Source organism: Micropterus dolomieu, linkage group LG06 (assembly GCF_021292245.1).
Source record: "Micropterus dolomieu isolate WLL.071019.BEF.003 ecotype Adirondacks linkage group LG06, ASM2129224v1, whole genome shotgun sequence".
Classification (NCBI taxonomy): Eukaryota; Metazoa; Chordata; class Actinopteri; order Centrarchiformes; family Centrarchidae; genus Micropterus; species Micropterus dolomieu.
In genome coordinates, this window is record NC_060155.1 from 19,972,080 (window position 1) to 20,035,862 (window position 63,783).

A 63,783-nucleotide genomic window follows, 5' to 3' on the forward strand; every position below is an offset into this window, starting at 1 on the left:
AAGCAATCTAGTGTATGCGGTCCAATGCAGTGAGGAATGCACAGACCTCTATATTGGGGAGACTAAACAACCACTACACAAACGCATGGCTCAACACAGAAGGGCCAACTCCTCAGGTCAAGACTCTGCAGTCTACTTACATCTGAAGGACAGAGGACACTCGTTTGAGGACCACCAGGTGCACATTTTAGACAGAGAAGATGGATGGTTTGAAAGAGGTGTCAAGGAAGCAATCTACACCAGGGTTGAGAAGCCGTCATTGAACAGGGGAGGGGGTCTACGCCACCACTTATCCCCCACTTACAATGCTGTCCTTTCATCACTTCCCAGGAAACTCAACAAACGTAACCTATTGGCCTCAGGTGAAGATACCAACGATGGTCGTTCAGTCTTGGCCACAGGTAGTCTTAACGACTGTAACGACTGTCGTCACAGCAACCAGGAACACTAACGAACCAGCAGTATGGGTGACCCTGGCAAACGACCCCACTGAGGTTAATTGGCTGAGTTTCCCTGCCAGTCAGTCAGAACTGAAGAAGTCCTTTGGATGAGGGACGAAACGTCTTCCAGTATCTTCAACCAAGTCCAGTTGCCCTTGATTTTAACCTTCATTGGTTAAAGGTGGGGTATGTGACCATGATATAGAGCGAACAATGACACAACAAGTAATGTAACTAACGTTAGCTATATTGTGGGTTAGCAAACTGTCGCTACAGTTGCTGCTGCAAAGCTAACATGCAAAGAGGACAAGACGGAAACTAGAAAGTAAGCTGAAGGTCCAGGGGCAAAGTATTTAACATTACCTGACATCAGCTAGCAGACCATGAGGAGCTATTTGCTGAATTTGACAAAAAGACATATCGGATTAGAATCGCGGACCCCAGCTTTAACACTGAATCAAATAACTGTAACCTAATGTCAAAGGGGTTCACAGACAGACAAATTTAATGATCACTTGGTGAAGAAACTCCTGTGGGATGATAATGTTGCTCTGTCAAGGTGTGTATATCACGGTTCACCATGGCTGAATCCATCTTGTCCATAGGTGTCTTCTAAGTCTGTGCGGGTTCAGGGCTTAGGCTTTATGGTGGAGATTGGGATTGGGCCCATAAGTTTAGAACTTTCCTGTTTCCCATTTGTTCCCCTTTCCTGCCGTGCTTGTGTGTGTGTGTGTGTGTGTGTGTGTCTGGAAGTGGGTGTGGCAGACTACTCTAACTGGCTTTCCACCTCACCTGACCCAAACCACCTCATCAACTCTGCTGGTCTCATAGCACTCATCACTAGATTGTTTTTGCCTACTTGTGGCAATGTACTTTCCTGGCCCAGAAACTGATTGCTGTTTTGTTCTCCTCACTTTAGTCCCTACCTGTGCCATACTACGCCCCTTTAGTCTGCCTGCCTGCCTGCCCTCTGCCATCCTCAACCAGGCTCCCCCTTCACCTCCCCAGCCTCTTTTGTGTTGTTCATAAAAATACCATTTTACTTTACAACTACCAACAAGTCTGTGTCTGCTCCTGGGTCCACTATACTGAAACCTAACAGTGTATGTACACAAATGTTTGCTAACACATTGACCAAAAAGGAATTTTAAAATGTATTTTATGTACACAGCGGCTGTGTGTCACCCTGTTGTGTAGTTTTTCTGCCCTCTAGTCATTTCAGGCTATTGAACAATTTTTACAATACAAAAAGTGAATAGATACGTTTTTAAATGTTATTTTTCTGTGATTTGAAACATATTGCTGTATTTAAAGTTTGATATTATTTTCATGGTGCATTTGAATGTTTATAGCAAAATATGCAAAGACGATAGATAGATTATTATTTTGAAGAACTGCAGCTGTAAACATGACAGCATTTTTCTAGTTTTCTCTCCCCACATGCACCTACTCGTGTGACAGGCTCAGGATGTGGAGTCTAATGACCAAATGACTCAAAAAGCCCAAACTGTGGAATATCAGCGGCAGCCTGACTTGATGATTTGTGCGTAAACACAAAATGTTCAGCGCAAGATGTTTGTCTACATGTCAGCCACAGAGAATCTTGTAATTATCAGGGCAGTGGTGATATTTTAAAATGTTTAAAAGTTTGGGGGTAGGTTGTGGTCATGTTTTTCTTTATGAATCAACCTACCTCATCACTTTTTCTTCCTTGTCACCTTTTGGTTTCCAGAGACTTGATCTAGATCCAGTCTGATGGTTAATGTGTAGGTGAGACCCTTAATTTCTCCAGACTCACATTGATCAAACGCCCTCACCCTGCCTCTCACAGCTTATTGCCCCTCAGCTGAAAGATCAGGGCGTTAGTCACATTAAAATGCATTGTGGTCATTCAACCTTGTCTAATCACAGCTGCTCGACTGTGGACAATGTCTTCTCATCAGATTCTGTGAAGCTTTACGCAGTCTACAGAAAGCACAGCAATGTGAAAATAATAAGTGGGATGCTGCTGTGTGTGATACGTGTTTGTGTTATTAAGTTATAATGAGAGCGTGATGGTGAGTCATAACAGGATTGTGACATGAAGAAATGTAATGAAGAAGAACCCGCTTGCTAACATTTGATTGTTTGTTTGTGCCTCATTATTTCATTATGACCTCCATCATTAATATTGATGAACACAACTGAATGGGGAGGTCAGAGCTGCAGACCTTGGATTCGAGTCTCTAAAGACTTGAGACTTAAAATAAAACAGATTCCAGTTGTGACCTTGTGCAATTTAAAAACAGTAGGCTGTTTAGTTTGTACATTAATGCAGTCCATCAAAAATAACGTTGTAGTCCCACACCATGTATATTTAATAAGTAGGCCTAGTATTTAGTATCAGTACTAATCCAAAGTTTGGCTGGAGTGAGAAAATTAATTAAAGGAAAAAAAAAAAGAGCTGCTGGACAGTTACTTTACTTATGTTCAGCATTTTTTGAGGATTTACTGCAACTGCACCACAAAAAACACAGATTATTGATGATGTCAGAGTTTGATTGTTTTTGCAAAACATTGCAGATATTAGTGATTCATTTTAATCACTAGCCTATATTGCACCAACACATGATCTTTAATAAGGTGTATTTTTTCTGCACTATCAGTGTGTATAATGATACTGGTGTGAGTTGAGCCAGTTGTTACTTGAGGTGTCTTTACAGGGAGGAGATGACAGTAATGTCTCCAAATAAAATATGTACATATATTTTATTATCTGATGTGGTGTATCAATGGGAATAATCAATTTGGATCTAAAATTAACTGTTTTCTCCAGCAAGATGAGAGGAAGTGGACTGTGTTTTTACATCGGTGATGGCTTGGTGCTCAAACGCAGTCAAGGTGTACTCTGTTTCCCAAATCTGGTTGCTGTTTACATTCACCCCAGATGCAAATTCAAAAAATGCACTGTGGGATGTTCTGGGTGTATATGTGTATGTATATATGTAGATAAATAACTGTATACATTGTTTAATTTTATTTTATGTGTTACCATATTTTAATATATGCCTATACTTAATTGTAAGTTGTGTGTAGCACGAAGGAACTACAAATTTCGTTTTGTTATGCAGCCTTGTGCTGTATAATGACTAATAAACAACCTTGTAACTTGTTGTAGTCTACCTTGTGCTTTGTATATATTATCTCCCTCCATCACACATCATTTCAGTCTTTTCACATGGGCAGCAGTGATGATCTACAAATCACAATTAACTATTATTGTACAGCAGCCTAACTGGGTTTCAAATTACTTCGGGAAACAGAGAAAATAAAAGAAGCCGAATTATCTGTCTGTCTGTATTTCGTGTTGAATTTAGCGCCGTTATTGTGAAAAACTTTTATATTTCCGGGTAGCCATGTGTTTTTCACACAAATATGACGTCGCCAGTCATAATACCAGCGATTGGTCGAGGCAGCCACGGGAGGCGTCCCTTCTCATCTTCCACTGGATGCTGTGTTAAATCTCCTCCTGCTGATTGGCCAGGATCACCGCTCAGCTATTGGTTCATTTCAAGCACTGATAATTTGAAAATCGGTCGGTGTTCGCTTTCGCGGATTGGAGAGCAGCTGCATACTGGGAGAGAGTTTAGCACATATTTCATTTAAAAATAAAGGTAAGAACTGAGTTAAAACTTTTCCCGTGACTATTACGTTACATTTTAAGTTTATATCGATCACGCGGCGAAGCACGCGAGATCACGATGTTTATGTTGATTAAATGAACCACAGCTGCGGTAACGCTACATTTTGTCCTTTCAGGCTCTTTAAACACAGTTTGCTGTTTCATGCGCCGCCGCACTGTAATGTTTTGTTCAAAGCAAAATGCTATTCATGAATAAATGCGGGCTCTTGTGTTTCGCAGAAAGTTGTTGCAATGTTCGCCGGGGAGGACGGTGGCCAGCTGCAGTGCTGTGTGACCGTGGAGCAGCTGAACATCTCCGGCCAGGCCACCCGGAGGCAGGTCATCCGTAAAGCCTCCGTTATTCTGGGCCGGAATGAGTTCCAGGAGCTCATCCTCCGGGTCCACGACGGGAAAGTCCCGCAAAGTTACCGTCTGAAAGAGTTCAAACTTTTTACCAAGTTCGCCAGAGATGGGAAATGCACCGTCAAACTTCTCCCTGAAAACATCCAGGTGCTCATCTCCAACTGCCCCCCCGACCAGCTGAACCTCTTCCTCAAAACCCTGAGCATCAAACACCAGGCCCTGCAGAGCAGCAAGCCCCTGAGCGACCGAGAGAAGCTCAAAGCCGGTCTGCCCCGCAGCTTCGAGGCCATCAGCCCCCTGCAGCAAAAGGATATCCAGAAGGTTAATGAGCTACGAAATAAAGTGGCACCTAAAGGCCTGGCAGACCGCACCAATAAGACGACTGTGGCAGGAACAGGACAGCAGGTCAAAAGGTCAAGGAGTGACAGTAACTTCAGCCCAGTGAGTTGAAAACACAGTGTCTTGTCTTTACCAGTAGGAGACTTATGCACCAACATTTTACCCTCCTGAATCTATTCCACGCTGTCTAATCTTTGTATCTAATCTGTTGAATGATATGTCACCGGCTGTCTGTTTTGATTATTTTTAGGTGAAGGCCAACCCAAGTAAGAGGCCCATCCTGGCTCTGCCATCACGTAAGCTGAATAAAGAACAAGCGGCTGTCCTCAGTGCTGTGCTGAGTGGCAAGAACGTCTTCTTCACTGGAAGTGCAGGTAAGTGTGCCACAATAAATTAAGTTATTTTTGTTACAATTTTGTAATAACTTAAAGATTATCTTGCATATGATACATTTTGAGTAACTGTTACATTTTACTGCCTTACTGTCATTTAGTAACATGTTTTAAACATGTTGTCTTTTTTTCCTAACATTCGCTCAAGAGAATCTGATGTAAATCTCTCTTGACTTTTGTTTTCCCTCTGGCAATAAACGTGTGTGTGTGTGTGTGTGTGTGTGTGTGTGTGTGTGTGTGTGTGTGTGTGTGTGTGTGTGTGTGTGTGTGTATCAGGTACAGGGAAGTCCTTCTTACTGAAGAGAATCATCGGATCTCTTCCTCCAAAGAGCACCTTTGCCACAGCCAGCACCGGAGTGGCTGCATGTCACATTGGAGGAACAACATTACACAACTTTGCCGGTCAGTCATTGTGTCTGAGGAGACAAAATAGATTTTATGTAAGACTGACACAAATGTGGAAATCAACTAGTCATATTGTATGTTATCCAAATAATTAGTCAATTTGCTGGTTTCACCGAAGGTCTTTCCTGAAATTAGGCAGTGCTATTGACTGACATCTGTCCTAATACAGAAAAGCATGAGGCAGAATCCTTATCAGCAGGACAGCATCAGTTATTTTCATTATTCATTAATGTGCTGATTATTTTCTTGATTAATCATCTAGTATTCAAATAAATAATAAATAAATGCCTGTCACAATTCCCCAGAGCCCAAGGTGACCTCTTCAAATTGCTCATTTTATCTGGCATACAGTCCGAAGCCCAGAGATTCACTTGACAATAATACAGAACGGAGAAAAGCACCAAATCCTCACACTTGGGAAACTGGCACCAGTGAATATTTTTCCTTAGAGAATGACTGAAACATTTTAAACAGTTAAAAATGTTCTGGCAATCGGCTAAACTTTTCATCCTTACTCAATCCAAAGAAAAAAGGTCTCTGTATTTATTTTTTCTTTTGTGCTAACTAACTTTTTTAAAGTAGAGCTGCAGCCTTTGACTCCGTTACAGTGTCTGTGTGATGCCCTATTTCAGATTATGAATCTTTAATATAATGGGAGGATGAGGTGTCTGATGTCTCTTCACATGAACAGACGTTTTTAATTAAATCTCAATATACAGTAGAGGGTGCGAATTGAGTATTTGCTTGGGTGTTATTCATTTGTGTCTCGTCTGGCCATCTGTCTTTCTATCCTCCGTACCCGTGTTCATTCCAGGCATAAGCTCCGGCTCTGCCCCCCTGGAGCAGTGCGTCGAGCTGGCTCAGAGGCCTGGGGTGCTGCAGCACTGGACGACCTGTCGACACCTCATCATCGATGAGGTCTCCATGGTTGAGGCACAGTTTTTTGACAAGCTCGAGTCGGTGGCTAGGTGAGAGATGAGATTCAAAGCTGAACATCATGGCCAATATCAATCTACAATAACAACAATAACAAAAATCACGTTATGATACTACAGTATATCATAAGTTTACAAAGTCTTTAGTAAAGCAGTTACAGACTGTTTTCTGTTGGAGAGCTTTCACGTGTTTGGCCACTGTTAAATGCAGGTGCATATTTGTTTGCTAGGTGGCCGCAGCAGTTCAATTAAATTACAATAACATTTACATTAGTGTAGAATCTGTAGACATTAATCAGATGGCCTAAACAAAAAAACACGTCTTTATCAATGCATAATGATGATTTGAATGAGTATCATCACTAACCCAACCACAGAGCTTAATGATAAATTTGACTTATTGAACAGTTGTTGATCTTTACACAATACACAAATTATACAAATAAACATCTTGTCACTAGTGATTGATATGACTTAATTCATTAAAGCTCTTTCAGGCAGCTGGTGTTTGGGTAAATACTTAACCATTCATAATGAATAAATTTGAAACTGTGTTTTGGAAGGTTAAAGTAAGATTTAAAAGTTGAACTTAATTAAGAAACATTGAAAACTTATTACTCGTAATGTTTGCAGTGTTACAAAGTGTTACGTTTCAGAGTTTCCAAACACACCCTGGGTGTCTCCTTCTAGAGATTAAATCAAATTTAAATCAAATCAAATTGACTCTGGATTGTACATTGCTCACGATGTGCTTACTCAAAAATACAAAAATACAAAATCACAATAATAAAATCAAATCAGACACAGACTTCAGTGTAGACAACACAAATATACACACTATGAACAAAAACAATATAGACATATTGACAAATAGTGCAGTGAGCAGAGTGCAAAGGATGCAGGAGTATGTACATGTCGGAGGTGGATGTGAAATACATGTACATTTACATGTACACAGTGCAATGAAGCATAGTGCAAAGGATGCTGGAATAAAGTATTTTGTGCAGGAGTAATGACTTGAGGTAGGTGGATTTGGTATAAAGTATCTACAATATGACAATATAACAGTATGAACAGCACTGAAATAGAGAATGGACTAATATCACTTCACAGAATCTTCAGACTGTTAGCAAACGGTTGGACTTCCAGCATGAGGAATTTTAACACCCGCTTTAACAAAAGTACTTCCAATTTGCTTTTGAATTACAGTTTATGGTTCCAGTTAATAGATAATCCCCTGGGTTTTACTGGGAAGCTCAGCAGCACTTGTGAACTATATTGTGACATACATTCATATTTAATGAGTCTGTATAAAATCTAAAAATCCATTTTACTATAGCTGTACTAGTTACATCTGAACAATTAAAACATCTTTTTATAAAACAGTTTAAATTTATAAAAATATTTAGAGCTAGCTTTATTTAGATGTGTTGACGTCACAATTTTCCTTTTTCATAGACTCATTTGCATTTATTTTCTCTATTATATTTATATATTATCTACTATATCGATAATGAAAACAATCCTTAGTTGTAGCCATATAATCACTACATTAATCTTCAGTAACGCATCTTGTCACCGCGCTCTTGCAGGTCGGTGAGGAAGTCTACTGAGCCGTTCGGAGGCATCCAGCTGATCATATGTGGTGACTTCCTCCAGCTACCTCCTGTTTCTAAGGGAAAGGAAAAGGCCAGCTTTTGCTTCCAGGTCAGACCATCGTGGATCCTGGACTTCTCTATTTGTTTGTCATTTATTTTATTTAATTACGCCATGTCAGTAAGTTGATAGGCTGTATGGCGAAAAGGTAATTCACACTGAAATAGCAGAACATTTTAACAAGTCTAATACATCTACCTTGCAATAAATCATTCTTTTTAAAAAGATTATAATAGAACAGTTAATTCAACTCTATGGTATATTTTGAGGTGTAGTTGGTAACAGGAAGCCCAATAATTTGTGTACTCCACTTTTATGTAAGCGGTCGTGTGTGTCAGTAGTGTACTGAGGCATTTCCACTTACTCATGATGGTCTATGCTGTTCCCATGAGTCGGCATACAGGCGATCCGCTCACTTGCCGAAGAGCATTAATGGATGTTGGTGAACAAGACTTTTCCCCTCTATGAACCTTCAGGCGAGGAGTTGGCGCAAGGTCATCCAGCTCAACATGGAGCTAACAGAAGTGCGGAGGCAAACCGACCAGTCCTTCATCTCCCTCCTGCAGGCAGTGAGGGTGGGCAGGTAAAATAATTTTTCAAGGAATTTCATTTCAAGGAATTTCATAGCCACAATGTGTTTTTGTACAGCTAATGCAATTGTAATGTTTTTAATAGTTCATGCCAAAAGTATGGATGTGTTATCTCTGTATGTATGTTACATAAATGCACTTGGTGCCGTTGCAGGCCTCTTAAGGACAGAAGGTCATTTTATTTTATTCTACAGAACATTTGTGCAACAAAAGGAAAATTTCAATCAAGTTCTGTCTTAACACCATTCAGGGTGACGGAGGAAGTCACTGCTAAGCTGATGGAAAGCGCCTACCATCGGATCGAGAGGGACGGCATTCTAGCAACCAGGTTGTGCACACACAAGGATGACGTGGAGCTCACAAACGAGAACAAACTCCAGCAGCTGCCAGGTCTGAATTCTTCATTTTGATTTATTTTTCTAGTTTGAAACAGGTGTTACTTTGTTTGGTTTCAATCCAGGTGAAACTTGGCAAAACTGTTATCCATGGCTTTGAGTCATGTATGGCAACCTTGTTGAAACCTGTTTCCTCTCGAGATATTTTTAGTCTCAGCCAGGTGCCACTTGTTTTCTGACCAGTTTAGTTTCCTGTTCTGGTATACTTTTATTTTGTCAGCTCCTGCATCAGGAAACTGGTGGGGGGCAACCCCACCAGTTATTTTTTTTTGGGGCAGAGGGGGTTTTGTCTACAACTTAAATTCCACTGAAGTTGGGACATTCCAAAAAAGCTGGGACAGGGCATGTTTATCACTGTGTTACATCACCTTTCCTTTTAACAACACTCTATAAGCGTTTGGGAACTGAGGACACTAATTGTGGAAGCTTTGTAGGTGGAATTCTTTCCCATTCTTGCTTGATGTACAACTTCAGTTGCTCAACAGTCCGGGGTCTCCGTTGTCGTATTTTGCGCTTCATAATGCGCCACACATTTTCAATGGGAGACAGGTCTGGACTGCAGGCAGGCCAGTCTAGTACCCGCACTCTTTTACTACGAAGCCACGTCTTGCTGAAATAAACAGGGACGTCCCTGAAAAAGACGTTGCTTGGATGGCAGCATATGTTGCTCCAAAACCTGAATGTACCTTTCAGCATTAATGGTGCCTTCACAGATGTGCAAGTTAACCATGCCATGGGCACTAACAAACCCCCATACAATCACAGATGCTGGCTTTTGAACTTTGCGCTGATAATAATCCAGATGGTCCTTTTACTCTTTGGCCCGGAGGACACGACGTCCATAATTTCCAAAAACAGTTTGAAATGTGGACTCGTCAGACCACAGCACACTTTTCCACTTTGCGTCAGACCATCTCAGATTAGCTCGGGCTCAATCTTTTGATGATATTATGGAGCGTAGATGATGACATCCCTAAATTGTACGTTGAGAAACGTTGTTCTTAAACTGTTGGGCTATTTGCTCACGCAATTCTTCACAAAGTGGTGAACCTCGCCCCATCCTTTCTTGTGAATGACTGAGCCTTTCGGGGATGCTCCTTTTTTATACCCAATCATGACACTCACTCGTTTCCAATTAACCTGTTCACCTGTGGAATGTTCCAAGCAGGTTTTATTTTTATTTATTTTTTTATTTTTTTTGAGCATTCCTCAACTTTCCCAGTCTTTTGTTGCCCCTGTCCCACCTTTTTTGTAATGTGTTTCAGTCATCAAATTCAAAGTGAGTGAATATTTGCAAAAAACAATAAAGTTTATCAGTTTGAACATTAAATATCTTGTCTTTGTAGTGTATTAAATTGAATATAGGTTGAAAAGGATTTGCAAATGCATGTATTCTGGTTTTATTTACATTTTACACAACGTCCCAACTTCATTGGAATTGGGGTTGTGTGTGTGTGTGTGTGTGTGTGTGTGTGTATATATAGGTTTTATGTAGAAGTAGTCATGATTGCCTGTTTATTGAATCTCTCACTGTCCTCCAGGGTCGGTACGTGTGTTTGAGGCACTGGACAGTGACCCAGCCCTGGTGAAGACAATAGAAGCTCACAGCCCCGTCAGCCGACTCATCCAACTCAAAGTGGGAGCTCAGGTGTGCGTGCGCATTGTAGTTTATTCTCCACAATTTTCCACACCTACTGCAATTTGGCATGCAACAAACCACTTGTGTTGACTACTGTGCGCAATTTGTACTTTCAATTTTTGGTGACTTGTTGTTTTTAAGGTCATGCTGACAAAGAACCTGGATGTCGCCCGAGGTCTAGTGAATGGAGCGCGAGGGGTTGTGGTGGGTTTTGAGCCTGGCAAACATGGTCAGTATGTATGTATGTAGGTATGTATTTATTTGTTTATTTATATAGTCATCTTGAGACATTGACTTAATATTTGCTCAGAAAAGGCAGTATTGATTGGATGTATTTACAAGAGAGATTTTCATAGTGATAAGTAATAGTTTGACATTTTGAGGAAATGTGTTAATTTGCAGTCCTGCTCAGAGTTGGATAAGAAAATTGAGACCGCTCCATATGGTAAACATAAAGACTAGAAACGGATGGAAAAAGCTGTTTATATAGCTATATGCTGTTTGTTTCTAAGTTTAATATAAGTTTTGTCTCATTCATATCCACACACACACACACACACACACACACACACACACACACACACACACACACACACACACACACAGAACTGAAAAAAACATGTTGCAGTTTTACAGGGTGTTTGTGTTGGAATATTGTTTTCTCTTTTTTGGCAGGTTGCAGTGACTAGTATTAGTACTAGTTTATGCTAAGCCAACTGTCTCCTGGCTCAAGCTTCATATTTAGGGTACAGACATGAGACTGGTATTGATGTATTCATTTTACTCTCAGCAAGAAAAGGAATGTGTATTACATGCATGTTAACATACTATATATTTTTTTTTCTTCCTGTTAATGAGATTTATGTATTTGGAGTTACTCAATTAACACTACTAAATATAAACTTTTAGCTATTTTTTTGCTCACACCAACTACCCATGTCTTATGTTTACTTCAAAGATGTATATGGGTAACTGCTTCAAGATGGCTGCATCCACTTCAAAGTCATGCCTAAACACCAGCAGCAATTCAGACCCAATATATACCTAACATATCTAAATGCTAAACGCCTACAATTAAGAGCTGCCTTGGCACTCAGTCACTTGTAGCTGCCTCCAGTCACCTGAAAAACATGACTGGAGGATATTTAAGAACCCAAGGTCTTTCATGCTGAATCAGCAGGTTAGGCACAAACACCTTTTTAAAATGCGTGAAAATCCCACAATAAGTCTTTTCACTAACGACATGTTTCCTGTTCCGTCAGGTCTCCCATGTGTGCGTTTTCTGTGCGGCGTTACAGAGGTGCTGAAGCCTGAGCGCTGGGTGTTTAAGTCGGGCAGTGGGATCTATCTGAGTCGACAGCAGCTGCCACTCAAATTGGCCTGGGCCATCTCCATCCACAAGAGCCAGGTGAGTAGCCGTATAGTCCTTGTTCAGAAGACCTTGTTCAGTGTTGTCATGGGACACCAGTGTTTTGTGAGTTTCTCTCAAATGAATGACTCACTTGATGAATGACTATTTTAATTTAATTGTTCTGAAACAAATGTGTTTTTCTTCTGTACTGCATTTGCAGTCACCTCTAGACAGCTTATAATGGCTGATGGTTTGATTGCAGTGTCTGTCTGGCCTTGAAGCTGACTCACTGTCTACCTTATTGTCATCCAAGGTTGATATCGAAAGGGTGGAGAAGAAGAAAGCGATGTCACACTGTGTTCAGATAAAAAGAATAATCTCCCTTTTTTTTTATTACTTTTTACACAAGAAGTGTTTCTATGAATTCACTAATAGTACTATATTATCAATGACTCATTTGAAATGGGTTTATTTTTGACACCAGCACAGTAGTGGGACTTGTAAGCATTAGGTCGCTCTGCATCTCCTAGCCATTGTCTTGAAATCTGACTATGTAAATTCTATGCACATTTTGAGTATGCAGTGTTCACACCAGAAAATGACAAAATGAAGTGCACATTTAGTATGCATGCTGTTTTGCATGCATACTAAATGTGGTTTAAATGTGGGCTGCTGATGCACACTACTCACAATCACCCACAATGCAATGGAGGAGTTGCTCACAGCCGGAAGAAGATTAAAATGAATTGTGGGTGGTGGTGGAGGAAACAGCTCTTTGAAAACAAAGTATTAAAATATATAAAATCTGAACACAGGTTGTCCTTGGCTGGTATTTATCAAGCAACACTGATCTACAATCAGCCTTGCCTCATAGAAACACTTTTCTGTTAAACTACTACAAAGTACTAGTTTAATGACTAAAACCAATAATAGTTATTGACATTATGAGCGTTTGAGCATGAATTTAGAGAGGCTATTTGTTTTATAAATTGCTCAGTTTGCACAACTGGAATTCAAATGGGCAGCCAGTGTTCATTTGGGGAAGTAGCCACATTTAAGAATTTAAGACCAGTGTGTCTGGGTGTGGCATTCAGGGCTTGCCAGTAACACCCCCCACCCCCCTCCTCCTCCCTTCCTTTCACCCACCTTTTGTGCTGTCTAATAAAAGTAAAAAAACTGACTTTTTTTTTTTTTTGATGAAGGGAAATTGCTACAGAGGCCTTGTCAGACACCCTGAACATTATCGCTACCCACATATGAGCTGTAATTGTATCCTCAGCAATCACTCCGCTGTCTCGCCTGCAGCTTCCCACAGTGCTCCCACAGCATATTCTATATCCTGACCTCAGACCTGAAATTGGTCAGAGAGGAAAAAGTGTCCCTCTGGGTAATTGAGTTCTTCGTCACGACCCATGTGTCACCAGTGTTTGATCAAAAGCAGAGGAGCTAAAGCACGGGGAAATAAAAAGGAAAACCCACACCTTCATCCCTTCAGAGGAAATGAGTGGACAGTAAAGAATTTGAGAATCACAGGGTTTGGGTGGAGATGTTGCCCATGTGGCATTGAATCTTGAAATAACTTTTTTTATAAATTACATATGTTAAAGATATGTAATAATTTAATATACTTAAGAGCTGTGAATAAATCTCCTTGATTTGACACATTTTATGCTAAACACTGCAATATCCATACGTCATTGCACACTGCTTGATTGTGAACTACAAAAATGCCAATAAATTCTGGGTTGTAAGATTGATTTTGCATGCTAGCATGTCAGTCATTCTGACCTTTAACCATTCATTTTAGGGAATGACACTGGACTGTGTGGAAATCTCTCTGGCGCGTGTGTTTGAGAGTGGCCAGGCTTACGTGGCTTTGTCTCGGGCTCGGAGCCTGGAGGGTCTGAGGGTCATGGACTTTGACCCACGCGTGGTCCGGGCGGATCCAGATGTTCTTCTCTTCTACAGGAAGCTGAGGAAGGAGAGGCTGTTCATGCAGGTGAGTGCAGAGCTCTTCCTCACGTCATTGTCATAACTTGTAGACACACTATTCAATCTTGTAAGGGGGGGAAAAAAATAAAATAAAATTCTGTCTCTACTGCTCTCTGCAGGCCTCTATAGATGATTATGTTGGCAACAGCAACAAAGAAAACTCTTGGTGAGAAGGTGAATTCATTTACATCTTCTGTAACAGTATGCACTGTGTGCATGAGTTGTCTGCATGTTATGCTTTTTCTTTTGAAATGTGGTTTTCTTAAATGGCCGCAACCAGACATCCACATTCAGTCTACCTCAGTTCCTGGGTTTGTTTTTTTTTGGCAGTGTACTGCCACCTTTTGACCAATGCTGTAAATTTTTCTATTGATTTAATTTATTATGATTGATGGCATGTATTCAATAAAGTTTTAGTCAGCTTTTATCTCTGGAGTACTGTTGTCTGTACCTTCTGGGAGTCCTGACACCACATTAGAGTGTGAAATTAATATAAATTCTGCTACTAATATTTAAAGTAGCCTTTGTAAGCCCATTTTCTTCTCGATCTCCAACCTAGACACACTTTATATACTGAAATGTAAGTTGTATAAAGGCAATACACTATATACCTGACTTCCTAAACTAGGCTACAAGTGTTGATACTATAGTATCAGCTCCTAGGACTACATGATATTTCAGTATCCTGCCATAATTGTATAGACTTCTCAAACTAGGATGCTGTAATTATTTAAAATTTTATTCACTCATTAAGACTTATGAGATGAACACCGGTTTTATCATGGGATTTGAAGCATTTTTGTATCAAGTAATTTGTGCAATATCTTGCCAATATTACCAAACTGTGTGCCTGTAACATCCACGTTAGACCGACATTTAAAGACCCTTTAGAGCTTAAAGTCAAACACTTCCACTTGTACCACAGGAGAGTCAAATGAGTTAAAATGATGCAATGCTGGAAACAAAACAAAACCTTTTATTTTCAGTCAGCGTGATGAATTCATGACCAAACCTGAGGTAACTTCTCCGTTACTGGAGCAGCATATATACTGACCACATTATGAGAAACAGTCTGAGCCCGTTCTTTGTACAACCTTGACAAGTTGGATGAACCCAAAACCTATACAAGTAGCGACTGATTAAATATACTGCTTCCAATACGGTCTACGCAAGTATGTACTGTATACAGAAAGGGTGGCATGTTGTTAGTCAAGGAACCCAAGAAAATCAATTTACATTAATACACAGGAACAACAGAACTCTCCTGATTATTTTACAATTTTTGCAGTTAGGATTCTACAGCTCCAAGTGGTGGAAACTGGGCAGGCAGGTCATTTCACTTGGTGGAACAGCTTGTGTGCTACCTATAAATACAAAGGGGAACACAATTGGTGTCTTCATCAGCACACGAGCTCTTTCAAACCTCAAGTGACATGCAGTATGGTTCATGTGGTGAAAGGGAAAATGGCACATTTTTCTCCACCCTCTTTGTGTCACACTTACACAATGGTCTCGTGCATGCAGGAAGTCGAAGAGTTCTTCTGTGCATTCCTCCTCAGTGTTGGATCTGGAGCTGACACGGGCTTCACATGTCTCCAGACGCTCCTTGTAGTGCACACAGTGTTCAGTCTGCTCACACTTGACTCGTATTGTTTCTAGAGGGTCCTGGGGAGGGACAAAAGCAAATGTGGTCTATCATTTTTACAAAAAATTAATCACCAAATGAACTTATCACATACCTGGTAACAAATGTGTTACCAGCTGCCGCCAGCAATTTTGCACCAACATCATTTATCTCTACTTCTGAAATCGAAGGTCAATTCAGTCTTACACAAAACATTTCTTAGAGCTTTTGGCAAATCAATCACAATGTTCAAACCATGGACTGTATATAGGTTCAAACTGAGATTGAGTGATGTAGATAAGCACGAGGGCAATTAATTTCAGGAGTTTTATTTTTGGAAATCTTCTGTATATCCCGACAACAATCAATAAACCAAATGCCCTGATACAAAACTTAAAATAATCAGATATCTGGGGCTGTCTCAGAAATGTACGGCTGGCCTACCTGCCTGTAATCTGCCCACACGCTCACTGCGCATTAAATTGTGTTTTGAGGGAGGCCTGTAGGGAGGGGGTAGGATTTTTTTCAGTTGGATACTTATACCTATCCTGTTGACTACCCCAACTTTAAATAATTGGCCATCAGTCCACAGTAGTACCTGTGTAATAATACTATTACAAGTAAAAGCCATGAATTCAAAATAACTTAAATAAAAGTACTATTTATGTATTATATAGTAGCATCAATCTACTTACACTATCAAGAGTTAAACTACTCATTATGCAGAATGTGTATTACATTAGTACAAATAGATTATAATTACTGATGCATTCATGTGTTCATCACTGCTGGTAAAGAGCAGAAAAGATACTTAAGTACCTCAAATGTACTTAAGTAGAGTATTTGAGTAGATGTACTCAGTTACTTTCCACCACTGCATGAAATGTAAACAACAGATTATCATACTGTCTATTATCATACTGTCTCATAGTGGTGTGCAAACCTAATTATCACTTTACTTGAATGCAGGTTCATGTTTTTGGTCAAATGTTTTTATTTTACCCATTTCTGTCCATAAAAAGGTCTTTGTGTGTATACAGTTATTTAGCTGACTAGTGCTGATACTTGAATAAGCTTGCTGCGGGTGAATTCCTTGTTAATACTAAAAGAATATTCAAATTTATGAAGAACAAACTTACCACCATGTCTTCTTCTTCCTCCTCCTCTTCCTCTTCAGCAGGTGCATCTTCCTCCTGGTCAGTGAAAATTATATCATGGGCATTTTACGTTTAGTCTGGAAAATTATTTAATTTTTTAAAAAGGCTCAAAACTACTAAAAGTTAAAACTACTACTTGTGCTTTTGTAACTTTGTGTCTATATTAACTGGGGGATGGATATCCAAACAACAAAAAGGAACTACTGGTACAGTACTACAGTACCAGAGGGGTACCCTCACAGTAAAAATGGGCGAAATAGTTTTTTTAAATGTAGACTCACTCACACTTTGTTTTTATTTTCAGCCACCACCCGCGTACTAAAAGTAACATTTAAACGTCTTAAGGCAAGAATAGATGTTTATATTGCACATTTAAACAACAATGCAATTCAAAGGGCTTTAAATAAAAATGGCATCAAGACAAAATGCAAGAGCAACATAAGGCAGTTAACAATTAAAGAGTTACAGAGAAAATAAAACAAGGAGTGTGAGACACTCTAGAGCCTCAATGATTTAATACAAGGCAGCAGTAAACAGTTTAGTTTTGACGGAAGGGGCACCTGTCCCAGACGACCTGAGGGGCCTGGATGGTTCATAACGTAACGTTAGCGACACTAAACCCTTCGCGTTAACGTTGCACCGCCGACCAGCAGAGTCAGGCCACTTCGCAGATTAACTTGGCCACATACGCTTAGAAAAAGTCACTTAAAGGGCACACATCTGTATTTTTCAGTACCTCGTCGTCGGGGTCACCGTGTGTGAGCATCTTCCTCTCGAAACCCATGATTACAACTCCGAAATTCACCAAAGAATCCCGACAGAGGACAGAAATCCTCGTTTGATATCACACCGCTTCTCGTTGAGGACGTTAGGTCGGTCACACGCAGGAAACGACTAGAAGGATTACCGGATAACGATTTCTATTGGTTAAAAGCGATTATTGAAGTTGCTATGGTCCAATCATCTGTTTGTATTTGTGTACGGGCCGCCCATTCACTTGGATGATTTCGGCGGAACCTTTATTTTGGCTAGCGGGGCGAAGACGGCCTAATAAACTGTTGCACAGCATGATGGCACTGCTCCTGGACACCAGACTGCTACTAAGAAAAGTGAAAGATTTAAGGTGTTTCACGCCAAGACGGAACCGAGTGAAGGAAAAATGGGTATGTTTTTAATACGGTGACAGATAAATCAGTTAATATTGGTCGTTATCTGTACTATCTTGATGTTTAGAGCTGTCAAGAGTAACGTTATCAAGCCACATAGCAGCAAATAGTAGATATTCCCAAAAAAGCATTGTAGTTTGACAATAACTATATTATGGCGAATGTGATTAATGAGAGCTGGACCTAAAATGCTGCAGCTGAAATTAAATTAATGAAGGTAAACAGTTAAAATAAAAGACAATATCTTCAATTAGCTAAATGTAACCAATGACACAATACATTAATTGAATGTAAGACAGACATATAATTTTATGATGTTATTTTTCATACAGTATATTAAAATGTATATAAGTTTTAGATTAGATTAGATTTTCATTGAAGAATGTAAAATTGTACACTCACGTGTGTTTTCAAGTCCTGCACCTAACTGTAGGTGTTTAATTTGACTGACTAAACTCACCCAGAGAACATCAAAGCAAGTGAGCATTTAAAATCGGTGTTTTAACCTTCTTACTTTTGCAGGCTGCCACACGCACCAAGCACCCTCCTACCGGTTTAGCCCTGCAGCACTTTGATGCCACCTACAATGTCCAGCTGGGGCAGCTGTGGCCATCAGTCCGAGCCGCTCTGCTGTCAGAGAGGAAATATGGAGCCCTGCACAATAATTTCTCCCAAGATGCTGTTATGGCAGACTTAACAGCCCAGGGATGCAGCAACTTCATCAGTGACACAGATGCAGAAGGTACTTGTGCATTTCCAAAGTTTACCTGCTTAGAAACCTACTGATGTTAGCTTATCAGTTACTCTGCTGGAGAAAGCAGTGTGCTTTCAGGCTTTGATACTGAGAGCTCACTAATTTAGAGCTTTCAGAACAGCTAAAGATACATTCACAGTCACTGTGAATAACAGACAGAATTGATTTTATAGAAAGTAAGTAGTTCATAAGTTCAGGTAATGTTAGGGTGCATCAGAGTTAAGGGTTTTTTTTTTGTTTGTGTTTTTTTATTTTATTTTTTTTATTTTTTTACAAACAGCAATGGGGCGTGTGCTTCTGGTGTCTTTGAGCCAGGGAAGAGGGGCCAACTTTGAATATTGTGTTAACAAACCGAGACAACTAATCCTACTCCTCCTGCCTTTAATAACATGGCTGTATTTAGGAGAAATTGGCAAAAAAAAATTTTGATTAATATGATCAATTGTGCATCTTCATCATTTCTGCAGCTCAGCCATGCTTGGAGCAAGAATCTGAAGTTGCAGCCGGTGATTCTATGAAGAAATCTGACCCTGATCATCAACAGCTCTCTCCTTTACAGCTTAGTCCTAACATAAAATGCTTTGTTTTCCCAAGAGGGGACATCACAAGATTCAAGCCAGCGAGGTATTTGTTACTAAAAATATTTTGATACGTGAACTAACTGCCTCTGTTCAGTGGATGAAAATGTTTGCTTCGGCTTTTGGTTATTCGGAAAGCACTGCTGACATTAGCCCTGTTGTTGAAAGTCTTGTAGTTTGTAACGTGATGAACATATTTTTTGTCTTTGTGTTTAGTTTGAAAATGCTTTAGTGAGCCCAAGTGGTTGAACACATCTTCTTCTAAGTGTTTACTCAAAGTGCAGTCTGATTCTCAGTTCTCTCTGACTTCCCTTGCCCTCTAAAGACCAGACATGTGCGGGTTGTTGGGTTACTACCTCATGGACGCGGCATCTGTGCTGCCCTGTCTTGCGTTGGATGTTCAAGAAGGACACAATGTGCTTGACCTGTGTGCTGCTCCAGGAGGCAAGACCCTGGCTTTACTTCAGACCCAGTCTATAGGTAACAGGACAGATCTCATCTTTCTGCTTTCCTTACTTAGTCCATGCCAAACCTTTCTTGCCTCCCCTGTCTGTGAGCATTAGTGATGCTTTTCTGTCTGTGGGTGGTAGTTAACCCTCCATCGTCTGTGTTTATGCCAAAAAGGATTTTTGTGTGTAAATGATGCCTCGGTGTCACGGACATCGCGGCTGAGGAAGGTCCTCCACAGCTACGTTCCTAAGCAGTTTTTGACAGACGAGAAACTACGCATTACCTCCTTTGATGGCACCAAGTGGGGGGAAATCGAAAGGAACACTTTCGACAGAGTAAGCCAGAGTCACATAATCATGTTCATCCTTTTCGGAAAGATTACGGCATTTATGTAAATACATCCTTTCTTTTCTGTGTTCAGGTCCTTGTTGACGTCCCCTGCACCACAGACAGACACTCGCTCATGGAGGATGACAACAATATATTCAGTAAGAGCAGGACCGGTGAGAGACGAAGGCTGCCACAGCTACAGCTGGAGCTGCTGCTGTAAGTTTTGTTGAGGATATAAATATAAAGTGAATTGTATTATTACGGTTATGTTACATTTTAAAGCAACAAGTGTACATGATTATTTTATTTAAAGTGAACAAACACTCTCTCTATCCTGCAGGGCGGGAATCGTAGCAGCTTGTCCAGGTGGGGAGATCCTTTACTCCACCTGCACTCTTTCTCAAATCCAGAACCTGAGCGTGGTGGAGCAGGCCATCTGCTTGGCTCAAGAGAACCACAGCATCCACCTTCAGGTCAGTCAGACTCTCACTGTAAACTGGTTATTAGAGTTAATCTGATAAACTTAAGAATGGTGGAAGAGGACAATACTTCATCTCACCTCTACAATATCAGGATGTCCTGTTTTTGAACATGGAAACCAAATTACAACAAATTATTTAAACTTTTTGTTTTCCTTTTTTTCCTCTCCCCCTTCTCCTGATCATATCTACATTCAGGTCATTGATCTGCGACCCCTCATACGCATGTTTAGGAAAACCTTTCACTTTGCACCCGACCTCCACCTGGGTGAGATGGTCATCCCACACTTAGCCGCTAACTTTGGGCCCATCTACATGTGCAAGCTAAGGAGGCTTACATAGATTGTGGACAGCTTTGCTTGAAATCTTGTGGACACTTGAATGACTGTGGTACTGTTTAATGGACTAATGAGGCGATCCTATTGACTCTTTGGCTTCAGACTCATGTATATGTATTATCTGCAGCTGTTGGAGGAGATAGTAACATCATAGTTGTGGACTATTGAAACAAGGGACTACAGTTGGTTTCATTAGATTTATTTCATCATCAGAAAACCCAGAGAACCTGGATGATGACATTATAATTGTGGACAGCTTTGAACTACCTTTTTTTTATGGAAACTTTTGGTCTCTGGTGAACCAACTGGAAAGCCAAATTCAGTTTTAGGGGATTCTTGTTTTGAGTGAGCTAAAACTCTGATTTGACTAAGTCAGAATGTGCTCATGACTATAACTAGCTTTGCAATATGTCTCTTTTAATTGTAGTTTTTCTATTCGCCCAGTAGGTGGCAACCGTACACAAAGTATCCTGTATAGTCTGTGCCCACTAGAGGACACTGAGGACATGTCTCTAAATGTTATATATATTGAAGGGAGCTCCTGTGTGTATGTCCTCCTGCTCTGTGTCAGATGCATAGAGATGAATATTTCAGTTTGGAGACTCACATTACTGAAACACAAATTTCCATCAAAATTGCCTGAAATGGGTTTGGCTTGTTCTACGGTTATTCATCAGGTTTGATGGCTTTGCCTAATACGACGATGTGGGTGAGTGTGTGTAAGGAGGGAGTAATGAACAGGCGGGTAATGACTTATTTGACCATTTGGCTTCTAACATATGAAACTATGCAACTTTCATTATTATAGTTGGATTGACTCTGTTTTGCATTGACATCGCTCAGAGGTGAAGTGTTTCCTCTTATCACAAGCTAATGTGAGCGGAGAGGTGCCTCTTTTTCCATCACACCACCGATGACCCTTTATGTTGTCCTGGCCAGGCAATGTAGCGTGAAAAAGGTGTGTGTGTGTGTGTGTGTGTGTGTGTGTCTAACGAGTCCACCATCCACATCCCACTGTCATTAAGCTGCTCCAAGTGCTGGAAGCTGACTCCCATCCCCGCGCAGGGATGGACGGCAGCCATGCGGCTCCCAGATGAACATTAAAGAGGCAGCGGAGAGCTAAAATGGGACGTCTCGCCCTGTTTTGCCCCTCCGCTTTTTTATTCCACAGATGAGTGCAGATAATTTTCTGTGCGATTGTGAGTGATTACTGTATTACTGTGGTAAAAGGGGGATGTATCTGGGAATGCAGAGGGAATTAATGACACATAAAAACTATTTTTGTATTGACTGCTTTCGTCTCCAGGGCCCCAAATGCCCCTTCTTGTGATTACCTAAACGTATTGTAAATATGTGTTTCCTATGGGCTCTTACATAAATTTACATGTTTTAACACTCAGGAGACGGCAGACTGTTAGCGATGAGTTACTCTCTATTCTGCCTGTCTATAGACTCCACTGGCTGTCTGCTTTATTATTGAGTTAGCCAATGAACCGCTGTGCATTTGTGTCCCTGTGTGTAAGCCTGTGTTAGGGAGACATATTCTGTGTATTAGAAAGATGAATATTATAGATTTAACCAAACAACCGTGCTTCTGTTGTGTTTTCAAATACAATGTAGATGTTTTTAATAAACATGCAAAACACTGTAATGGTCTTATGCTCTCACCTTATACCACGCAAGCCTCTTAATGAATGATCTTGTACCCATTAGCAATGAAATGTATATAATATATAAACTGAGCACTGACAGGAAAAAGTGACTTGAGACTTCTAAAGAAACATGTCTTTCAGGTGTTACAAGTTTTGTTTAGTAAAGACACACATGGTGACTTAGTCATAGTCTGTGTATTTAAAGCAGATGCTGCCGTTCCTGCTGTGGTGTTTTCCAGCCCAGAGGTGAAGATCAGACGTGTGTCCCAGTTGGCAGTGGGAGATGGGATTTCACCGGTGTGCTCTCAGCCACAGGGTGGATAGAAAATGCTATATAGGGGGGGTTCAGATTACAGCTGTTTGTATGTTGATTAATTTGCCTTTTACACGTATCCAGTTGTATTACACCTTCTCAGTACGACACACTGGGAAGGTGGAGAGTAACCAGGAGCAGGTGACACGCATAGGTTCTTCCTTTTCCCTTCTTCAGTTTTTATTTTTGCATAGCTTACAGTTCATGGATGATTTTTCAGGAAATTACACTACAACAATAGATATACTACCAAAACAGGCTTCCTGGATCCCATCCCAAATACTCCTCTTCATAATGTGGTGTGGTCAGGCTATATGACAATATCTAATTTGACAACTGGTCTTTCTGTATATTTTAAAACAATTAATCTCTTTAATACCTCACCAATATATAGTACATCCCATAATGTAGCCCAGTCTTTATTTTATGTATTATGAGATATTTACACACTTTGTGTTGCAGCTTATCTCTAAAAGTGTTTCCCTTCAGAGCCACAGACTGTGCTATAAGTTTCTTCAAAGAAGCGTCGCTGCCATATACCTAATATGGGATCTAAGCATTCTCAGATAGACTCAATACTCGATGTGAACTGGCTGAGAGCAGTCCCGTTTGGTTCAGTGAGGCCCACATTGGAAATGCAACCGTAGGTTTAGGCTGCAGCCAGATTAAGAAGAGAGAGAATAGGGGTTTTCTTCTCTCTAAGAAGATTACCCGGGGAGGGGTGAGATGGCAGTCAGAGTGTTTAAGAAAAAAAGGACAAGAAGAAAATGGAAGATGAAGTGGAACTAAAGGAGGGTGGCCCAGGATATACAGTTTAGTCACCTGTTGTCTGCCTCTTGATATCAATCATTTCTGTGTTTTTCTATCTCTATAACATATATCTTTAGTATCTCTCTTGTCCTATTAATTATTAAACATGTTAAGATAAGTGTTTTAAATGTTTCAGATTTAACAAAGAAAGTGTTGCCATGTGATTTCTCCGTCAGTCATCCTGTTATGAGTTGTGTTTTTTGAGCATTATGTGTTTTCAAGCAAGTTAGCAAGCATACTCCTTGCATGTGTATGTGCAGCTGTGAGCCTGATGGTACTTGTGCACCCCTCTCCCTTAAATTCCCGCTGGTGGTTTCCAGGAGGGCTTTGATGTGTATCTGGGCAATGCACTATTAGAGGGATTTCCCTGGGCCTGACAGCTCAGAGAATATGCAGCGAAATGGCAATGCCAGTGGGCTAAAAGAATGCTGGAAACAGGATTAGGATCATATTCTGGCAGACCCTGTCACCTCCTCAATGGGCTGAGGTTTCTAACGCTGGCACTTTTCATTCTCGCCATGGTTAAAACCTTTAAGAGAACCATGAAGACGGGGGGAGGGAAAAAGGACTGATTGAATGGTACACTGATTTTTGTGTGGGGGGGCTTGCTCCGGGGGTGTCAGAGAGAGAGAGAGCAAACCAATGGATCTGTGTGGATCGACACAAACCTTTCTTGATTCAAAATATGTCAAGCTTTACAAGGGAAAAAAATGCATACTGTTAAAACACAGTTTTTGAGTAGTTCAGATGACTAAAATCGTAAACTGTCTGACCTGCGATTTACAGTATTGGGTTCATATATATCATATCAGTTGTCAGCCGATTTTTGTTATTTCAGCCCTCCCATACACACACAAACCCACCCACACAAATACACACATGTCATCACTTGCTTAAAGGAAAGTAGATGGAGATACGTGTGTGCCTATAAATAAGTGGTTATGGTGGTGAATATATAGCCCTGAGTGTTAGAGATGGAAGCACCTGATCCAGCATCGAGGGTTCAACACACCCTTGACTCTGCAGCAGTACAATCTAGGGGGGTGGGGGTGTGTGTGTGTGTGTGTGTGTGTGTGTGGGCGGGGGGTGTTAAGAAAAGAGAGAACATTTGGAACAAGAGTATTTTGTTGGGAGCCCCATGGGAGGAAATCCTGCTGTGTACCTGGACAGATTCTTACCCTGGATAACAAGGACATTCACTTGTGCTGCATATCCACTTCCCAATCTTATCAGCCACACAATCAGGATGCCCTTGGTCGAGGATGCACACACATGTGCGTGGTGTAATAAAACACAACAAAGGTTAGGGTGAGGTGTTACACCCACATTAACGCTGCTAATCTGGTGAGATCATTATCCTCCTCTAGCCGATTTTTGGAAAGTGGTCATTCATAACGGTTGGAGAAACAGCCCAGCGCAGCAGCCAAGGTGCATTTGTTATTTACACACACTGAGGGGAAAATATATGTTAAAGGTCAATTCAATTAACAGCAGAGCAATGTCACGCAGCCTGGGCGATGCATTTAGAGTACATGTAAAGTTTACTGTGGGAAGAGCAAGGGCACATTTTGGAGGAGGTGACAGAGATGCCCAATTGGCCCGTGTATGTGTGTGTAGGGACAGGGTTGGGTGGGGGTCTCTGCGTTTTGACAAACCATGCTGTTAAAGATATAATAGCAGCATAATCACCGCCCCGGGCCGTCATTCTTCAGGATAATGGCCTGCTTATTCATTGGGGATGGCTTATGTCTGCGTGCGGCTTTTTTTTATCTTTCAGATTGCGTTGTTCATTTTCTGTCTCCTTTGCTTCTTTACTTTGTCTCCATGCAAATTCTCATACATTTTATTTGTTTTGTTTTTTTATTGTTCTTTTAAAAGTGACCATTGTGTTTCTTTTTCCACTCACTATCACCTCTTCTCCTATACTGATGTACTTATAAATAACCTTAAATATATTCATAAATTAGAAAATATATTTATATCTTTAGGGTGATTATAAGTTATTATATTTAGTATTACAACTTGCATTATATTTCACTTGTTTTTACTCATACTTTACATTTTCCAAAGTAGAAATGTAACACAATGTAGTTTCTTCAGTTTTTTTGTGCACTTGATCAATAGATATTAAAGTTTGCTTACTCACTGAAGGGGAGATTAACATCATTCAAACATAAGATCTTAAAGCTGTTGTATTTCTAAATTCATGCAGATCAATGACTAATAGGAATAACTGTAGGACACCACCCATTTAAAGGTAAGGCTATTACCACCCTGCATACTGTGTAAATATTCAGCACAGATGGAAAAGTCTTCGTTGTAAATGTCTCCAGGCAATGTTTTTATTTGCGATCATTTTACAACAACACTAATTCAAGTCTACATTTTTAGGGAGGAGTAAAGAAAACAACACTGCTGATGGTCCACTCTCTCCTCCGCAATCATAAATCTATCTACCACTGGACCAAGTAGTTTGACAGACAGTCGGGGGGTGGGGCAGCATTAGAAGAATAGCAACGACAGAACTAAAATAGAGTCAAGACAGCAGTACACAGAGGACGGGTCAATTATTCACTGAAATCTTTTCACTTTCTTTGACAGACGCTTTCAGTTTTCCAGCAATCCAAATTTGCAAAATTGCTTCTTCCTTGCCAGTTCGAGAGAAGAAAGTGAACACATTTATGAATTCAACCCAGGACCGTCACACAGAAAACCAGGAGAGGAGGGGTAGACAGGGCTGCCGTTGAGCTCAGCAAATACAATCTTACAATCTGACAGCTAAAGGAATTTTATCTGAGACAAAGTCCATTATCAGTTATACAACATAATAGGAGCTTTACAATTACCCTACCAGTAAACATTAATAGATTTTTTGTATTTTACATACTAAAATAATGTGCTTTTTCTTTTTTCATATGAAGACGTTATCTTCCAGAACACATTAACAGAAAAACATCAGACTCGTGTGATTCTCCTCATCAAGTGCTAACAGTCAGTCTGACTTTCAGTGAAAAGCTGCATGTTTCCTCAAGAGAATATAAAGGAGAGAATATGGTTCCAGATTTGTTTACAATAACCATACATACCATACATTAACCAAAGGAAATTGATCAACTCATGGTAAAGTGATGTCAATCCTGTTGCTACCTTAATTGACCGTTTTAGTGCACAGACCTTTTGAATTTATAAAGGCGGTCTTAAATGGTATGTATGTTCATAATTGCATTTGCCCCAGCTCCCTCAGCCCAGGGCAAAATGTAATTAAAAGCTTTGAGAATTTAGTCACTGAAATCATTTTCTCATTATCAAGCCAGCCTCTGTGCAGTGGCATATTACTGGCCATTAAACTGGTAAATTAGTCACTTTTAATTATGCTGTTGAGGACAACATGGCTTGAAGTTTAGTTTTATTTATGTGCTGTTATGTAGTACATGCTATGTACATAACCGCGGTGCTTAACTGAAATGTCAATGGTCCTGTGACAGGAATGGTCTCTTTTCTGCATGAGCGATAACTTTTTTTATCCCGACCAACGAGCTTAATTCTTTCAAAAGTGCCTCATTTATTCACATTATCCTTGTAAACATTATTTGCATTGTCTTTTAAATTGAGTGCATCCATCATACATCATTTTTCTTTTTTATTATTATTTCAGATGTTAAAAAGGTCCAGCATTACATGTCTGTTGGAAACTTCATCAGATGAGTCAGGAACATGTTCACTACCCTCTCGTTAGGACATTCACTTGATCCATTGCATTCTTTGAGCAAGATAAAAGATCTTATGGGTTTTCTTATCCCGAGGTTCTACTTTTGTATCTTGAGCTGCAACGGAAGCTTAGAGGAGCCAAACATATTGGGGAAGTGTGGTCTGTCCTAAAAAGCTGTTAAATGGATCTCTGTAGGTCCAGTGCATGTTGGCATGTTTTATTTTTGGACATCTCTGCATGTCCTGTGCCCATCTAGTCGAGATGGGGTCAGTATACGGTTCCTAAAGAACTATCACAGTCACACAGACACACAGTAGGATGGGGTGATGTGTAGGCCGAGGCCCTGGCCTAGTTCACACTGTCCGCCATACAATCTGATTCTCAGTTAGACATTGTGTCCAGTCCCAGCGAAGCAGCGTGCTGCTTGGCCCTCAGACGCAGGTTCTCAATGCTGGTGGTCTTGTTGTTGTGGCTGGTGAGGCCACCTGCAGCCGACGCTTGCAGCAGCGGGCTGTTCCACACCTGCTGGGCGTGATGGGACAGGGACTGGTAGTAAGACTGGCAGGGCAGAGAGCCCAGCGGCGCGGGGGGAATGTTAACATTCATTCCCAGGTAGGGGAGTGATGATGGGGCAGCGAGGTCAAAAGCAGGGTAGTGCACCAGATTGTTGGTGGCAGCCATGTGCTGGCGGAATTGCTCCTGCAGACGAAACAGGCTGAGAGGGGAGGAAGAGTAAGAGTGGCCCTGAGAGAGAGGACCGCTGCTGGCCAGGCCACTGCTGGAGGTGGAGGGGGTCACTGACGGAGAGACCAGGGGAGAGTCTGGACAGAGAGAAGAGGTAAGAGGTTGTTAAAGTCAGCTGATGAGTACAGTATTGCAGATGAGGGATTAAACAAGTTTGTAAAGGATCAAGAAAGGAATCAAGCTCCTTGTCAGAGTAATGATCAAGTATCTTGTTCTTACCTGGTTTAGGGCTGAGTCTTTTGCAAACTGGAGAGACGTCCCCAGGTGTCACTGCTCTCTCACACTTCATCTCCTCTCTCTGAGATTTACTCTCGTCCTCTTTATCTGTGGCATTATCCTCCGTCGCAGACTCGCTGCCAGAGTGTTCTGCTGACGTGACGTTCAGTTCCATGTCCAACGGTACAGGACGGACTACAGGACCCTCTGTCTCCAGAGAAGAGGAGGAGGAGGAGGAGGACGAAGGAGGGAGCTGCGTGTCAGTAAGGATAGTTGTGGAGGGAGGCGCATCCTCCTTCTCGCTTCCTCCTTCCCCTGAAGCCTCCTTCTGCTTCTGAAGCTGCTCTTTCTGGAGGCTGCGCTGCTTCTTACGGAACTTGGCTCTGCGGTTTTTGAACCAAACCTGATGGAAGAGAGGATAACAGGGCAAGTTAGAGGGAGAGCAGGCAGAAAAAAGCAGTGGATAAGTACTGTACACTCTCTAAAAGATTGATTTCATTGAGCATCATATGATTGAGGGGCCTGAAAACCCCCTAAATCAATAGTCTGTAAGCAAATTATCAAATACTTAAATCAGTTTTAACAATATTAGTTGTATTTTAGCATTCATTGTATATGGATAACCTAAATTTGATTTTGTGTTGAAAGAAGTGAAAAGCTTAAACCTGCATAACAAGTTAATAATTTAAAAAGAACTTTTTTAATTTCTATATATGTGTATTGATACTTCATGCACAGTCACAGTTTTCAGCTGTGGGGTTTTATTAATGCAGCAGATAATTGAAGTAGCCCTTTCGTTTTTGTTTTGTTTTTCTAGGCTATTATTTTGAATCAACAACGATTGTCACAGATTTAAGTTGATACTAAATACTACATGAAATTTTTGAAGTCCCCATAAGATAGAAAATCTGCATTAAAATGACAGAAATAATACAAATAAACAAAATGATAAACATATCCTTAAAAGCCCCTCCAAACTCATTATTGGCTGCTATAGACACACATACATCCATCCATCGTCAACCGCTTATCCTGCATACAGGGTCGCGGGAGACACACATCTATGTCAGTGTATTTTTGTCTACAGTGGTTTTCCCTTAGGTAGGGCCTACCTGCACACGAGCCTCGGGCAGGTTGGTGCACATGGCCAGCCGCTCCCTCATCACCACATCCGGATAGTGTGTCTTCTGGAAAGTCTTCTCCAGCGCTTCCAGTTGCTGTGCGGTGAAGGCCGTGCGGCTCCGACGCTGTTTGCGGTGCTGAGAGCCGTAGCGAGCCTCCAGGATGATGTCTTGAAATGCGCAGCCGTTGGAAGGGAAAAACACATGGCAAGTTTATTTTACTAGGCATGGGATTATGACATCTTGCTTTATTTGCATTTGCGCATTTTTTTTCATGTGCATAGTGTTTCCAAATTGGTACCTGAGTGAAAACCCATTGATGATAGGCTACACCTTTTTTGTAATAACTTCCGTTCAAGTTCATGCAGCTTTCATCATAACTGTTTTCAAAATTGCTCATAGGCCTACAGCTGCGGCGGATTATTATTAATGTCACCTATATTGAACTGCATACAAAACATGCCATGAAATACAAAGTGATGGGTTCTGTTTTCAATAACAGTTTGCAGCTAATTTGTTTGGAGGCAGGGCAACAGCCTGCGCGCTGCTGTCTGTGTGTTAGTGTGCACTCAATTACCAGCTAGTCTCTCGGCCAGTGTGAGCGCGTGCACGGACGGACGGTAGTCGGGCGCGTGCTGCGCCTGTTGCGCGGCCTGCTGGTGCAGGTTGTACATGGCGCTGAGGGAGTTCATGGCGTGCAGAGAGTAGCCGTTCACCCCGTAGTGCTGCATGGTGAGAGGTTGCTTCCTGCGGAAGGGAAGAGAGGAGGGTTGAGGTTTTCAAAGAGAAAGGAAGGGGAGTTCACTCAACGACATTTTGACATTTTGGGCGCGTGGCTGCTGATGGACACGCTGCGCCCATGGAACGTGTGATCTCAAACCAACCCCCTCGTTTTGATGAGAACAAAATCATCTATCAGATCCACTGGATATAGCCTAACACACACGAGATTTTTATTAGTAAATGTCAGCAGGTCCTCGCGCTCAAGGGCCAATGGATTTTAATGTGCGCACTCAGACAAAAGTGTTATCCATTAACATCCAATTATCGCTCTGTTCAATCCATTAATTATACAAAAGACTTTTAATTGGGGTAATTATCACTCGTTCTCATAATGAACCGTGACGGATGCCTTATTCATGAATGTATTCACGTCTTTTCTGTGATCCCGGAGAAGCCAAATCCCCTTTAAAAACGTTGCTTTGACAGATCAAGGCGTCGATGAAATGTGTTGGAAAATGAAATAAGGAGATTTGTTCCGGGTCTCGGTGGCAAAACCTGCAATCGGATAGCAGGATTATTTTTTAATAGGCTATGATTACGGAAATGCCATTCTCAGTATGTGCTGTTTAATTTTAGTGACTGACTTTAATTAACAGCAAAGTTTGAAATGTAGCCTATTTCGGGTAATTTTATGTTAATTTACATAAAGGCTTAGATGCTTTTAATGATAGGAACTGATTAATTTCTTGAAGTAAAACATCGATGTTGGAGTCTTTCACATGGCAGCAATTTCCCAAAGTCCTTTTTTTGTAGTTCTCCTTCACGACCGAGATTTTCATAGATGAAACGCTGGAGGACACGATTAGATATGTATTAGTACGGAAGAGGCTAACAGGAGGGAATATCTCGGAGGCCCAAACGGTTATTATAACTATTACAGAGAGACCACGGGGAAAAGATATAAATCTTTCTGCTGTGTGACAGGTACCGTATCCAGGGAACTGGCTAAGTTATTCGACTTATGTACAGATAGGAACTTCTACATATTTTTGACAAAACTTTCAGGTTATTTTGGTATTAATTTCGTCATTGTTTTATTAGGCCTATTTGACCATGTACAGCGATTTTCTCTGTTTTCTAAATGTCAACACATTAATAACAAATCAGTATGTCTTAAGTTTTTTGGTAAGTAATTTGAATAAGCCTATAGGCTACGTAAATTGCTCCATGCTCTGAAATTAAGTAGAATATTAGTTTTAATTTAAACTAAATTTATATTAATTTGACCAAGGTCAAATCACACAACAAAATCTTACAAAACCTTATTGCTGGTTGACATCTTTTGATTTTGAATTGATTATTCTTGTAACAATCAAATGTTAATTTAAAGCATTGGCTTTTCATAGGATAATTGTTTAATAAATTACTCTGCAATAATATAGGCTAATAATGATATTTATAATAATTAGACAGTTATAAACCTATCTTATAAAGGAGAAAAGACTGGGTGGTCGTTCTTGTAAAAGGCAGTTTTTTCCAGTGTGTGCGTGCGCGTGTGCGTGCACGTGTGCGCGTGATGCCCGCAGTGCCCATTCCCAGCCTATTAAGTGGCTGCGGCGGCTGATGAATGTGATCAGAGGGCAGTGGGGAATAGTTTAATTCGCCGGGACAGAAGGTGCTTCGCTAAACATTTACTTTACTCCCCCAAGTATTTGAGTTGAATGGGCCCCCCCTCCCCGTCTCCCCCTCGCCTCTCTGGCGGCCTCTTATCCCATCGCCCCGGGGCAACGTTTTGGCTGAGATGTATGGCTTCTCCGCGGGTAAAAATATGCATGTTGATCCCCATTTGGCTCCCCGTCTAATGGAAGTGCAAATAGGTTTCGACTGCGAGGCCCTCCATTTATCATCAACGTTGACACGGACGGACGTACAGTGGGACTGGGTGGTTAGCTCTGGGATGGCGTTTCCGCGTGCGCACGTGGACAAGTGCGCGTGTACGTGAGTTCCAGTAATAGGCCAACGATTTTTCTCAAATGCGTTTTTTTCCTTTTCTACATATTTTCTCTGAAAATAAAGGTGTGCCATACATTTTAATCATACATAAGCCTTAAATTACACAACGTGTATAAGGGAAAGAAATGCATCATGTAGCCTATTTATTTGTTTATACTTGCCTTCCTGCACACTAACAAAACGTCAGCCATTAATTCTTAATCTCACTTTTTACACCATGCACTAAAACTGCAAATAAAATATCTTGATCTTAGCTACGTGTTTTTAGACTGACTGTCCCCTCTATTTTGTGCGCAGATAAACTTTAAGTCTTTAAGTTTGATTATCAGTATCACCCACCTTTTATATTTAGCACTACATCTCTGGTTGTAGCCTGTATCCTCCTGCCCATATCAAATTCAGCACAATAGCTCATCACTGTGAGCCTGTCAGTGCTGTTATTGTCATTCATAAGCCTCTCTCTGCTCCAGGCACTGGGCCCTCCTGGCAGCCCTGCTCAATGCTTCGTTTATTAAACCGTCATTATGTAAATTGGCATGTACAGTGCAACTCTTTGATCCGACTAAATTAGGAAAAATGTTATTTGCTAACAGCCCCAAGGGGCATGAGTCGACCTGACAATCTGCTCTTTGCTGTGTCACGTGTAAACTGTCAAAGGGCGAGGGACACGTCTTTGATGTTTCTCTGAGCAGTTATTATGAAGGATATTTGTTATGCTGAAGCCAGTCTGATATTTTATTATAGTATGTTAAAGCATTTTAAGATGCCAATATAATTATTATCTTTATTTTGTAACAAGAATGGATAGGTTACTGTGCAAGACATATCTGCAAGCCTAACATTTAGGAGAAAAAAGGATAAACACCTTACATCAACCTCTGTAAATGTGTATCACTTCAGAATAATTGACATTATTTTAATTGAAAAAGAGTTCCTTTCTAAAGAGACCAGGTCGTGTAACCAAAAGAAGTGAAGAACAGTAGTGCCTTTTTATTTTGAGTGTGTAAGTTTTGGTGTTTGTTAAGGGTTATCCTAAGCTTTTTGTTTTTGATTAATCATCATTTGTAGAGTGAAAGTTATGAATTTTAGTTCATATGTCAGATTACATTTTGGGTTGCACACTGAAACTTTAAAATACCAGACAACAACCAAGAGACTGCTTTAATCTCCGCTAAATTGCTAAACACTTACAGGCTATCATAACATGTAGGCTATTTTGTTCACAAACACAATAAACTTTATTCTGATTTCTGAATTAGAAGCAATTTAGCTGGCTGAGACTGGCTGATAAAATGCGATAGATGTTAATGAAAATGAGAGCATTTGCAAGCTCTTTTAATCTTTTTTTTTAACACAACATATGAGAAATGCCTTTAACTGAATAGAGATGCTAAAATGTTTTTACCTCTGGTGGAGACAGTTGTCTTTCTGGTTGATACAGACAATCCGAGCTCCTCAACTTCTTCAGGTTTCTCTTCTCCTCAGCCGAGTGTTGGGTTTTTAATGCACTTCTTTTTTCGTCCTTTTGTCCGACAGTGAAATAACAAGTAAATATAATAGGCAAATATAAAGTCATCCAGTCTGTTGCTTCACTTCAAGTCTGTCCGCTCGCGCTCCGCCTGCTCCTCTCGAGGTGAATTCGCCGCGTCTCACGCAGGAGTGGGAAGCCGCCATCTGCTGGTGCGCGAGAGCCCGGTGGAGGGATTTTAAGGAGAGCTTCGTGGGGGTCAAGGTGGCTTTCTATTGGCTCTCTGTGCTGTCAGTCAAGTGAGTAGGATCACTGATCCAGTGGCAGACTGGTGCACTGACTTCTGGAGATCTTTTCAAATATGATCGATTTACTCACATTATGTCAGCAAAATCCCTCCGTGTCTGTTTTGTTTATTCATTTTTTGAAATTGATAACATTCCCGAAATGTGAAGATTGAAGCTTTTAATGGCTTAATTTGGTCAAATGTGTAGACAGTGATTTATGGGCGACTGTAATTTAGTAAATGCTTGTAAGTAGGCCTAGCTGTTTTTATCAAGGCTTTCGTTAACAGGCAATAAATTGGGCCTATGTCTACATTAAAATGAAGAAAAAAACATATCGAAGACACTTTGTCAGCGCATTTTAAACCTTCACAACTATGAAATGATTTTATTTGGGGTTTTTTTTTTTCAAATTTACGATCCTCAAACTGCTTGTATGCACTTCGAGCAGGAATCATTTGCATTTGCTTATATTTTGTGAGGAAAAGCAACCAACCTTTAGTTTGTTTGCCTTTCGGCTTTTTCTCCATGCCACTGGAGGAGAGAGACTTTAGAGAGATGGCTAATAGATGCCAGGGTGCTGCCTTTAGACTCTCTACCGGCCTGGAAGGATTTGGGATGGGATAGGGAAGACAAGACGCCATCTCAGCCTCCAGAAACCCCTGTCTTAAAATGACTGCGGGTAAGAGGATTAGGGCAATAATGCCCTTCTCTTCTTGAAGGGTTTTTAGAGAAGATTTCTTCTCCCGGAGCAAAACCGTTTAGGTAGGGAATTAAGGGCAGCGCAAAGTAGCCTTTTAATGTAAAGCTTGCATATTTTGTTGGGAGATTCTTTGGGAAAGTGCTTGGCCTATAACGCAGTTTTATCTCTGACCATGTTTCTCACTCTGAACAAATCTGAACAGTAGACAAAAGATTTCATGCAGTAGAGAATATTTATGTTCATGCGCTGTGACTCACTTTAAAACACAACTGCAAAAGCACTGTTTACAGACAATCAGCGCGTTTGTGTGTGAGATAGAGAAAGAGAGTGAAGGTGAAAGGTTTTTTTAAATAAAAAAGCATGCAACAAAAAGTCTTGTGTTTTAAATGATAGGTAAGCACCATTCTTATATTAGCCTATAGTATTAACTTGGTTTTGAGTGTTGAAATGCAAAACTATCAAATTAAATGAAGAGAAAGAAATGCAAACGGTAGGACTTGCGCTAGACTCTTTCTAAATTGTAACTACCAGCTACAACCAATAACGTGACTCATTCGCTGTTATAGGCTATAATAGAGCCTTCTGGTAACGTGAGATGGAATAAATAGGCTATTCAATGTGTTTTCTTAAACGTACAAATGGATGTGGTACATCAGTATTTTGCGGATATTGGTAGGCCTATATTTAACAGGACAAAGGTTTTTTATTTAATTGGCATTAAAGTAAGACTAAGTTTTTTATTATTATTATTATTATTAACTGGTGTAATTAATGTAGTCTAAGTTTCATTTACCTGGTGCGTCTTTCGTTATAAATCTGTTTCTTTTCAACCCCCTAAAACTTTTTCCATGCGTGCTTCAAAGTCTTTCCCCTCGTCTGGAAAAACTCGTGTGCCTCTCTGGTTCTGTCGCCTTGGTAGGCTCCTATCACTCGGTTTTTCTCCGAGGTCTGAGAAAGAAAGAGGATTAACTTGTGAACCAATGGAAATAAGAACTTAAACGGGAGGTAAATCTGGCCACTGTCTCTTTGTGAGGACCGTCTCTAAAGCAATTAAAGCGAGAAAGAGTTTCTTCTCAGCGCCTCTCCACCGAAAGCTCCTTAGAGCGACTAGCTGTCCAGCGCATCTGAAGGGCTTAAACGCCAAAAAACAACTCCCCTTACTCCTGTACTCAGCCATGCACTGCTGAATACAAGGTGTGGAAACAATGACCTCCAGTTCAGCAGCAGCCCAACATTTTTATAATGTCCATTTGGCAACAGTCCCACAACCACATGTAAATTTTAACACCCCCAAAGTATTAATTTTTTTAAAAAGTCTGTTGTGTCTTTATTGATTTCTTGTCAGGTTTAGCCCCTTTGGTCTCCTCTTTTAGCAGAAAACCTTTTTTTTCCTATTGTGAACTTGCTCCTCTTGTCTCAGCCTGCATTTGACAGAGGTATGAAGAACAAAATGATCTTTAATGCTGGTGAATTCTGCTCTCTAATAGCTAATTAATACTCCTAATGATGTTTCTGCAACTTCATGAATACATTAGGTCTGCAATCCAGCAAACCTCAGCCTACCCGGCACCATTCAAGGGTATTTCAGCATCTGTTCATCCCACAGCAATTAATCATTTTGATGTGTAGTTTAAAATCGACTTCTTGCAGAAGACCTTTTTGACAAGAATAACAAAGCAATTTTCCAGGAGCTACCTTTTAGACACATTATTAGCAGCACTTCCACAGTAAGACCTGCTTTTCTGTTTATTCTTCTTTCTTTTTTAAGAGTAAGATAAATGAATTGAAAAAGACAGCGATAATTTTGCGTTTATTGTCAGCACCACGCCTCTGAATCCTCCTGAAATCCCTTTTATTGGTGACAAGATCTCAGGATCTCCTCTGCAAATCCCTCCTCTAAAAGTTTTCAACCTGTCAGTTTCCTCTAAAAGCTGTATAATTCCCCCTCTTTTCCTCTCCATCCATCCCCTTCTCTCTTTCTTCTTGCCCTCTTTTTCTCCCTTGTCTCAGTCCTTCGGTCTCATTTCTTTTACCTCTCTCTCTCTCTCTCTCTCTCTCTCTCTCTCTCTCTCTCTCTCTCTCTCTCTCTCTCTCTCTCTCTCTCTCTCTCTCTCTCTCTCTCCCTTTGGCCCGGATCCCTCTGCACAAGGGGCCCCATTGTATAGTCCTAATCCAGAGGCAACACAGCTTTAGGGACATGCAGGGATAAAAGGCCCATTAAGCCCACAACTTTATGGGGGCAAATCTCTCCCTAATCCTTCGCTTTATCTAAACAAAAGCCCCTCTGCCTTAATCCACCTATGTGTTGAAAAAAAGAGAGGAAAAACTGGAGAGAGTAACAGAGAAGGCGAGAGACTGAGAAAGAAAAGGAGAGAGAGAACAAGAGGTTGTTGGAGGAAAAAAATCTCACACTGTAGAATTGCACTAGAGATCATACAGGGAGGTTCTAAGTTTCCTGGAAGAGCTAAGTAATACTGACAGGCTTTCACCTGCATGGAGGAACGTTCACGTGAGTTAACTATAACTGCTGCAGAAGTAGAATGAACCATGATCCTCTCTCAATTAAAAACAATTCATATTTTCACCACCTGCTTACACACACAAATGCATATTATTGAAGAAATTATAAATAGTGTGATATTAAAGTGGAAAGATGGAGTTCTGTTTTTTTCTTCATTTGGAGTATGAGGTTCATTAAGCACTTTAAAGAATTTCTGAGCAGCCTCTACTGAGTGCAAGCTCAGAGAAGTAGATGAAGAGAGTATGTTCACATTTACAAATATATGCACATATATATAATTTAATGGACATATAGGTGAAAAACTGGCAAACAAAATGCTACGTTTCCAATCCGATCATAATTGAAAATATAAGTTTGTTACTGCTTAAAAACATGAATGATCATATTTTATGAGAAATAACTGGAACTGTTAAGAACCAGAGTTTAACTGTCAAACAATTGGAGAGTGATAGCAGTTTCCAATTTTGGGATTTTATTTTTGGTGGTGGGGTTGACCTTTATGTTTTGTCACTACATACATGTTAAAGATAAAAATGCCCATATCTATCTGATCCCAGAAAACTTTCATGTATTTACAGGTGTGCAGAAACACCTGACTTACCTCTGCTCTGCCAGCCTCAGTAGCATTTTAGTTTATTATTATTAATAGCTGAATGCCATTTGGACTACTCTTTCTTTACATCTCAGCCTCTAAAGCTCCCGAGAGGTTTTTTACAGTGAATCCTGGGACTGATGGGATATGTTGTTTTTAAATGCAAATAAAAAATGTTTGAATTTTGTTTTATAATTATTTGGTGTTAAATTTTTGCTCACCAGGAACAGTAGATACACATTTTTAAGATTTATTGGACAGAAACGTCCAGTTCCATGTTGCAACTTTTAGAGAGAACCCTCAATAAGTAAATTGTCTGACACATGCACAGGGCATTTTTACAACTCATTGAACATTTACTTCCATGTCTACAGTTTGATACATTTTTATGTCAGTAGTTGAATTCTGTCCTTTTAGTCCTTCTAAAGTGCTTAGAAATGTGTCCTAATTGGATTCCTGCATAACCAGTAAGTGTCACAGTCAAAACCTGCCCTTACTATCCACCTGTGATACTCCCCACAGATTCAAGACAGTCTCAAAGTTGTATATAGGTAATATTGACACAGGGTGCGGCCGCCTTTGCCCAGATTCCAATTAAAGAAATTGGTTCATAGGACCAAATCTTAACAGCGATGACAAAGCTAAAGCTCCTCTGTGAAGCCAGAATCCCTTCACTTCCTCTAAAACATCTGTCTTTACTACAGAAAATCCCCCTGTATCTGCTCCACTGCGGACAATCAGACCCTAATCTGAAGCTGGGTTTAGCAGGCCGAGAGCTCAAGTCTGATGGTTTTAGTCAGAGCTCTGAGAGATAGGTGGGGAGACCACAGCTGATACCTGCTGCATTAGGGGTAAATATTGAAGCAAAATTTCAAACTGACTGTTCATGTGTTCATTGTGGCATTATCCTATGAGATTGATCCTGCTATGCTTTTGCTTCTGGAAAACCCATATAATTTTCTTAAATGTAATCTATCTGAGGTCCTTTCAGAATAAAATGCATCACCAATTCGTCAAACATGTCAAAAACAAAATCATCACACTCCTTTTACTTTTACTTTCAGCCACATTCAGCATGGCACTAATTATGTTGCCTTCATTAACACTCTCAATTACCGTCTCCTCCTCGGCTCTGCTCCTTCCTAATAGAGCTAGCACAGAGTTAATGAAGCAAATAGTTGGGACAATTTAGTCATTAGAGACAATTAAGACAATCCAATGCAATCCAACTCAGACCAGCAGACAAGCAGAGTAGTCGGGGAGAGATCTAACAACCAGCCACCCAAACCAAGCACAGTCAGCCAGTGTGGAGAAAGCTTTAGGGTGGATTGAAGGAATTTTCCCTCTGGTGGTATCACTCATAATACTTGAACCATTATAAGGCTGATCAGCGGTTGGCTGAAGGCATCTCTGTTTCCTCTGTGCAGGGATTACACCTGGCCTCGGGAGGAGGAAAATGTTTCTCAAAGAGGCAAGCAGACGGAGAGGCAGACACAAGGCAGCCTGGATGCATTCCACCACAATAAAGTATAAATCCTCCTCTTCACAGCGTATTACAGGAATGAACATAAGGGATTGTGTCATTGTTGCCCTATAATCTGGCTTTAAACTCCTTGTTTTACAAATGGTCCTCTTTAAAAAGCTCTTTCTTTTTTTGCAGCCCCCCTTCATCCTGTATTAACCTGCTGTTTCCTCATCAGCAGTTTTTTTCTTATGCATGTCAGATTTGGATTTCGAGTATTATAACTTTCTATATTTGCAGAATCCCTAGGTAATGTGTAAAAATGCTGTTTAATTACACACAAGGAAGGTAGATGTATACTGTACCTCTAAAGGTCTTTTGTAAAGTGCCTCATATTTAGCCAGTGGTGATGGTATGTTCCTATGTATGTATCACCAAAATAGACCGTTCACACTGCAAGATACAGTACGTGCTAACATATTATAATTTTCTAAATGTCTTTCCATGTGTCCTTGCCCTCAAAAGCTAAGGGTAATATCCTATCCTGCTTTGGAAGTGGAAGTGGCGGCACTTTTTTCTGTTCGCTGAACAGGCATCCTGCATGAAATAACTCCTGATAGAAATGCTCAAGTTCAATCATCTTCTCTTGTGTCTCCACCTCTTCTATCTTTACTGAGACTGAATAGACTGCATGGGTTTGAGGCGTAAGAAATTCAAACAGCAATCGGAAATTTTTTAATTGGAAACCACTTTTTGTACCACTTTAAGGTAGCATTTATAAAGGGTTTAGAGTTCAAACTAATGGCTGTACCAGTGGTTTGTAAATCAATACTTCATTTATGAGTATATCATTCTAGACTTAAATGGTAAACATGGTAAACGTTATACCTGCTAAACATGTTGTTAACAGCATGTTATCATTGTCATTGTGAGCATTAGCAAGCTGACATTAGTATTTAGTTCAAAGCTCTTGTTGTGTTGTTGTGCAGAGCTCCCTAGCATGGCTCTAGACTCTTAGTCTTGTTATTTTATAGCAGTTGAGACAGACAGGTAACCAATAGGAATTACCTGTCACCAGAATATAAAATTCGTCTAAATATGACCACATGGATACATCTTCTTTTGACTCTCCATGAAGCAGATCTTTCTGCTCGCTTTGACCATTAGGCAGTAATCAAGACATTCTGACAGGAATTCAAACAAAAGAAGCTCTTCATCAGTTTCTTATTAAGATGTGTTAGTTGTGGCGATTGAGTTTTTAGAGCCTTCTGATAGATTAGAGAAACAAGCAACTGTGACTGATAAGAGATGTGGCTCAGTGAGTGCGGACTGAAATGATTTATGGAATATCAATGGTTTGGCTCGCTCCAAGCTCAAGCCCCTTTCCTTAAAAGAAATTGAAAATTAAAGTTTGATGACTTTGCTCTTTAAGACTGAATAGAATTACAGTACAAACACAATTTTAGTTGCAAAATGAGCAGTTTCATGGAGCAGTAATTACCAGTTACATCACTGTTTAAACGCCGTTGGGCATGATTGGTACTTCTCACACACACACACTCTGATAGATGGAGGTGAGGCCAGGCAGCAGGTCTGGTTCCAGCCCGCTGTCCTCCGGTAGTCTCTTCTCTCGTTCTCTCTCCCTTGTTGTCTTCGTTGTGCTCCTTGTTTGAGTCTCAGAGGCCCCTGTCGCTCCCTCCTCCTCCGCCTCCTCTGCTCCCTCCATCGCCTCTGAAAGGAACCTTGCTGGGCCCAACTGTCTGTGTAACGAGCTGGGCAGGACGGTCACAGTGGGGTATGCAATTGTGTCTGTCACTATGTTTACACTTGTGCCTATGTGTTTGTTGGTGAGCACATTTTTAAAGGCCGTCTCCCCATGAAAACCTACTTTAGGCTGTATTTGCTGTCCCCTCGTTTTTTTCTCATCTCACAAACACACACAGACAAACACACACACACATGTTCCCAGCTCTCCATGATCCTCCAGCACTCTTCCACAGCAGGAAGCAAAGGGAGAAGGTGGAGCAGGAGGCTAATGGATATGTTTGTTTACCTATTTGTCCTTGACATGATCAATTGATCAGCAGGCTAATTCACTGCCACCATGGGCTCATTACATTTCCATTTAAATTGCAAATGGATTTCTTCGAGGCGTCATCTTCCTTTCCCATTTCCACTGTGTGTCTATGTGTGTGCATGGCGTGGATGTACAGTAGGTGTATGTCTGTGTACCTCCGCACGACATAATGCCCTCGCATGCTTTAATTTATTTGTGTGCATGAGACAAAAGTTTTACATCAGAAGACTGTCACCTGTGTCTTTGTCTTCCTTATTTAAATGTTTTATGGAGTACAATAGGGATAATTACCTTTATCATGAAGTGGATGTCAGTCATTTAATGGCTGCATCAACACTCGCTCACACACAGTCCCGTGGGATGAGTGTGAACTAATTCCTGGGCAGTAAAACCCTGTGATTATGTGTGGCTGTGAAGATTACAGTGAACGATTACTTATGTGGAATTTAAACAGTGGGGAATGAGCAGCAAAATTGAGCAGCAGCAGATTGACATTACCGCAGATGAGCTTCTAGTAAAGCTGTTTGCACTGCAGGGTTGCATTTTGAACATTTCATTTAAACAGCATTTCTGGACATTTGGATGAAAACTTTATTTACTATTTTAAAAGAATTGATTGATATTTGGGAAAGGTGCTTATTCGTTTTCTTGCCGAGAATTAGTCCGTGAAGCTGGAGTGAGGAGACTGTTAGCTTAGCTTAGCATAAAGACTGACACCCACGGGGAAAGAGCTAGCCTGGCCCTGTCCGAAGGTAAGAAAGTCTGCCTTCGAGTGGCTCTAAAGCTCACTTATTAACAAGTTTTTGTATTTGAAAAATTAAAACAAACAGGATATAATGTGTTAATTAGTCTGTGCTGGTAGGCAGACATTATTTCTGTCAGACAGAACCATGCTAGCTGGTTGTAGCTTCACATTTATTGTACAGACATGAGAGTGGTATTGATCTTCTAAGAAAGCAACTAAGGGTATTTTTCCAAAATGTAGAACTATTCCTTTAACTGAGAAGATAAAACAAGCTCACATCAACTAGTTCATTTCTATTATTTTCAAATAGCTCTGATATTATTAAAGATGAAAATTGGCAGACAGTCCACATGGATGGACACAAGGACGGATCCATGAATGGCAGGGTCTTTACTATGACATCTCTTGGGATTCATTTATTTCATTGGCTTGTTTGGCCATAATGGGCTTCATATGATGACTCCTCACCCCTGTCAGATTCCACCATGATCCAAACAAACACACATTCATCACCATCTAAAACACACACACACACACAGCTTCGATCAATGGTCATAAATTTGATTCCTGACAAGCCTGACACCCATGAGGCCTTTGGTCACTGTTTCTCTTGACCACTCCTTATGCAACACACACTCATAAACTCGCACACACACACACGCACACACACAAAAGCACTTTTCCCCTCTCTCACTCCTTCCTTCCCCTGACACACTTGTCAAGGACCTCATTGACCCCTGACCCCGCCCCACTTGGCACCGTTATTGATTTTTTTCCTCCGACCCTCTCAATCTGGGATGAAGAAGGGTGAGAACGGGAGAATTAGTCGCCATAGTCAGGTATAAAGGCGGGACGCTGAGGATGAAGGGGAGCAATCAATGCGTGCTGATGGCTGAGCTTGCAGCAGCAGAAACAACACTCAGCCATGGAGAAAATCAAAAGGCCTTGAGGCAAGATGTGGGAGCAACGCTGATGGTGTGAGGGAGGAGAGGCTGGCCGGAGGTCTTGTTTGTTATCTTGTCATGTTTTGGCTTTTTACAGAGTATTTATTGATGTGAACAAATAGCAAAAAAAAGATGGACAATAGGATAAAAACGTTACAGTATTAATTAGAAAACTACAGCATTATTGTACAGTCATCAGTGGTGGAAGAAGTATTCAGATAGTGTACTTAAGTAAAAGTAGTGTTTGGTAGTTTAATCTGCAGCAATACATCATATTCTAAGATCATCAAACGTTTTTAGCGTCGCTGTCCTGTGAGAACCCCCACATCTCTAACAAGTCAACTTTTTATGAGTTCAGATATACAGCCCTGTTCCCTGCTTTGTGCTGATGGATTTTCCAACAATTCCAAGGTTTGTAAATAATTTATTTAGTTTAGTAAGTAGGATCATTTTGTTTCACGCAGAAACATTAAAATTCAAAATCACAATATTTGGAGTTACACGGTTTTCGCTGGACAAAAAAGTAGAAAAGTATATTTATAAAATGGAAATACTCAAAGTACCTCAAATTTGTACAATGGTTGCACAATGAGGGCGGCTCAGACAAATTGACTGAAATTAAGCCTCATTGTAGTTCAGGCAAGCATGAAAGTTATTTCATAGTCGCAAGTTCCACACACCCTTCAGTGATATATGTCCACCGCCTAACATTTGCAGCTCATTCATTCTGCACATAACAACGCTGACCTCTGCATTACGATGCGGTGTGCTTTCAGAACTGTGTGACTCTCTCTTCCTGTTTCAGGGTTCAGGTGCTTGTTTCCTCTCATCTCTCCACATATACGCCCTAATAAAGGGGAAAAGTTCCCAAATTCATGTACATCTAATGTGTATTTCGGGCTCGGCCGGGAGGTTCGTGAGCTCAGGGACAGGCTGTATGAAGTTTGTTTAGATTTGTTCCACGGCATCACATTAGCAGAGCCACACCGGCAAACTGAAATGCACATGATTGAAATAAATGTTTAAAACCTTGACAAGAGTGTCCAGACTAAACTTTGCTTTACTGTCAACTAGACATGCAGAGACTCACCACATACACTGAGAGGAAAGATGGCAACTTACCTGTTTCCCTCTGAGATGTCTCAATTTTCATGAATCACACCAAGGAACATGGAGGAGGCAGCTGGTCTTCCACCACCTTTGTTTTTCAGTACATTCTCGGTTTTTACCCCTTCGAGCTAAACTCCCATTGGCTTTTGTTTCACATTTTGTTTTTGCAGTAACTAACCAGAGTAACCTCAAAAAAATCAGGTGTCTTTGAAGGAGGTGTCAACGTTTTTCACCTTAAACTTTTATGAGACGTGATGACCTAAGGCTGCTTTAAAGACAGCATAAAGATCATCCAGTGTAACCTCATCCTATGTGCATCACACTCTTATTTTCTGACTTAGAATGAACTTCTACTTCACAGTAAACAAACACTACCACATGTCCAGATGTTCTTGGCTGCTTGTCTTTCCTCATACATGTTAATCACTGAGCGTGTATGCATTTGAAAATGGTAACATGTGAAGTATCTTTGTGTTTGGCAGATCAGAAGTCAGATTCCCAGCAAGGTGACACATTACCTCTCTTTGTCTGTGCTTGTTTTTGCATGTCACACAAAGATACATCACATAGATGTTTGCTTGTTACGTGTGTGCTCTCTTTTACTGGTAAGCAAAAGCTTTTTAAGCAACCATGGGTCCTACTTTAACGCGGCTTGCAATAATCCGTTCTCGCTCCTCCACTCCACCACCACCTACTCACGGATCAGGTTAGAGATTTCACAGCAGTGTTCGGAGGTGACACAGTTAGACATAATCTTTTTTTTTTCTTATTTAATTTCCCACCATCCTCTCAGCTGATTCTCCCCTTGTCACTTTAGACGCAGCTGAGAGACTGATTTGGCTTCCATAATCTCTTCTTGCATTCCCCCCTCCTCTACTTGAAGAAACCTCAAAATATCATAAGGAGATTATTTCATTCGTAATTGATTGAGTGGCTCCTCACCACAGACCAAGATACTTCAAAGTGTCTGAATTAAGACTTGTGGTGGGGTGACTGAGGCAGGGAGGGGGTGCGAGGAGGCAACGTGGCTCCATGAGGCTACTGTCGGGGTCGAGCAGCTGAGCCTCTTTGGCTGGCAAATAAGAGTTGAGTCTGATCCTGTGATGGCAGCTAATTGGCTAAAGCAAAGACGTATCGGTCAGGGGAACATTTCGATGAGGCTCCTCAGCTCCTACAGACTGGTTTTCTGGCTACAACTTGATCCAGACACGCACGAGGAAGAAGTTTGTAAACTTCAGACACCTTTGGCCTTTCCCAGACAAGTTTTGATGCAGTTTTCTCTCTTACAGCACACATTTTCTTAAGATTTTTGCAGTTAAAGGAATAGTTTGACTTGGGAAATATGCTTTATCGCTTTCTTGCCAAGAGTGAAATGAAAAAATTAATACAACTCTCATATCTGTCAATAGCCAGGATGTGTTAGCTTAGCTTAGCAATTAAACTGAAACAGGATGAAACAGTTAGCATGGCAAGAAACATCTGCCTACCTACCTGCCTATCTTTTTCCATACAAAAACTGAAGTGTAAAAATTACAAGTTGTGGTTTTAAGGCTATATGGGGACTATTTCTTATAGCTGTTTTTATGCTGATAAGCTAACCATCTCCTGGCTGTTGCTTCATTTTTATCATACAGACAGACTCACAAAGCGAGTAAGCTTGTTCCCTAAAAAACTATTGGTATAGAAGGCACATGGGTTCCAGTATTTGGGTCTGTTATTGACCACAGGAATGCAAATTCTGTGTCTGAATATTAAGTAATTTGTGAAAGTTATATTTCAGACTTCTAGCCTCAAAGGCTCTTCATCCTTCTCTTTCACCTTTAAATGCTCGTTTCTGCCGATTTCTAGCTTACTGAGTGCACAGCATTTGAACTCCCAGCCTGCTCATACCTTCCTGCACCCTTCAAGCTCTTCCATTGGTGGTGGAGACGCTGTCGAACCCCTCGTTGTCTGCGGAGTCAATCCAAGTATCAGGTTAAGTATTATCCTGCCACTCCCTATCAGGGGGACGCACAGATCCTAAATGATCACTTATGAGTCTGAAGCAACGTCTTTGGGACCTGAAAGAGAGAGGACAGTTTCCATTTCATATCTTTTCAACCCCAAATCATCCATCTCTGTCTACTTTTCTCCACGTCTCCCCTTTTCTCTTTCTCCCCTCTCTTTTTCCCCCTCATTTCCTTTCTCTTCTTCCTTTTGTCCCTCCATCACCCAATTCCTCACTATCAGTCCTGACCCAATGCTGATCTTAATCCTCTTACCTCACGGCTCCATTACCCACTTCAGCCATTTTTGCATATACTCCAAAGAAAGAGGGCCTCCTCTCCTCTTTCTCAAACCCCGAAAGGCCAGTCCTCCAATCCCCCCAAAAATAGATCCCTCCAAACCTCTGCCACATATACCATCTCTTATTGTATATGATTTCATTTTCAATCAAATGTGGATGTTTTTAAATCTAAGGGGACAATTTTATGGGGGGGCAATGAGGCTTTCCAGGGAGGGAGGTAAATTATTCGTGCCCCTTTTCTTCTTCCAAACCCTTATCCAAATTGAAAATGGCATAAATCAGTTCCCAGGCGGGTGTGGCCGAGCTGTGGGATTATCTCCTGTTTTGTGTTGTTTTTAATCCCTAAATGCCACTTCTGGTCCTATTGCTGCTGATAGGTAAATGCGAACTTAGCTCTGCTCTGCTCATTTGCTGTATAGAAATTTACCACGTCATTGTTGATAGCATAACAGCACAAAAAGTTATCCTGCAGGCAATTTCTTTATTTTATCTGTAACATGCTTTTTCATGCTCGGTAATTCATCATGTCAGCTATCTCCCATTCAACTCCCGTTTATGGTCTCTTCTTTTTATCCCCTTTTGCTTCATTTCTAATTTACTGTTTCTCTCTCTCAGGGGAGAGATTAACCCCTAATCCCCTGATGTCCTATGGTTAATTGATATGATTTAACTATTACAAGGCCCTGGGTGGTTCCACACTGCTACCTCAGAGAGAGTGCGCCCTCCGCTGAGAACCACGACCTTACCTTCCCCCATCCTTTCCACCTTTTTCTCTGCCACCTTTCTTCCATCTATCTTTCATCTCCTCCTCTTGTTGTGACTCCGCTTTCTCTCCACCATGTCCCCACTTCTGTTCTCCCCTGACTCCCATCTCTTTTGCTCCCAAGGGTCACCATTCAGAAGCAGTTAGTGGAGCAGGCTGGGAGTTTGTCTGCACCTTGCGACCAAAAGTTCAGTTGAAAGACTTTATAGAGCACTAAGTGCCTTGTGTCCTTATGTACTGTACTGTATATAATTGGAATTATGTTTATGAATAGGAACATAAAAGGAGTTAAGGAAAGGTTTCCCCTTCCAACCCCTTTGCACATTTCCTGTTCACCAATGAAATGAGACAATCACCAAAATACAAAACATTTCTGTGTAGAATATTAGACGTACATGTGGACATAATGTAAGACATAGTATAAGAAATGTTTGAACGATGATCTGAAAATGATTTTGTTACATTGATTTTATGTTTTTGTCTGTCTGCCTGTTATTGAAACATGCCAAAGCTTTAAGCCTAGCAGTGTTTATGCCATAGCTTTACCAAATGAGCTCTCACGTTCAAAATAACTTTTTCTTTAAGAAAATAATTACTTTTTAACCTTACATTATTGGTCATGCCACATGTTGTCAAGAACCTCCGAGGGCTTATGGTCATGAAGGTAAAAAGTGAAACTGCTGCTGTGTATCTCAGAGTGGATTTAATACTAAACCACAGTGGGAAAATCCCAGGATTTTCGAGCATTCCCACAACAAATCCAGCGATTAGTGTGCATCTCTGTTGCTCATAATCTTCAAATCTTGTTTTGTGCAGTAGCAAGATCATGCCATGAAAATCCCATAAAGAGTCACTAAAAGGTTTTAAATGTTACGCCTTCTGCATTTTACTTGTTTTAAATAAATAAAATAAATCTGTTTGTTATTGTCTTTCACCTCCCTTACACTGCTGTTTGTTTGGCCATGTGAACATTTAACATTCAAAATGTGGAATATTGGTTCACCAGAGAGCGTATATACTCTTTAGTTCTTTGTAGTTTAATAGTTCCTGATAAACATGTTCTAATTAAAAAGGTGCGAAAAATTTATAAGATCAGTACCACCCAAGTGTCTGAATGATGAATGTAAGACTATAGCCAGGCCACAGTCAGCTTAGCTTAGCATAATAACTGGAAACAGGTGGCTTTATCCAAAGTTTAATAACAAAAACACCCACCAGCACCTACAAAGCTCACTAATTAACATGTTATAACTAACAATACAAAAACTGTAAAACAACAGTTTTGGGTTTTGCAGGGGGGTTATGTATAGCACATTTAATTCTGTTAATTAATGAGCTCTATAGAGATGATGGTAGGAGGTGTTTTGTTACCTTTGCACAGAGCCAGGCTAGCTCTCCCCCCCTTGTTTCCAGTCTTTATGCTAAGCTAAGCTAACCGCCTGCTGGCTCTAGCTTCATATTTACTTTGCAGACATGAGAGTGGTATCCATCTTCTTATAAACGGTGTTCCTAAGTATTTGTGAGACACATTAATGAACAATGAATCCAACACTAATGTGTGGTTGACTCCGTTGTCTGATTAGGTAAAGTGCACTTGCATTTGCAGTGTGTAGTGAAGATTAGCTTTTATTTGACACCATTACATTCCTCATATACATCCTTCTGCCCCTAAACCTGTGCAGAGTGTGTTGACTCTATTATCAGTCCGGTGCTGAAATGTAACACCCCGACTGCAAATACGTAACATGAACTTCCTTTCACCACATCTCTCTTCCTTCTCCCTGCTCTCTCTCCCTCTTCTCTTGCTATCTATACATAATCATTTTCTGACACACACACTTGACTCACGCATGACCACAACACATACAGTATATCCCTGCCTACCCCCATTGAAACCTGAGAGTGTGTCGGTGAAATCACTGTCATATTTCTCAGGCTGCTGGAACATTCTGCCCAGGTCCGAAAACATAATAAACAGAGGGCCGCACTGTCTGCTCTCGGCTTTAGCATGTATTCGTAATGTGATCATTCTCGAACCCGCAACCTCCTTGTGTGCTTTTATCGTCAGTTCAGATCTCAACATCCTTTCCTCAGCTTTCAAAAGAGCAAGAAACAATAAAGACCAAAGTTCTGTAAGTGATAAACCTACAAAAATACTGAGATCCCTCCTAATGTCCCAAATTTAAAGATGTGCAATGTGACAGCCAGAGAAAGTAACAATGTAATGAGCAAAGTGTGTGTTTTTGGTGTGTGTGTGTGTGTGTGTGTGTGTGTGTGTGTGTATGTGTGTGTGTGGAGTTCTTGTGAGCTGAGGACTTGGCTGTATTTTCCTCTGCGAGCTCTGTGTAAGTGTTGAGGGAACATGTCATCAGAGGGATGGAGGTGTTTGGGGTTTGGAGTGTTAATGGGGGGAGGGCTAAAAGGCTGTGTGTGTGTGTGTGTGTGTGTGTGTGCGCGTGTGTGTGTGGGTGTGTGTGTGTGTTCAGGCTAATGTGTGTGCATTGCCCTGCCGTTTACCTTTTGGCTCACCTAAATGTCTGCGTCCACTCGTCTGTCCTCTCCTCCCACTCATCCTTGCCCTGCTCCTCGTAGTCCCTGTAAGTCACCGAGGTATTTCCACAGCAGTGTGTCAGTGTTAATATTTACTCTGATCTCATGGTTGGGCACAAGGGCTCCTCCTCGCCGCTCAGCGTACACCTCTAACAACTCGTCGGTCATGTTTATAACACTGAATGCCAAGATGTACTTATGTGTGTCCTGTCAATCATTACTGTTTTATTTCAAGCATTCAAATTGTTCAAATTTAGTTTAAACAATTAAGCTTGTAACTCAGATGAGGCCATCACCTTTATGTTACATTTGATGCAGTGCTGCATCATGGCATGTTCATCAAACATTCTCTTTTGAGGGTCCCAACTAGTACATATATTTCACACGTTAGACACTGAAATAAAACGGTGGACAGTAATAAAGGTGCACTATAGCAAATAGGGAGTGATTTCATCCCCAGTTTTGAGTTTAATTAATCATAAATACCATTAATGATTGCTCCATTCCATTTGGGGGAATTAATGCAGGGCCTGGATCTGTGTGCATGATTTCAGGTACCAGGACCTGTGCATCAGATTGGAATGCAGCCATTATTAACATACAACACAGAAAAACCTGCATCCACCTGTCCAGCTCAATATTTCTTTTTTGTTAGAGGTTTAAATATGCATATAGAAACCAAACCATCCTCCATAATGTTGCTGTCCTGTGAAAACCATGTATTCCATTTATCTCAACATCAACTGTTGAGGAGTAAGAATAACTAATAATAATTTTTATAGCTCTGTGACAAGGGTTTTTTTAGGTAATCCAAAAGGATTTTAAATAAATTAAATTTAAAGATCTCAAAAAGTAGGTAATTTTTCTGAAGCTATAAAGGGACTCAATTTATTTCAGTTCATCTGAATCTTCAAAATCCCCAAATTTGGATTTGCATGCTTTAAATTGGACTGCAAAAATGTGGAAATGTATTAACAAAGTATAGCCTAACATTCACAATGTATGTTGTTCCTGTATTCAAGTGAAATTATCCCCAGTTACACATTTTTCTGGCACCAGTTAGCAGTTTGCTACTTTTCAGGTATGCCTTAAGAACCTGTTGCATTCAGCAGTTGTCGAAAAGACTGTATCACACATTCACTTGTCATTACTCACTAAAGGAAGTTATATATAGAGGACTATGTACAGGTACTGAGTTTACTTTTTTTTTAAAAACACTTCTGACACTACTTACGTCATTCATTTTATCCTGCATGCATTTTTGCTAACTACATCATACAATATGCAATCTACATATTGTATGATGTAGTTAGCTGTCACTAAAATGGCCTTTTCACAGCAGACATTTAAATTTTTTGGTATAGTAAGAAAGAGCAGGTGTTACTAATAACATGAATGATGGTTGTGTTGTGTTCCAGTGTCCCCACTAAGCCATGACAGTGTGACAGTGAAGCAGCATGAACAATACCACAGCCCTGAAACTAAATGGAATTCGGCCATAATTAGCCAGCCATAATGTAAACTTATGTGCCTTCTTTCTGAGACATGTCAAAATGTCTTTTGCACATGCTATTTGTATGGACTGTACTTTTTACAATGCATTTTGGGATATTTTGAGTCCACTAAATAATAATTATTTCTAGACAGCTGGACAACGTCACACAGTAGTGAACACAATCTCTATAGAGGAAATGGTAAACAATTTGGTAAACAGCATAAGAGTTGCATCATTTATTCAATCGCAGAAAGTCACATTATTTTGTTTTTTAGGGTGAATATTTTTCTTTAATCGAGCCTCATGTTTATGTGCCTGTGTGCTTTTCTGTGCAGTAGTATGTGTGATGTTAAAGTGTTTATCTTTTCAAAGCGGCGTCTCCATGGAGCTGAGTTGTCTCGGTCAAACCTCTGGGTCACAGGGTCGTGAACCCTAGGTAAACTTCAAGCTGCTGCCTCCCAGCAGGAGAAAGAGGCCCGGGCAGTCTGTTCAGCAGATCAGCTGCAGATCAACAATAGTGCGGCACTGAACATAAAGGGCAATGCCACAGAACTCACTAACTAAAACAAAAACTCTGAAAAAACACAAAACAATATAATTACACCCATGAAGAAAAAAATCAAATATGTTGCAGCATGTGTCAATATTTAGGTAAAATTTTATTTGTAGAAATCCGTTTTTGTGTCTCATTCAAAACTGGGCTTTTTCATTAGTTCAGGCTGTAGCTGAGGCACATTTCATGTTGGCAGACTTGTGGGATGCTTAAAAATCCCCTTCGCATGAAAACCACAAAAGATACTTGTTAGTATGATATTTAACTGTTTATTGTCTATTATCCCTCTCTAACCCTCATCAGAAAGAGTTTAAAAGTACTTTATCAGTCCTTCAGTTCTGTCTTGGATCTTGTGTTTCTCCCGAATCATTGTTTTCTCTGCTATTACAGCGGACTATAAGACTTTTAATTGGCCCTTGGCAACAATTTGACAGTCGATAGAGCAACGACCCTCATTAAACACCTATTTCACTTCCATTTGGTATCAAGAGGAAAAAAAAACAATCAGCAGAGTCTGACTGTCGATTGAGAACAATGATGATTTAGTTAAACTAAGAATCCAATGCCTCCCTCCCTCAGCCCTGCGATCAGCACAGAAAAACACCTTATCCAGTCGATCCTACAGAGAGAAAAAAGAAAAGCTGGCTCCTTTTCTTTATCCCCAAAGCAGGATAACAGCCCGCGTTAGGGGAATATCCATGCCTGCCAATTGCAGTAATGGCCCCTAATTCCAAATTAATTCAGTCTAAATGAACTGTCAGAGGGAGATTGATTTGTTGGAGCTGCTGTCTTGATGAGTGCTGTCGTGGGAGGGGGTGATTAGGAGCTGAGGCCTGCGTCGTTCTCCCACAGCCTGAGGCTTTGAGGCTGGAATTTTTTTATTTTTTTTTAGCAGACCTGGGCCTCAGCAGTGGCAACAGTGGCTGTTTCTGGGATGACAGGTAGGGGGACATGTGGCCACTTGGGGATGACGTCCACTGAGTAGGTAGAAGTGGAGAGCAAGCGGTCTGGGGCAAATTTTCCATTTGAATTGATGGGACAATCTGATGCTGATGGGAAGGTTGATAAGATTTCTGAATAGTGTGTGACTTATAAAGAGAGAACTTCCCACAAAAAGCTCCGATATACTCCAAAAAGACCACCTCATTTTCAATTACTTCCACAGTCTTGTGGGTTTCTTTGTGTTTCATCTATAAATTGAATTCTAGCCTCCTTCACACCAAAAGTTCCTTTTGCATATAGTTTCAGGCTTTTTCTATGAAGACAACCTTATTAATAGGCTCTCTTCAAAGTTAATTAGCTGTGGAAACGAGGCCAGGGGCACTGGCGTTTCTACCCCAGAGGACTTTGCTATCCCCGCTGATTCCCAGGCTAGGCTAATTATTTCCCAATAACCTTACTTACTGGCCATGCTCCCTCCTCTGGGCCTGAGCCTAACAAGCGTCACCCTGCGAGTCGATAGGCTGTTCTGCTTGGAAGTTTTTAGCCACCTGCCTCCCTGCATGCCCGCCACCCCAGAGATGATTTCCTCCTCTTCCTCATTCTGAGAGCTAGTGAGTTCAGAAGCTCTCGGAGCCCCAAACATGTGGAGGCGAGAGGGTGCTGGTTTTCTAAAGGCGCTGCTGTTTGATGTCGGAAATTAAATTCCTTCAAATTCGCCATTAACGCTATTACTTAAAGTATTGGACACACCCCTAAGTATCCCAATGGCATTATGTCTGCTGTCATTAATTTTGCCCTCTCCTGTAGCTCTCCCAGCAAATATCAATATCAGAAAACCCTAAATAGTTAACCATATTACTTTGGCTGTTTACTTTGACTGTTTATTTACTTTCTTATTTATATATTTCCTCTCCCACACCCAAAGCAGAATTGTCTGCTCTCATATACGGCACATATGAATAAATATGGGCCACATACATATTCTGAGGACTGAAAAGCTGTTTATCATGCAAAGAGGGAACATCAGAGGCTAAGAGGGGAGGTGGCTAAAATAGGCTGAGCTGTTAGAATAGATATTAGAATATATCAGAATATTGGAAATTAAATGTGAACTTGTGATCCTTTGACATACTTGAAGATGAAAGGAGAAAAAAACTAACTCGCTAAAGACCGACATTTAAGATAACAGCTAGGCTAACCATATAAAATAGCATTTTCCAGGTAAAAGTCATGATAATTATTCGAATGTAGCATCTCACCCTTTACAGCAGACATACATAAAGTCAGTCTTTTATCTATGATATATTTTTCTGACCCTTTCTACTGCATATGTCCAATTAATTACTGCATGTGTTTGTTATTATGGGAGTGTTTTTCTTATACAGCCATGCTGCATTAATCCCCCTTTAAAGCTGTCCCATTACAATCCTCACTAAGCACACAGCCTGAGGCCGCTCAGAAGCAGCACTGCACATACACTAAAAGACCACACACACTAAAGGTCAGAGAAACATGTTTTTCTTCTTCATTGATACCGATCATAACAGATTAAAAGCGAGGTTTCTTCATAATAACTGAAGGATACATGACATGTATCTTTGGTTTGTTGTTTTGCAGACCTGCCATGCATCCAGCTTTAAGTGCTGTTAATTCCCGACAGCATCCAACAACACAATCCAAGAGATGTTTGTCGGATAAGATAAATATCGGCCTCAGACATGAGATGTTACTTTGTTGTTCTTGTAATCTTTTGCCACTACAAATATTTTCAGCAGATCAAGCACAAAGTGAGTTGAGAGTTAACGACCTTCTTGAGGTTTTAGTGGATGAATATCATATATATTCCTGTCAGACGGCCCTTTTGTCCAGTAAGCACCTCAATCTTCAGAGAAAAACACATTCAGATCATGTACAGCTATCAGTATCAGCATATATAATCTAATGAAGGATCTGAAACGATCCTCCTTTTGTGCCATCTGAAGAAAGTGTGCCTTTTCCAGATTTTAGCGAACTAAAGTAATTTCTGCTATTCATAATACTATACTGTTTGTCTTCATAATCGTCTGTGTTTTCAAGACAATTTCTAATGTCTATCCAGTATTTTTGTTTAGCCTCTGTTACTCAGATTCACACACATCATATTTCATAATCACATTTACAAGGTTACACAGATGGGGTAAAATAATGACATGTTACAAAAGTATTTGTTCTTGTTTGAAATGACCAATAAACATATGAGATATGTTTTTTTTAAATTAATGGTCTCTGTAATGGTATTCTGCAATTAACTAATCAAAGAAAGTAACATTTGTTGGAGTTGGGGCTATTTCTTCTATTCCTTATGGTACTTCTAATAGTTTGCAAGACTGAAATGAAATGTGTTCCTTAGAATAACAGTAGTTTGTTCATTCAGGTGTAGAAACCCTTTTTATTATTTATTAGTTGCATGAACTGGCTGGTCATGTCAACATCTCCAGGAATGAGGTACAGTTAGCTTATCTGCTGTTGGAGTGTAGCCTATAGCCATAGGTAAGATTCACATCTGCTGACTTGTAGAAACCTCCTGCATGACGAAAACAATTATTTTCAGTTTTATGTGGAAAAGAAGGAAAAAAACACAGATGCAGACACATTGGTGTAAATTTCATGTAACTGTTGGGGTGGTGGGGGGCATCCTTAGTAGCATGGAGAATGTGATGTAACCTAACTGCCTTAATATGGGGACTTTTGTACTGTCCATTTTTCTTTTTTCTCTTATTATTTCTGGCCAACAACACAAAGCAATAGATGTTAAAATATGAGTTAGGTTCATAGGTTCACCACATGGTCATATTATAATTATTAAATTATCTTGTGTCCTCCACATAGTATTTTAGGCTTCTTCTGGGACAGAGGACGTCTCTTACTTACATGTTCAACTGCAGCAACCCACTTAACATCATAGTGAGCAAAACACACAGCACAACGGTATTACCCTAATATCAGTTCACACTATAGGCTTATCGCTGTGTTAGTTGTAGTAGATGAATTACTATCCAACGAGCTACTAAACAAGATACCAAACCAGGTACAAGGTCATAATAGTTAAGATAGTAATCTCATGGAAAAATACATCGGTTAGCATCATTTTTTGTCATACCTACTTAATTAAAAACATTAAAAACAATTCAAAATATCTTGGAATAAGGAACTTGTCCTTGCTTAGAGGCCGCTTGTTATCTGTATCACACTGCAGGACACACTAGCTTGTATGTGTCACACAGTAGTCTCAGCTTGTACAGCTAACCAAGGTGGTCAGTCTTTTGTGACTGGATGATTAATTTGGATGAAATGATGAAATGAGAGACATGACCTTACAAGCCAGCTGATTCACCTCACTGATTTTCAGGCATTACAGTTTTGCTTTTTTAACAGAAATATCCCCTCCAGGGAAGTGAATGGATTAAAACCCCTGAACCACCCTAATTGTCAACTTATGGAGGAGGTGCAAAAACATAAAACACCATCAACAGCATATTACTACAACAAACGTGAGCCCATCAGAAAATAGAACCTCTCATTAAAATGGTGAGACATTCACAAAACACTAGAAATTAGAAACAAAGCCCTGCCTTTAAAAATTGTTCTCTTATCAGGCTGTAGTAAATTAAAAATCTTAATGTCATACTTACATACAATAATATATATATATATATATATATATATATATATATATATACACACTGTATATCATGTATCCATAGAAAGACAGAAGATGTTTAAAATAAAGACATGAAAAAGGAGCAAATTAGAGACTTTGAAATAAAAAACAACATAAAGAAGAATAAAATAAACACAACAAGTGAATTCCCTTCTTTTTTTTTCATGGTCTTTAATCTATCTCCACCTAAAGTTTCCTTTTGTCCTCCCATCATGGACCTGGGGCCATAATAGAACCCGGGTGTCTCATTTCCCTGATGGACCTCGGCTCTGCCTGACACCACTGTCCACACACTCGTTAACAACTTTACTCCTCCTGTTGCCCCCGGCAATGCGCCGGATGGATGGACGGCCCCAACGTCTCCTTGTCGAACTCTCACTCCCTGTCTCTCCACATTCCTCTCCCTCCTCCCCTCAGCCTCTTCCTCCTGCAGCATCACCTTCTCTGCCTCCACAGCTCTGACCTATCACTGCTCTGTTTCTTTGTTTTTTCCTCATTTGTTCAAGAACAGAGCTATTCTGCTTTAAGCCCCTTTTTTGATCAATACAGAGTGGGGCTTTCTGACTGCATACATCCTACACCATGGCAGCTTAGCCTATCAATATTATTTAAATTCTCCTTATGGCCCCAAACAAGCCGCTGCATTATTTAGCAGGCGTACGGTCAATTGCACATTATCTACACAACATTAATAGGTAAATGGTGTTTGTGTGGAATCTGTCTAACAGTAGTCATTGAGCGATGTGGCGACTTGCATCTTGTTCACACTGGACAGTCAATATGGTGGGTTTAGTCTCTGAATCCAATGTGTAGATCTCCTTATCTGTCTCTAACTTATATGACAATTTGTTAATTCAGTAAGGCTGCTGGTGTCTTTGAGAAGAATAAGTAAGAAAAAAACACAAGCTATTAGAGAGAAAAATATCCACAACATGCATCTATAAACTGCAGGTAAAACCCACACTTCTTTTATAGTCTAAGTTTCCTTTGTTGCCCACTACTAAATGGAACCGCCTTGTTCAATCCAAAGCAGCAACACAACCATAAGTGTAATGTACTTCTAGATGTAGGAAAGAATGGGCTACACTAACAGCCGGGTCTCATTTAGTGTGGAAATGTTTTCCCATCTCCTGAGTTGAAAGGGGAAATATTCATTAAGGAATAAATCAAATGAGCCATGACTGCGACAAGGTTGCAGTGGAAATTCAATTTGTATTCATAAACAGCCACAAGCAAGGGGGTGCGATAATTCAGAAGAGTTGGGTTACTGAAGCTGTTTGCTACTTGTTATTTAAAAGAGCTGTGTTGAGTGTGTGTGTGTGCTACAGTACATCCATATGTGCAGATGTGTCTGCCTGTGTGTTTCATGCACTCGATCCCACTCATAAAATAATGAAGTCTGTTGGATCTATTAGTGATGATCATTTTCCAAGTATTGTTTAAACTCTAAACTCAATCACGCCAAACAAGCACCAGAGCTAATGTTCTTTCATTAATGTAATGAAACACAAGGTGTTTGTGAATGGTTTTGAAATGATTCTTCATTAATGACATAAACTGCGCTGAGGTGCAGACTTCATAATTAAAACTATTGTAACACTGGTTTAAATGAAAGTCCTTCACACGTGAAGTAAATATTTGTTCTTGTGCTCATGAAAATTTAATTATGACAGAAAATATCAGTGCGAAACTAGCAAACCGTGTTTTTGCATTACAGCAGGTATGCTGTTAATTACAGGGTTGGAGCAATCCATTCCTATCTGTCTGCACTATATTCACTATGGGAAGTGAGTGAATCGCTATGGTTTTAGATTCCAGGAGATGGGAAGGGATGAGTCGAAAGTTGAAAATTTTGAATTCTGTGCAAACAGAGGCAGAATTTGCAGAGCGTCTCTGTAGTCTATTGCCATAAACTGACATAAAACTTGATGCAGTAGAGGTTCAGGAAGTTTAGTCCTGCTGTGGATAAATGTGTGCGGAGGAGAAGATCATTATTGTAGTTTCTAAAATTTATATGTCACTAGCCTCAAAGATTATAGATACAAATAAAGACAAAGTGCTACCTGCCACACAGTCTCATAAGCTTTTGTTAAACATTGTAGGTTGCTTATTTACATGTTTGCTCAATGTGAGAAAGCTGCTAGCTAATTTGCACACTCATCATGATGAGCAAGAAGCAAAGAAGGCATGTCGTGTAATTTGTTTGACCTATGGGAGTATCGTGGGGGGTGGGTGGGGGTGGGGGGGGGGGGGGGGGGGGGGGGGGGGGGGGGGGGGGGGGGGGGGGGGGATTGCATGCATGACACAGAACTGCTCACTCTAAGCTCTAATAATCATCGCTTCATCCCTCTGCACCCTACTAACAGGACTGGCTGCTAAATACACTCAGAAGTTAAGATGTTTACAATACCCAAGTGTTACTCTAGATGGACATAGATAGACACAATATATTATTCACTTCACATATTATTCACATCATAATGCACGAGCACACAGATACATCTGATATGCACTAATCACTCTGCATCCTCTAATCCATACAAGCTCTGTTTTTCTTGTCAGATGGCCCTCTTGTCCAGTAAGTACCTCAAGTTCCTGTTTGTCTCTGCTGTGTAGGAGCAGAACACCAATAAACCCCATGCACAATAATACCTTATTTTGAATTTTACCCCATAATGTGGTTGTTATCTGGAAACATGATCGGTTGTGGTGGAGAAACCATGTGTTCTGTGTGTGTACATACTGGTGTAGTTTGACCTGTGTCTGATTATGTCTGCAGATTATATGTGAGGGGGATGAGTGTCATAAAAGGGGATAGTGAACAGAACAATCTTCATTTAATTTGCATTTACGTAATATTTATCTGAAATTAGATTGGTTTGGGGTTTTTAAATTAAGATTGTCTTACGTTTGCTCCAATGAAAAAATTGTCTTTCTAGTATTAGTTCTTACATAGTATGAAAGTACTCCAAATACCACTATACTAACTAACACTTATGCCACTTTACATATACTTTAGTTGTATAGAACATGAAACCAAAGGCCTGTTTGGCGCACAACTATTTTGCTACTTTTTAACTGCTCTTCATCTTCTTCAAGCTAACCCCTCCACCTCATAAACAGCCAGAGCCTCCTCTCTTCTCAGTAAGTGTCTGCTAGAAAATAAAATAATGCAAACATATTTAGAGCAGAGAGAAAGGAGGAAAGAGAGATGGATAGAGAATGAGTTCTCTTCTGTGTTAGCGAGGCCGCCAAAATCCATTACCTAAGTGTTCTTTATCTTTTCCATATGCTTTTGTTGTCTAATCTATCTCTGCAAATCCTGGATTCAGAGAACAAACAAATGGATCACTCCCACCGCTTGCTGCAACCAAATGTGTCACTGCAAACACCACAGTGGCAAACTGCTGCAGCGCAGCCCAGAGGCCAGGGGCAGAAGTGCAGGGAGAAATGTACAAAGTAAAGGGACGGATGGATGGATAGATGGATGGATGGATGAAGACATTTGGGCACAAGTGGGAGGGTGTTGAAGATAATTAGAGACAGCAGCTGAAGGAATTCAAGGACAGGAAATGGAGTTGCTAACTCTACTCTCTGCTCTGTCGGCTCCTCTACATTGGCCATGGCATCCTTGATCCTCTCAGCTTTTACTCCCCCCTCCCTCACCCCCTCCCTTCTTCCCTGCTCTCTTCTTTTAAGGAGGATTGGAGTTTATTCCAGACAATCCACCCCAGTTCAGGAAGTGGAACGAGAGGGACTCAGGGAAATGCGGGATCATGGACGGACTTCCGAGGGGAAAATCGTATCACAATAGTGCTGGGACTCTTATCAGATTTAAGTGAAGGGGTTTGGGGTTTATAAAGCCAAGAGCTCGGGCTCAGTGGTAAACTTTTAGATTGGTGTTGGTGGTGGATACACTGATTAGTAAAATGAGTTTGAGAGAGGAAGAAAGAGCCTTACAGGCCTCTAAGTTTCTTAAAAGGACAACATAGAGGCGCATCGTGCGTCACTACTGCAGCACCCTAACAACGCATGTGCTCTCTGGTGGTTGTCTTGTTGCTGGTTGACATGCCCCTTTCCTTTTTGGCACATCACCTTTCCATTTGACTTAGGCTTATCACCAAAGCCCGTCTCATCGCAGTTCCATTTGATGAGGCTTGTCATGTAGAGAGACTCTCCGTCATGTTTTGAAATAGTCTGAAACACTTCTCAACTGCCTCAGATATGGCAGCAAAGGACCCTGGCCCGATCAAGGGAGTCCGGTGTTCAGAGTCTTAGCTAAGAGCTACAGTAACAGTAAAGAACGGGTTATTATAAATCCCACTGTAGTTACTGGAAAAGAAGGAAGTCCCTTCAAGAAACTTCCACTATCTTTAACTTCAGTAAACTCACACCTGATGCCAGCCAGAAATAGTTTACAGTAGGCCTAGACAATTTGTGAAAAACAGGGGCCATGTGTTGTTTTCAATTGCCTCTAGCGGTGAGATTTCAGACTGCAACCACTACCTTTCCAAGTTTAAGCTACCTTAATGAGCAAGCACTTGGCCTCGGTAAAAACAGACACACCAGAGACATTAGTCTTTCACTGGGGGGTTGTTCTGTACTGTTTGCATGATTGTACATTATGTGGGTCACATACTGTAAGTTATGGTGACTGAGACTGGGGAGGAAGCTGTGTACCTGAGTATTGGTAAAGCGACAGTAAATCTAAATTGTAAGGCAAACAAGGCAGATCCATGCCAATTTAGCTGACTGCCCCTGCCTACCATATTTTCACATGACATCGTTCTCATTCTCATTTTCTCGTGTTGGTCATAGAAAGCTAGTTTCCGTGTTAATATGGTTTTGTTAAGCCCCATTTACACTGGGCAAAAAATCCACTAACACCCAGAAGTATCCGGCTTTTGTCTTCAATGTGAAAGGGTACAATCGGCATTCAGCCCCAGATCAAGTGACGCTGTCGTAGTCATGGGTATTTATTGGCTCCAGCTCTATTGACAGTGATGTAAACATCACACCAGGGTGGAGTAATTTTAGCCTCTTTTCCGGCACGATTCTTTCATCTGCTTCTATCTGCGGATGTCTTTACGGGTCTTTTTCTTATATTTATGTAGTATTAGCATGCTACAGTCCATCAGCTGTGACGTCTTTCAGAGTGTTTCACGAGTCAGCTCTATGAACCTCGCATTAAAAATGTATTACTACACACATCAATCACTCCCCATCTGACCCCCAAAAGACCTTAAGACAGTAACGCTTCTAGTTCCTTCCTAACTGGAAGCGGTGCAAACAAGTGAATATCTGATTATTTTACTTTTTCCCAATGGAGATGTCCTAACCTGCTCTGAGCGTCAGGTTATGTGACATGTCGCTTGTTTGAAAAAACGCTCACCCAGGATCTATTTTTGTGAAGTTTCACTCACCTCCAACATATTTTCATTGAACAAAATCAACACTGACTTCCTCGATGTTTCCGTTTCCCTTCCCAGTCAGCAGTGAACAATGCCGACTGTATGTGGACACTTTTTCGCACTGCATTTGTTAGCACTCGCTGTAATTTAGGAAGACTTGTAAAGGTATAGTTTTGGAAGACTTAGCATCGCGTTGTTCTCAACTGTGTTCTTTTGAAGTTCCACCGCTAGCTCATTATGGGGAATTCTTTTGAGAAGAGGGTGTGAAGTGACGCAGTCCCTGTCACATCATTACAGAGTTAGTAAAACGAGATCCAAAGAGAGCTATGGTGATTTTGTGGTGTGTCCTGAACTCGCTAGATGCTCTTTTTCCTGTGTTTAATATCAGTTAACTGCAGACAAATGACTTTCTGGGACACAGCCACACAGCCATACACTTCTTTCATGCTTCAACCTTCCTCCAACCACCCCCTTCATGCTGTAGGCTAAACTAGCTAGTGATCAGTCCCAGTCATTAAGCCCAGCAGCAGCAGCAGCATGCTGTGTGAACAAACATCCCTAATCACAGCCTCTTAAAGACTCCTAATGAGTCTCTGCTAATTAGGCCTCTGTCTCTGAGTCAATCTTTTCTCTCTCTGCCCCACTCTGTTAGCACAGCCTCATTTATCTGCTATAGATTACTGTGTGTGTGTGTGTGTGTGTGAGAGAGAGAGAGGTTGGGCCAAATCAGGCTATTGAAAATCATCAGTAGTTAAAATGAAGGTTTAGGATGGAAAGTCAGTGATTAATGGTGAGGCTTTGACTTTTTAGAGGTCTATTTTCCTTAGTCCATCCAAAAATCAGATCATGTCAATTATCCTCCTGATAACTTCTGAAATAAAACCATAATTCCTCACAAAAGGTTGGCTACAATAGTTAAAGTCCAAAGCTGTTTCAGCACTCATTCATGCTTCCAAATTTCAAATGAACTGTGGGAAAAAGGGGGTCAAATGCTTTTTGGACCACCTATGAATCCAAAGTATTACATTTAAAATTAAACCCTATAAGTAATTTCATTAATTGCAGCCAGAAATTTTGTTTTCAACCGTATTGATTAAACAACTAATGTTTTCAGTTCTATACTGTCATTCAGTAGATTGGCTCTACTGCTTTTCATTATACATTTTGGTTATGGAACAGTTTCTTATCCCTTCTTAACTTGATTAATTCAATTAATTTAATATATTTTCTTCATACATTACTCAACTAATCCATTTTTTTATTCACACACTTCACATACACTTACAGTGGGGGAAAAAAGTATTTGACCCCTTGCTGATTTTGCAGGTTTGCCCACTTACAAAGAATGCAACGATCTATCATTTTAATCATATGTACAGTCTAACAGTGAAAGACAGAATCCCAAAGAAAATTCCAGAAAATCACATCATATGAATTTATAAAAATTGATAACCATCTGATGAGGAAAAACAAGTATTTGACCCCCTGGACAAACAGCATGTTAATATTTTGTAGAAACGCCATTATTGGCCAGCACAGATGTCAAACGGTTTTTATAGTTGGTGACAAGGTTTGTGCACATTTCGGCAGGGATGTTGGCCCACTCCTCCCTGCAGACAGCCTCCAAATCATTCAGGTTCCGAGGTTGTCGCCTGGCAACTCGAATTTTAAGCTCCCTCCAAAGATTTTCAATTGGATTCAGGTCTGGAGACTGGCTAGGCCACTCCAGAACCTTGATGTGCTTCTTCAGCCACTCTTTTGTTGCTTTGGCGGTGTGCTTAGGGTCGTTGTCGTGCTGAAACACCCATCCTCGACCCATCTTCAGCTCTCTCACTGAGGGA

The 63,783-nt window shown here is 40.6% G+C and overlaps 4 protein-coding genes and 1 long non-coding RNA gene across 5 annotated transcripts; 2 read left to right on the forward strand and 3 right to left on the reverse strand.

Annotated features, from left to right (window-relative positions):
• Positions 1–3,941: 3,941 nt before the first annotated feature.
• pif1 (PIF1 5'-to-3' DNA helicase homolog (S. cerevisiae)) lies at positions 3,942–14,585 on the forward strand. The gene is made up of 13 exons (XM_046051624.1): positions 3,942–4,093; positions 4,342–4,905; positions 5,054–5,177; positions 5,472–5,597; positions 6,415–6,568; positions 8,128–8,242; positions 8,668–8,774; positions 9,032–9,171; positions 10,718–10,824; positions 10,957–11,044; positions 12,078–12,223; positions 13,974–14,165; positions 14,278–14,585. The coding sequence occupies exons 2-13, from the start codon at positions 4,354–4,356 to the stop codon at positions 14,326–14,328; spliced, it is 1,902 nt and encodes a 633-aa protein (XP_045907580.1). The 5' UTR covers positions 3,942–4,093; positions 4,342–4,353; the 3' UTR covers positions 14,329–14,585.
• Positions 5,591–8,747, reverse strand: LOC123972266. The gene is made up of 2 exons (XR_006825392.1): positions 8,556–8,747; positions 5,591–6,612 (listed from the first exon to the last, which is right to left on the reverse strand). It is a non-coding gene; the product is annotated as an uncharacterized LOC123972266 (long non-coding RNA).
• A 529-nt stretch (positions 14,586–15,114) lies between the features above and the next one.
• Positions 15,115–17,833, reverse strand: LOC123972265 (cytochrome b-c1 complex subunit 6, mitochondrial-like). Its single transcript, XM_046051626.1, has 4 exons — positions 17,676–17,833; positions 16,922–16,975; positions 15,662–15,823; positions 15,115–15,522 (listed from the first exon to the last, which is right to left on the reverse strand). The coding sequence occupies exons 1-4, from the start codon at positions 17,721–17,723 to the stop codon at positions 15,490–15,492; spliced, it is 297 nt and encodes a 98-aa protein (XP_045907582.1). The 5' UTR covers positions 17,724–17,833; the 3' UTR covers positions 15,115–15,489.
• Positions 17,834–17,956: 123 nt separating this feature from the next.
• On the forward strand, positions 17,957–22,685 carry nsun4 (NOP2/Sun RNA methyltransferase 4). Its single transcript, XM_046051625.1, has 8 exons — positions 17,957–18,102; positions 18,628–18,847; positions 19,327–19,483; positions 19,763–19,917; positions 20,062–20,222; positions 20,309–20,433; positions 20,558–20,690; positions 20,895–22,685. Exons 1-8 carry the CDS (start codon positions 18,007–18,009, stop codon positions 21,036–21,038), a joined length of 1,191 nt encoding a protein of 396 aa, XP_045907581.1. The 5' UTR covers positions 17,957–18,006; the 3' UTR covers positions 21,039–22,685.
• Positions 22,686–27,719: 5,034 nt separating this feature from the next.
• Positions 27,720–33,831, reverse strand: dmbx1a (diencephalon/mesencephalon homeobox 1a). The gene is made up of 5 exons (XM_046052633.1): positions 33,741–33,831; positions 30,177–30,346; positions 29,591–29,769; positions 28,482–28,881; positions 27,720–28,339 (listed from the first exon to the last, which is right to left on the reverse strand). The coding sequence occupies exons 2-5, from the start codon at positions 30,328–30,330 to the stop codon at positions 27,900–27,902; spliced, it is 1,173 nt and encodes a 390-aa protein (XP_045908589.1). The 5' UTR covers positions 30,331–30,346; positions 33,741–33,831; the 3' UTR covers positions 27,720–27,899.
• Positions 33,832–63,783: the final 29,952 nt, after the last annotated feature.

Coding starts and splice junctions, on each gene's coding strand:
- pif1 (XM_046051624.1), top strand. CDS start 4,354: ATGTTCGCCGGGGAGGACGGTGGCCAGCTGCAGTGCTGTGTGACCGTG. Junction 5,178..5,471: donor CTTCTTCACTGGAAGTGCAG/GTAAGTGTGCCA, acceptor TGTGTGTATCAG/GTACAGGGAAGTCCTTCTTA. Junction 9,172..10,717: donor CAAACTCCAGCAGCTGCCAG/GTCTGAATTCTT, acceptor ACTGTCCTCCAG/GGTCGGTACGTGTGTTTGAG.
- LOC123972265 (XM_046051626.1), bottom strand. CDS start 17,723: ATGGGTTTCGAGAGGAAGATGCTCACACACGGTGACCCCGACGACGAG. Junction 15,824..16,921: donor AGGAAGAAGAAGACATGGTG/GTAAGTTTGTTC, acceptor GTCCCTCCCCAG/GACCCTCTAGAAACAATACG. Junction 15,523..15,661: donor TGCATGCACGAGACCATTGT/GTAAGTGTGACA, acceptor TTGTATTTATAG/GTAGCACACAAGCTGTTCCA.
- nsun4 (XM_046051625.1), top strand. CDS start 18,007: ATGATGGCACTGCTCCTGGACACCAGACTGCTACTAAGAAAAGTGAAA. Junction 19,918..20,061: donor ACTTCAGACCCAGTCTATAG/GTAACAGGACAG, acceptor TATGCCAAAAAG/GATTTTTGTGTGTAAATGAT. Junction 20,223..20,308: donor AAAGGAACACTTTCGACAGA/GTAAGCCAGAGT, acceptor TTCTGTGTTCAG/GTCCTTGTTGACGTCCCCTG.
- dmbx1a (XM_046052633.1), bottom strand. CDS start 30,330: ATGCAGCACTACGGGGTGAACGGCTACTCTCTGCACGCCATGAACTCC. Junction 28,882..29,590: donor TGCCCGAGGCTCGTGTGCAG/GTAGGCCCTACC, acceptor CTCTTCCATCAG/GTTTGGTTCAAAAACCGCAG. Junction 28,340..28,481: donor AAGACTCAGCCCTAAACCAG/GTAAGAACAAGA, acceptor CTCTCTGTCCAG/ACTCTCCCCTGGTCTCTCCG.